The sequence below is a fragment of the Myxocyprinus asiaticus genome, chromosome 47 (genome assembly GCF_019703515.2).
Source record: "Myxocyprinus asiaticus isolate MX2 ecotype Aquarium Trade chromosome 47, UBuf_Myxa_2, whole genome shotgun sequence".
Classification (NCBI taxonomy): Eukaryota; Metazoa; Chordata; class Actinopteri; order Cypriniformes; family Catostomidae; genus Myxocyprinus; species Myxocyprinus asiaticus.
In genome coordinates, this window is record NC_059390.1 from 13,818,248 (window position 1) to 13,890,336 (window position 72,089).

General features: G+C 38.1%; 3 protein-coding genes and 1 pseudogene across 8 annotated transcripts in view; 2 read left to right on the forward strand and 2 right to left on the reverse strand.

Moving 5' to 3' along the window:
- Positions 1–3,731: 3,731 nt before the first annotated feature.
- Positions 3,732–38,887, forward strand: LOC127436924 (protein shisa-like-1a). Of its 3 annotated transcripts, XM_051691451.1 has the most exons (6): positions 3,732–3,922; positions 16,989–17,176; positions 24,929–25,142; positions 30,178–30,471; positions 35,737–35,814; positions 37,129–38,887. In XM_051691451.1, coding segments are annotated over exons 2-6 (654 nt in total). In that variant the 5' UTR covers positions 3,732–3,922; positions 16,989–17,109; the 3' UTR covers positions 37,130–38,887. The 3 variants fall into 3 exon arrangements, with proteins under 3 accessions (XP_051547411.1, XP_051547413.1, XP_051547412.1); XM_051691453.1 differs by lacking the exon at positions 35,737–35,814; XM_051691452.1 differs by lacking the exons at positions 35,737–35,814; positions 37,129–38,887 and adding an exon at positions 32,404–33,433.
- A 13,528-nt stretch (positions 38,888–52,415) lies between these two features.
- LOC127436908 (zinc finger protein 345-like) lies at positions 52,416–67,138 on the reverse strand. 2 transcript variants are annotated; one of them, XM_051691421.1, is made up of 9 exons: positions 66,897–67,138; positions 65,756–65,970; positions 57,961–58,038; positions 57,700–57,795; positions 57,456–57,566; positions 56,212–56,335; positions 55,459–56,047; positions 55,139–55,194; positions 52,416–55,020 (listed from the first exon to the last, which is right to left on the reverse strand). In XM_051691421.1, exons 1-9 carry the CDS (start codon positions 66,931–66,933, stop codon positions 53,681–53,683), a joined length of 2,646 nt encoding a protein of 881 aa, XP_051547381.1. In that variant the 5' UTR covers positions 66,934–67,138; the 3' UTR covers positions 52,416–53,680. The 2 variants fall into 2 exon arrangements, with proteins under 2 accessions (XP_051547381.1, XP_051547382.1); XM_051691422.1 differs by lacking the exons at positions 65,756–65,970; positions 66,897–67,138 and having other exon boundaries at positions 52,417–55,020; positions 57,700–57,847; positions 57,961–58,009.
- An 820-nt stretch (positions 67,139–67,958) lies between these two features.
- On the forward strand, positions 67,959–71,436 carry LOC127436926 (aldo-keto reductase family 1 member B1-like; annotated as a pseudogene).
- The window catches only part of LOC127436921 (aldo-keto reductase family 1 member B1-like), a 13,668-nt gene continuing 12,940 nt past the window's right edge, over positions 71,362–72,089 (reverse strand). The window contains exon 10 of one of the 3 annotated variants that reach the window (XM_051691445.1): positions 71,362–72,089. This exon is cut by the window's right edge and continues 1,704 nt beyond it. The gene's annotated coding sequence lies outside the window, so the exon portion shown is untranslated. The other 2 variants (XM_051691444.1, XM_051691446.1) reach the window with 2 other exon arrangements.

Sequence of the window (72,089 nt, forward strand, 5' to 3'; positions counted from 1 at the left end):
CTGTTAAAACTTGTGTATTATTTGAGCAGTAAAGTTGTTTAAATCGTTTTAGGGTTTACAGCGTTACATCATCATGGCAAAGAAGTTGTAAAATTGGATATAACTTTACCCAGAAAATGTAAGTAAGTAAGGGATAATGTACAGTCAGCCAGTTGTTATCGCACAATAAACCCCAAAAGGGTGATCAGAACCCCAACGTGAAGCGGAGGGGTCTTGTATCACCCTGAAGGGGTTTATTTTGCGATAACAACCAGCTGACTGTACATTATCCCACTTATTACATGGCTTCTAATCAAATAAATAAGTACATGGACATAAAATATTGATTTTCATTTAAATAATGTAATTTGATAAGAATGAAATTGCTGAACAGCTGAAATCAACCTCCGGTTTGCATCCGAGATCTGTTGGTGTTTATTTTGTGAAAATGACCATCTGACTCCTCATTATTTAGCCTATTATAAGACTACTTGCCAAATAAACAAATAAATGGACATGAAACATTGATTTGCACTGAAATTGTGTAATTATGTGAGAAGAAAGATATTGCTGAACAGCTGAAATCCACCTCCGGTTTGTGTTGGAGTTATGTTGGTGTTTACTTTGTAAAAATTACCATCTGACTCCTCAATACTCAGCCTATTACAAGACTACTTGCGAAATAAATAAATAAATGCACATAAAACATTGATTTGAGTTTAACTTATTTTATTAGCTTATTTGTAGAGATCGCACAGTGAGCTTAGAAGCAGGAAAGACCGTTCGCAGAACCTGGATAAGCGGTCTGATACATCTTAATTCCCAGTTGTGCGGTTGTTACAGAGCAATATCTGACTGCTGGATGGCGCCATTAACCAATCAGAATCGAGTATTCCAGAGAGCTGTGTAATAAGCAATTTTATCACACTGATATTAACAGTTTGCATATTATTTACGTCTTGTTGCTATACTTTTGAAAGTGTGTATTTTAGAGTTTACGAATTGGTTCAAGTTTTCGCTTTTTTTTTTAAGAAAAGGAGGGACAAGTCGAAATTACTTTTTGTGGTAATTAACCATATGCCACAAATGCTGTTGATTGAGCTTAACTTGTTTTATACAAATGGTTAGTTCCGGTCCTCGAATCTGATTGGACGAGAGACGTTCCAAGAGTGCTGATGTCTCAGAACAGCAGCAATCAGACGCTTTACTATTTGTAGCACTCCACTTGTGTTCATGGCATTCTAAACTAAAAGTGTAAGAGCAGTGCAGATGTGTAAAAGCTGGTAGTTGTGTCGTTTTATTTATTACTGTGACATTAAAGATTTTAGCCAGCATGTGGTGACAAAAGACCATTTTTATATGTTATGAGCCAAAGGAGTTATTGAGTGAGTGCTGCCAGTCAGCAAGCAAGTGGTTTCTTTGAAGTCATCAGCATTGTCTCTCACTTCATGATCGCTCGAATTCTTACTACACTACAGCTGGGAAATACAGTTAAACTAACAGTTTCAGTATTAAGGCTTATCACAGCTGAGAGACACAACATACTGAGTAATCACACATACTCAAGGTGCTTATTTTACCAGAGTTTCTGTGTTGAGAGAAGATGTAAACATTCAACATGGCAGAGAAGAGCACGGTTTCTGTATTGAATGACTCCAACCACCAACTACCGCAAAATACACAGGGAAGACTCCAGCTCGGATGGCTATTGTTACATAGAGAAAATAGGATGTATTTGACCATCTCCAGCAAGCTGACTAACACTACATTACAGCTGAGAATAGAGTTAAATAGCTTTACTGTTCATCACTGCTTGGGAGTCGTGACAGACACAGGTAATCACACACGTTCAATCACGCTCTTTCTCTCTCTCTCAAACACACACAAAGACACACACACACATCTTTGATTCTCCAATAACTTGTTAGAAACAACCCAAGCTATCGTTAATCGTTCTAAAGAGACAGTTTTGAATTAGTAATGGAGGCTTGGGCGCATCTTTTAGATCCTGATCTGTGGCGTAAGAAAGTAGTTCCATGCACAAGTGCGTTTATTTGTGACAGTCCTTAGTTTATCCTTTTTTTTTCTTACTTGTTCGTTGAACTGTGGTATAAAAGCAATATCATGCTGTATGGCCCTATATCAGCAGGGCTGTGATTCGGCCGCAGGCAATATTCCTTTAAGGTTCTTTATGTATTCCAGCTTCAAACATAGATCAAGCAGAATGAGTCAATTATGGTTTACAACTGAAGGGAAAGAATGTTGATCTTTGATGATTGTATTATTATTGGGTTTAATTGCAAGTATATAGCAGTATTTTCCCTTACGAAGAGGTTAATTCTTTTGTAAGTTACGCTTGGAATGTTTTCATTTGGATCAAAGAGGGACAAAATAATCTTCACCACACATACACACACTGTTCATCTCTCTCTCACTCTCTCTGGCCCCGTTTACACCTGGTATTTTATATATCATATATACAGTATATACCATATGTATATACTACTGTATACATTTTTTTATACACTATTGAGTCCTTCACTGTTGTCTGAATCAAGACAGATTGTTTACATGACAAATATGACGTGATCATGCATTTACTTCCAAATGTGGATTAAGTGATTTGTTCTCAATAGCTTTTGTACCCTCATTACACCAGTATTTAGTTGTTCACTTGTGAATGGATCACCCAGGATGGATCTTAATACCAGGTGTAAATGGAGTCTCTGTCCATCAGTCTGTCTGTTTCTCTCATTTTTCTATTACGAAGGGGAGATCCTTATCCAGGGAAGCCAGCTGATCTGAACTACATTAAGGACAGAAAGCGTGCAAGAGAGAGAGACTTGTTGATTGAGCTCAAACCAGCTGTCAAAATCCCATCCAGACCATCCCTCATTAGTGAGCCAACACTGACCTTGTGCATTCAACTGATGGAATATTTCCAGATTCTACAACACATGTTGGCAGAGCACACCCACTCATGCTGTATACACACTCACAAATTCAGCAGCATTTACCCACTTACAAATACATACAGTACACAAACTGAAAATATAAACACAAACACTTTTTCGGCACACACGTTTGCTTTTCTGTGGTAGGGGCTTGGCATTGACTTCTATATTGTTTTTATACTGAGCTAATAATATTTTCCATCCCTTAACTCTACCCCTAAAAGTAACCCTCACAAAAACCTTTCTGCATTTTTACTTTTACTTCATGAAGACATATTTAGTTTATTATTATGTATTTCTCATCCGGGGACTGTTGGTTTGTCCCAGCAATGTAGGTGATTTCAGTCTTTACAAACTTGCGGATATTTTGGCACAACCAGTCACATGTTTACTGTACCTAGCTATCTTAATGAGGATATACCATAGACATATAGACTGTTTTATATACTGTATGTAGAGCTTTTATATAAAATATAATTATTACAGACTAACCCTAAGCCAAATTCTAACCCTACCCCTAAAAGAAAACACTGAGCACTTTTAGAACTTCAATGCGTGAGTTGTATGATTTTAAGTATGAATCATTTTTCCAATTAAAGATGTCCCCATATGCACCCAAAGGGAGGTTTTGTCAGATTTAACACACTTTTGTCAGACTTCATACACACTGCATTGCCATACACACACACCCTCCCATCATCTTTCCTCTCTCTCTCTCTCTCTCTCTCTCACTCACTCACACGCTGTCTGCGCGCAGTTTAAGCACAGGGGCTGAGCGCATGGAAGGTAGAGCACAGAACTGTGTGTTTCCTCTCCTCCTCTTTACCTCTGTTCATCATCTCTCTCAGATGACAGCCTGTGACTGTTCACTCACTGGAACAGCAGGATGAGTGTGTACCTGCGTATGTGTTGCATACTCTACCAGCACTCATTCAACATGCAGTAACATCAGGCAAACTGACTCAAGAAATAAAGACAAACAGAAAGAGGTAAGAGCAACTCTCTGCTTCTCATTAACATTAAATGTTTTTCTTCTGTTCAGCCAAATTCATAAGCCAAAGCTTAACTTATGTGTGCTGAAGTTCAACTGGAACAGACCACTGTTTTCTACACTGGTAGGCGAGTTGCAGTCTGTTATTGATATTTCTTAGCTGACTGAAAAGCACATTGATAGGGTGAAGAGGTGGAATGCACTGTATTGAGCTCACATGGGAGGCTAATGTGGAGTATTCTTGGGACTTTTTGTGTGGTTAGATGATATCAGAACATCTGAGCTTGAAGCCTTAGATAGTTAGACAGGTGAAAGGGGAACTGCTAATGATGTGGGAGCCTGACAGTATTCAGAGTTTGTGTGGCATTAATGAACAGGTATTAGACAGAGCTTGCATGTCTGAATTTTCCTTCTGCTTGGCAGTGAAAGGGGAGCATCAGTAGAGAAGGCGGTAACTTGGAAAAAGAAGCATTGGAACAAAGCTTTTGTGTGTTAGATCCATGTTTAAATTCAGTGTAGATCTTTCTCTCCATTAGGAAAAAAAGAATTTTTGTCTGATATTCAAAGACATAGGCAGATGCAGGGGAAGAGTATGAGGGGATAAAATGAATATAATAGATGAGCAGAGTTTATTGAACAAACTTGGTTGCATTTTTTGTTTTTAACAGTGTTAAACAGTTGAAAACCTTGAATGAAGACAAGCCCTTGAGTCTCTAATTTGAGTCTGGATTCCTCCCAAGGTTTGTCCCTCAACCACTTTGAACATCTAAAGAAGTTTTTCTTTCTACACAGTGTAGCGTTTCTTAAGCACTTCTCTTTGTTAAGCTGTTATGGAACAACATGTATTGTGAAAAGCACTATACAGATAAATTGAATTGAACTAAATGCATTGCATTGAATTGAACAGAAGTTATACAGCACTAGAAAAACATAGCAAGAAACAATATAAAATAAAAAGTAAAAATGCAGACAAAGGCACAGATGGACGGACAGACAGACAGACAGACAGACAGATAGACAGATAGACAGATAGACAGATAGATAGATAGATAGATAGATAGATAGATAGATAGATAGATAGAGAAGGGAAAATGTAATGAACTTCTCAAAGTCTAAAGTAGATGGGCAACCATTCAGCCTCTGTGTGTATTTGTGCCAGAAGCATCTCAGCAGCAGTTCACTAAATACTAATTGGGTTCAACACCTCTGTTATTTCTCAGACTATGTGTAAGTGAGCATATGTGTTTGAAAGGAGTCTTTTATCTCTGTGAGTGGTTTCGATGTCAGTTGGTATACTCTAGCATACTTCAGTTAGTCAAAATACATCCACAGCTGAACAGTGACGAGTGATTCTGGACGGAGCCCTCATGCTGTTTTTTATGGAGCACCACAGCATGCTGTCGGGACTCTCTCACAGCTAGATCTAGGTGTCAAGCTGTTTAAGAGCATTTCAGATTTCAGGTGTTTTAAAGGGGTAGTTCACACAAAAATTAAAATCAAGTCATCATTGACATTTTGTTCCTTTCTTCCGTAGAACACAAAATGTGTTATCTAGCAGAATGTCCTAGCTGCTCTTTTTCTATATAATAAAAGTAAATGGTCACCATGGCTTTTCTTGGTTCTTAAGCCTATTTGCTTTCATTTTATGGAAAAGAGAAACTTGGACATTCTGCTAAACATCTCGTTTTGTGTTCCACGGAAGAAAGAGTAATTAAAAACTGAATTTATTTTTTGGGTGAACTACAGTATCCCTTTTAAAAAGAGTTTACCGAATTGAATAATGAATTTCATATTATCAGCTATGTCTAATTTTAACAGGGACTATTGTAGCATGAGGAACAGTTGATGCCTATGTACCCAGAGGAATAGCTCTGGCTAAGATAACAAAGTTAATGCATCTCCTTTTAGATTTTTTGTGAATTAGAACCTGCACTGCCAACATGGGTCTAATTAGCTCCAGTTCCATTGTTTAAACTCATTTGGCCATATTTATTTAGTCTCAGGCCTTTTGGAAATACCGTCCAGGAAATATGGTCCTTCTGAATCAGAAGCCAAATTTAGGCTCCTAATTTTAGTCTCGACACATCATCTCTCTAAGGTGAGAAATACATTTGGGAGGAGAACAAAGGGGCTGGTATTAATGAGGGTCATATTTCAGCCCCTTTTGCCCCAGCGGCGCTGGTTATCTGCCTTTCACACAGAGAAAGAGAGAAAGAGAAATACTTTCCTCTCAACTGAAAACCACTGATTAAAGGACCAGCATGAATTAGCGTCAGTCTGGTGCTGGTCTAGCTAGTGGATCTGTATAGCAATGATGATCACCTGCAAAGCAAGTAAAGCTGGTTGACCAAGGAAGGGGACATTCTCTTTAAAAGCTCAGGAGATTTAATGAGATCTATATGTTTCCTTTATGGATCAACTTTCTCCTAAAATCCCATAGGAAAGAAAAATCACATATGAGATTTCTTAAATACCTCAGTAGTTTCTCCTGGAAAGCAATGAGACTGACTTTAGTCAGTTTTTTTCTCCTGAAAGTTCCCAGTAATCTCACGTGTCTCCTCTAGAGTTTCAGAGGAGATCTCATCAGTGTCTCATACTGTGCTCAGATTTGCCAAGACACTAAAGTCTGCAATCAAGAGTCAGAGATTTCAGTATGAACTTATACATTTCTCATCAGTCTTCAAAGATCAAATTATCTAAGTTATACTTCTCACAGTAATTTTATTGTTCAATAGTCTTACTTTATTTTAACTAATGCCTTACCTTACATTTTTATTTCCCCTAAGGATACCTCTGACCCATTTGATTTGAATGCATTTATTTATAAGACCCACCCAGATTCTATCCAAGTATTATCTATACCTGATAAAGGTGATTTGACGGTACACAGAGGGGCATCTCGGTCAGTAAAAGAGAATGTGCGTTAATGTGTATATTGAAAAAACTGTTCTCCATCATTCTTACATTACAGGGGAAAACTGACACAGAGGAGCCATAAAAAATGCTCTTTAGAGAGATAGCAACCAAACGAGAGAGAGAGAGAGAAAGAGTGAATTAGGCATAAATGGACAGAAGAAAGGGGGATATAAAAGCTATTGTCAGCTTTTATCTCACATTTAAAAAGACATTTAATGCAGTTACCCTCTTTGATAAGAAGCAAACATGACTTTTTACAGAAAATGGTCATTCACAAGCAGTGAGTGACACGGGGTAAATATTTGGCTTGCTGTGAACAGAGGGGCTCGAGCACAAGACTTTAATGAAATTTAAAGTTCAATCCCAGAACTAATAATGGAAAGAAAAGGTGAATTTAGAGAAAGAGTGCTGTTAGAATCATTGAAAGTAGGGTGGAGTACTTGTAGCTGGTTAAACCAACACTGCCGTTTAGGGACAACTGAAACTTTACAGCCAAAGAGAGCATGCTGTTTAAAATCAGCAAACAAATGAAACTGTTGCCATTCGCGTTTCTTGTTTACAACCATAAGACAAAGTGTTGCTATGGTTATTGCTGTGTGAATCATCACAATTTCGTTGACTGCACTGAGTGACTCAGACATATTCTGTACACACATAGAAAGGTACTGTAATTTAGGGTAGTCACTCCCAAAACTTTGCTGTGTGTGCGTGGCCTTAGAGTTAGAATTGGTGAGATTAAATGGAAATACTCATGCCAAACTTTCATTTTTTGGGGAAGATTTCAGCAATGACAGTCTGTCACCTGGCAACTTTATGATGACCCTTTGTGATACACATCTGCGACGAGGAGGAGTGCGTGGCCAGGCTGTGATGGAGCACGACTGGCGCTGAATTAGCTGATCAGCGGGAGAGGCGCCAGACCGAGAGAGAGAGAGAGAGACGCATGTGGCCGTGCTGCACATTTGTTTATGTTGGTTTTAAGTTCATTTATATCATTAAACTTTACGTTGACTGTTCAGGCGGCTCCCGCTCATCCTTATACTGTTACAACAACAAATAAGAATTATTATTCTATTATTAGTATTTCTATTTTTGTCTAGCAGTGCTAATGGTGTTGGTGGAGTAGGGGAAACTGATCCTCTGTAAGCAGAGGACTCATTCTAGAAAAGCTATTTTTCCCAGAACACAACAAAGGCTGTAATCTGATAGAAGGTGTTTGTATCCCTGGGCTATTCGTTCTGATTTTAGTTAAGGGGTATTGATAGTAACTATGGGGATGAGCAGAGAACAGATTGTACTAGGAACTGCAGCGCTGATGACGTTAGTTTATGTTATCTAGAGTAAATGAACTCTTATCTCTTCTACATGCATCACAATTCCAGTTCTTACAATTATAAATTTAGCTAAAATATGAAGTAGAGATGCATGGGTTTAGTGCTTGCAATTACTTCTTATTCTGTTTCTTTCTCTTCTCCACAAATTTCTGCAATTAATTCAGCCTGAATCACTTAACATACAGACTCCATTTAAACTTAATTTTGTAAATAGGTGCGTTATGTTTGGTTTTTATTAAATTTAGGATTACAGTCTGAAAATCTCTCATTGACTTGCACTGATAGAACGTTCAGTATTCAAAATGATTCTGTCATCGTAATATTTGTATACTGAATTCGAATTGACGAATATGTTTTTAGCAGTTTTTGCCTGAATTGTCCAGCCAGGTGAAAGGATGACAAAAGACAAATAACTGAGGGACATTATTGAAATTCAGAGACACTTTGCATTTGGCCCTGCGGCTGTTTTGAATCTGAACACTGCGGTCGGGTAGTGAGTGTTTGGACTCTCTGTAAGAGGTTGCTCATTTTCTCTGTGCCAGCTCAAACTCATGTACATGTTTCAGAAACCTCAGAGAATATCAGTCAGATTTAATGAGCAAAACGATCCAAAATTATAACACAGGTACTCTGTATTATAGATGGAAACTCTTTTTTATATAATTCTGAAGGCTTTTCATTCTCCAAACCTCTGCACTAAATTCTGTCCAGTTGGATCAGTGGTTCTCAATGTTCTTCTGGTAGTTTTTAAGGACCACTTTAACAGTACTTCCACTACACCTAAGGGTGGGAAATAAAACAATCTCAATATTTATTGTAGAAAAATATCCTTGATATCGATGATGAACTTTGGAGTTATTTTTTAATATTTAGCCGATGTTCTACATCTAGACGATCAGGTGTGTGTCGCTAAAGACACAAGCAGTTTGGCAAAGCTAACACACACAACTAGCTAACTGAATCATATCATGAAATCAGCCAGTTAGGAAGTAAAAGCTAGCCAGCTATCCGGCTATTATGATATCATTGTCTACTGAACAAGACAGCACTGACAATGCAATACAGCTACCGACTGAACACAAAAGAAACTCCGACATCGACATCGTTGCTGTTTATTTATGTACTATTTTGTTAAACATATTTTTATGATCCATAGCGCTGTCGCGTCCGCTAATTTTCTGACATGTCATGTACGGTTTAAGTAGCTCACACGCATTGGGCCAAAACCAGGAAGAAGAATATTGTCAGATACTTAAAAATGAATGACCATGAGGAGAGTCAAACGTTCGCTGAAGACAATTAAATGAATTCCTAAACTGAGTATAATTATAAGGTTGCTTACGCTGTGGAGTTTACTTGTAAACAAACAACTTATGTTTACATTTAATCTTTAAACATGTGGAATGCATTTCATTCCCCATTTATGGTGTGAAATCTATATTGTGATAAATCTCAGTATTGAACGATAAAATAATAATAAAAAATATATACGTATATATTTCTGGCCATATCGCCCAGCCCTACTTACACCCCAAATTTCATTCAGGGGTCTCATTCGACATCTTTTTCACCAATCCTGCCTTAAGCCACTGATCCATAACTATGCTAAACAGATGTTTAGGTTTAAATGATTGACTTTAAACACTATTACTATTATTCATTATTTTACTGCTAATTAATCTAAATTAGCCTTATGTACACTGAGATGTACACTGAGACATAACTGTAAGTTATGCTATTGAAGTTAGACAACAGAAACACCTTGTCATAAAATGAATGTTAACACAAACAGGTAATTCACTGTTAGGAGTTGATTAATTGGTTGATTAATTAAATGTGCTTCTTGTCAATTATAATATTTTATTTTATTTTAGGTCTATTGTTTTTAATCAGCCAATCAATTTGTGGACCACTTGGAATTCTTAATGGACAGGACTGCAGTTTAGTAACCTCTGAGTTAGATGCTTGTATGTGTATATATGTGTCTGTGAGAGATTACCTGCATTACCCAATTCTGTAAAAAGTCCTTTCACAACTACAGCAACTGAACGCCTCTTGTTCAAACAACATCCGTAAATCTCCAAGGATGATGTTTCCTCCTGCAATCTGGCATTGTTTCCCTCTAACGGACACATTAACTTACAAAGCTTTCTGTATTAAATAATTAACAAGCAATACTCCACAATCAAAAGTAATTAGTAAGTAGCTACTCCATTATTCAATAGTAAGAGGCAGGGGGTGTGTGAATGCCTACTGAGCACAGGCATATACAGTACATTTTAATTGATCTTAAGAGAGGAACAATGATTTCACTGAAGCTCAAACAGAATTTTGTGATTTCTCTTTTGCTCAGAGGCAACAGACGTGTCTCATAATCTCTCTCGCTTTGTCATATACACACACAGGCACACATTCACAAATGCATACTGGTTCAGAGGGAATAGAAAAACACACTCTGTAGTGTAGCCTTGGGAGAAGACAGTCCTCCACACTTTCTCTGCTTCTGTGAAGCACTACGTGATGTAGTGCCAGGAGTGGCACTGGTGATGGATTCAGGCACATAAGTCTGTGAAATGCGAGCTATATGCAACACAGTTGTGTGTCAGAGCCTGCTCCTCACAGTCTTAGTCCATTGTTGCCCTTATTTTTCACTGTTACCTATGGCTTCAGTCTTGTATAGTTTCTTTCTGAAAATATGTTTCTTTCTTTGATACATAACTGTCTTGTCTCGTATGGACCTAAGTTGAGAGAACGTACATGCAAACCAACTGTAGAATAAAGAGCTGTTTAACTATTGCACAAATTCTCATGAATCTTAACCTTAAAGGGATAGTTCACTGAAAACATTTGGGAAAAAAACAATTAAAAAAAAACAACACATCTTTCCAAGAAATTTCACTTGACAAAAAACTCATCAAAAACTCACAAAAACATTAGTTGCTGAAAATTAGATGTGATATAGGAGTTTCATACAGCATATTCCATTTAAGAACCTATACATCTATCCCTCACAGTCACAGCATCACATTCATTCATGTCAAAAATTAAATATGGCGTTACTGTGAGGTCAGTAATGGTCTATGATGACAGAATTGTAAATTTTGGGTGAACTATACTTTTAAAAATGCTCTCCATACCTGTAGTCCAGGAGTTTTGTAGTCTGTGTGCATGTGTAGTAGTGTGTTTATGCCGTTGTGGGTTTGGAAAGCCATGTGTTTGCAAAGTAGTCTTATTAAAGTTTTTTTTGGGGGGGGGGGGGGGGGTGTTTTGGACATAAACCATGGTAGTGCCATGGTATTCTTATTCAAGTATTTCTTTTATTATTATTAATATTTTTTTGAGTATTTGTAAATGGTAAAATAATTAATTTGGTAGTCATTCAGTAACAGTGTATAACCATCTGATATTATCACTGTACCATTGTACAGCCACTTTTATGTAAGGGTTGCGTAAAGTGTGTGTGTGTTTAAATGTATTAAAATATACAGTAGTTGGGTACGTGAAGCTGCAGATCCCTACAGTTCTGTATGTGTAAATGGTTTGTTTGGAGGTGCATAGTTGTGCATAAAGCTTGTGCTCAAGTTAATGTTTATTGTTCACCCGCTTTCTGAATGTCTCTTTGAGTTTCCAAGGTAACACTGAAGCTGTTTGCATGTGCGTTGGACAGTGTTGTTTGCCATATGCTTTTTGTTTTCTGGTTTTAGCATATAAAAGTGCAGCGTTGGTATACATCTGAGACAAGCAGCATATGTTCAGTATAAAAACAGAACTGGGTAGAATTTTAAAGGAGCACACAATAAACATAATGATTAAGATATAAAGATATAAAATCGAACTTATGGGCAATGAGCAAACAGCCATTACCTCATTTGGACTTCAGAGAAAGTGGTACAGGAATAAGATTTGAATGTTGATGCTCAAAGGCTTTTTTGTTTTTCCACAGTATTTTTCAGCATGAGTGCATGTGTAACAGCATACTATGATTATGAGTCAATTAAAATTATGAGGCAAGGCATAATCAATACGATTTAGGTTCTCTGGTTATACTGATTGTTTTTAATGCTGGATACAGCCAAACCTTGTGCAGGGCAAGGGCAAGTGCATAGGTTTGGTTTGAAAGTTGGTAGGGCCATATAGCAAGGATAATATTAATAATATTGGTATTAAGGAAATGCGAGAAAGTCACTCAGGTAATATAGGCAAAATAAAATTATTTCCTCATATAACAAGTCTCATTTCTTATTTCTCTGCCCCACCATATTAAATATTAGCCCTTTTTTAAAGAATTTCTAAAGAATGAAACAAATTAAAAACTGACCACTAGGGCTGCACGGTTAGAAGAAAAAATTTGATTTCTGATAAACTTGGATAATATGCAGAGATATGCGAAGATTAATGGGCCAATATTACCTCGAGAAAAAAATACCCATTATCCAAATATCCAAATATCCAAAATAAACATTATTTTTAATCCAGATGCTCTTCTCCAATGTGCAAAATGAAACATGTATTGGGAGTTACACCAGCATCTTAAAATCCTGCACCTCTTTTTTTTTTTTTTATCTTACAAACAACTGTGACTGGTGCATCCTGAACAGCACTGACCAAAGTAACAGGTGCCACGTGACAGGAGAGGTAGGGCAATAATTTACACTAATAATAATACTAAGGACATTTAATAGTTGTTCAAATTAAAATAAAAACATAGTATAAAGTATTTTCTGTGTGGTAAAATTGCCCAAATGTTGGTCAGGACACTTCCGATTTTCTGAAAGTTGATAGGGACATGTTCCTATCATCCCTACCTAAATTTACATTTATGGTGCAGGGGGACACCCCACACCTGTTGCATGAGGCACCTGGTTGCCAGTATAATTTAGAATAGAATTTCCTTAATAATGGGTCTCATTTATTAATGACTGCCTATAAGTGTTCTTTATTATTATATTTTATCCTAAATGTAGAAAACAATTAAGTGCAAAACAAGTGATAAATCATGATTTATGAAAAAGTGAAAATGTTACACACAGGGTTTTATACACAAATATTTGTGTATGCATGGATAGTAATTGATACACATTAAATTTCCATCTGTAAAATACTTTGGGTATGTTTACAAGCAGCTAATATTTTAATCAGTGTTTATCTGTGCCATAGGCTTATATGTGTATGGAATGTGTACTGTATGTGTTTGCCTACTTGGCTTCTGGTGTGTTTTGGGTGTGTGTACAGTATACTATATATGCATATACAGTATGTTTGTCTCTATGTATGTGTAACTGTGTGTGGTGTGTTTCCTCTCTGCTGGCAAAGGGGAGTGTTTGTGACTGCCAATAAGCTATTCAGAGGACCGCGAGGGTGAGGGAGGCGGATTGGCATGGTGACGTGTTATGACAGACGGCCAGCTCAGAGCGACCAGGCTGTTAGTATAGCTGTAAACCAAACATAGACACGCTGACTGCTAGGTAAACACAGAGAAAGATAAGAAAGATAGATGATATAAATATATATATCTAGAGAAAGAGAGGTTGTCTCAGAGTAATTTCTCAGTCAGAAGTAGTTTCTCTCACAAAAGAGAACTCCTGTCACAGGGTACACACACAAGCACATGTTCTCAGAAAACCCTTTAGCCCAAAACATGTATAATGCAAAGCAGTTCCATTCAACCAATAGTTGATTGCCCTTCAGGACATATGTTGCCTCTCCCTGCCTTAAGATCTCAGTCTTATTTATTCAGCATAGGTAGGTCATATGCATCTGTTCCATGTGCTTCTCTTGCCAGTCCCTTTCACCATCCTCTGAGACTCTCGGGGTATGTTCAGAATAGCATAGTAATAACACTATTTTTGCATTATGCTTGGATGGCCTACAACATTTGCAAAACATTTGCAGAATATAACCCAAGCACACAGCATGGGATGCTGTTTTCCACAATACAATGCACTCATTAAAAACAATGACAAATATACCAGGAATTATACCATCCATGATTTTTAAAGTCTCTTTGTGATTTGACTGGACTGCCAAAAGTTAGGATATTTTTCTAAATTAAATTAATAATGCTAATTTATCATATTTACTTCTAAATAAATTACTGTTTGCCTATTGCCGATTAAGCATGCAATTTAGTGAGATTGTGTGGAAAAAAATATGGCATTTAAACTTTTTTATAAAAAATATTGTTGCATTTTATTTCACAAACTATTTTTGGCCTTTTTGCCACTTTTTTTGACAAGAAGAGCAGGGAATGGTATAGGGAAATGACGTGAGCCAGATTTAAACTTGTGTTGCCTGCACGAATGCCATGGCTCACCATGTTGAAGCACATGCACTAAATGCTAGGCCACAGCTCCAACCACATAATTTAAAAAGCTGTTTGTTGTTCCTATGTTCACATTTAAATGTATTCCGACAATTGCGCCAGGTTGTCTAAGGAGGATATAGAGGCTTTAAAAGGGCTTTATACAAAGAGCTTTTATTTGATGTGATGTGTGGGGACTGGAGACATCAGAGACAGAACATGTAGAGACAGGCAAGGATAGAATTATCAATAAGGAATTATCACATTTAATTAGGGTGACCAGATTCCTGCTTGTGTAAAACAGGACAACCCCCTCCCAGTAAAAATGAAATTGATGTATCCTTACCTAGGTGCAGATCAATGCAAAGTAGAGGGTGCATCCGTATCTGTAACTGTTGTCACCTTGTACTTTTCGCTGGCAGCAATTTTTCTCAGTGTGCACTTGTCTTTTAAGAGTTCATCATAAAATGCAGAGCAGTCCAGTCCAAAATTAAGATGTACGAAAAGCATTGCCTTCATGACTGTTACACTGAGTCCAGATTTGTCCATGCTGCGTTCATTAATGAGAACACACGCTCCACAGATGCAGTTGTCCTATGCAGGCATAAAACAAACTCCACGACCTTGGCTAAGACTCCGAAGTTGATGGTCTTGCTCTCCAGCTCACAAAAATGTCTGTATATACCTCAGACACGGCCAACTTGTTCATGTTCCACTCAGTGATGCGACGAGTGACAATGTTTTTCGCACAAGCCCACTCATCAATGAGCGTGGTTTCGTCAATCAAACCGAGAGCAGGGATTCTGGAGTAGAAGTGTTCGAGGCTGCTCTGAATGTCTTTCCACTCTGGGATGTCTCTCAGTAGGTCCCACTCAAGTTTTTATGTGTTCTCCAATGAGCGGCTCCAATTTTGGAGGTAATCCACCAATGCTGAGTAAAAGTTTCTCACTGCACAGAAGAAATCATCCGCTTCCATGTCACCAGCTTCTACCAGAGCATCTGACTGCTTTTTAATGTCAGAGGGTATGAATGATTCCTCCAGCCTGGCCAGCAAGACTTTTCTCAGGTCTCAAATGTGCAAAGCTATGGCCATGCACAACAGAATGATAAGCAAAAAGTCCTTCACTTGCGTGCACCTTGTCAGATTCAGAACTTTGCTTCACAAAAAATCACTAACAGTTGGTGTGGCACACTTACTTTTAGCAGCATACACGTGCTTTTTTTGTATGAACATGCTGCGCAATGTCGGTGCGGCCTGCATGGGCGATGGAAAAGCGAGCTCCACAAATCTCACACCTCACTTTACTAGGCTCTGTCTGTGACTCCTTTTTTTAGAAATGGAAACTCTTTTTGAAGATCCTCATTAAATGTACATGCACCCTTCCTTGACATTTTTCCAGCCACAATTTCATCTGTGTGCTCTTCAAACTGACTCTTCAATCAGTTCACTAACTGTTATTAATAGGGGATTGTGATTGGATAGTTTAATCCAATCATGTACTTCAAAAAACACGGTGTGATTTTATTGGTTTTACAAGCCATATCCTTGGCTAACTTTGATTAGAATACTCACGTGACTGAGAAAGCCACATAGGCGATAGAGACATTTTTAGAAGAGGGGAAATACAGGACAAAACACAATCTTTTCAGAATAAGTCAGGACACTAGAGAAAGTGCTTGAATACGGGACTGTCCCGGGAAAAACGGTACATCTGGCCACCCTACATATAATCATTAGCCACATGTAGCATCTATATTTTATGAGTGTATATTGTGTGATATTTTCTCTTATCTACTGTACCTAGATTCCTTTCATCATTAAGCTTGCCTCTCCTATGTTTATCATCAATCTAATAATTTTCCTTTGACAGTCCTGATGAAAGATTGCTGTTTGACCAGCTGTACCTGTATCTTATCTGTAAAGCAGCCTGGTAGTAAATGGTAGGCACAGAAAGGACAGCTATGATGATGGGTTAGTTTGGCTCAAAGGAGTCTCTTTGGAAGAGAACAATTACAGACCTTCATATTGAGGCTCTGCTCATGCCACAGGTCTCTTACTATACAGCTCTCATGAAATGGATTACTTATCTCTCAGTGCAGTGTTTCAAATGCAACAGCAATAGACTGAATGTTATCATGGTTTTGTCATGAGTTCTAGTCTTATTTGTGAAAGTTCCATCCAATGGAAGTTAATCTTGGAAGCTGCCATATTTAATTTGACAGGAATAAAAAAGAGGCTGTGTGGGATAAGGGATCTGTTCAATGGGTTGTACTGTTGTAGCTTAGTGTTGATCGTTCAGCCGACGAAACATTGACAACAGTGATTGGATTGTGTATTTTATTGTCTAGCACATGTTTGCTCATGTGCACATACACACATTGTTCCAAGTATTTTACATTGCTGTACCTACAACAATGTCTACCAGCCTTGCTTTGTGACAATAAAAGCTTCTATTCTATTCTATTCTATTCTATTCTTTTTAGTTTAAACACCTTTATATTTGTTTGTGTAGTCTTTTTCAGAGCTTGCAGAATAAATATTGTGACCACCTGGCAGAGAGCAATGAGTGTGTGTTGACGGATAAAGCCTCCCCACTCTCTCTCCTCCCACTGTGTCTTCATGAGGACTGAGAGATGACCATGCATGGTCACTGGTCCTTCAACACCCTGGCCGTCATTTTCATCCTGCTTTCCACTGCAGGTAAGATCATACATACCCTACCTACCAGACCAGAGGTACAACAATCCAAATCCACACATTATATGTGTGATCCAGTTTCAGAATTATTACGGTCCCTCAGTCCTTTACTCATTGGAACTCAGTTCTGGACACAATGTTTTTTGAGCCAGTCACCTGAGCCATGTGATGAATTACTCTGGAACAGCAGGAAAATAATGTCATGACAACCCTGATTGGCTGACATCACCATAAGAACATGCACAGTGCCAAGCCCTTCACACACTTAGTGTATAGTAGTTTTGAGCCGTTCACACAGGTGGCACTGGAATACCACTGCATTAAGTCTGTTTTGAGAAAAACTGGAAAAAAAACACACACGCGCACACACACACACACACACACACACAAAACACAATTTCAGTCAGATGCGTGCACTCACAAGTAATGACTTGGACCTGAGGGAAACTGGAGTCACATTTTTTAGGGATTTGACTTGGCAAATACTGGGTTTAAACCAAGCACTCCAGATGAGTCATCCCAAATTGAAAACTGGGCTGGTTGCTCTTTTCTGCTGGGCAAAATGAGCTGTGATTTGTTAGACAAGCATCAAAAATGTATGAGAAAAACAAAGTCTATGATGTCACTGAAAACAATTCATGGGCCATCTACTGCATGCAAAATAAACTACATGCAACATCTTCAAGTAGCATTTGTGGACCAGTTCCAAAAGCAACTGTCTTTAGAGGTCTGCTAACTATCATGGAACAAAAATCAACCGTTAATGTCCTACATCTAGGACTTTACAGTCATAGAATGATCTGTTAGCCCACCCTGAAACAAATTAATTGCTGCACACTGTATTTGTAGGCCTATCTATCATGAATAGCAATGCAGAATGTGTATATTGTGGATAACACAGTCTTTATTTATTATTCAAGTCAAGATTAGATCATATCCTTGGCTGTTGGACAAGTTCACTCATGGTTCACTCTTGCAAACGTGACTAGTGAAGAAGTCTGAAAGTCTTTTGTGACTTTTTGTTGAACCTCTAGTCCAAAAACTTGACTTGAATTCCTTTGCATTTTACTCACATTCAACTGAATTTCAAGCATCTCTCTTCAAAGAAAGTAGATAGAATGACAACTATGTACATTTTCCAATATGTGTCTTGGCAGAAACTTTAGAAATGCAACATCATTGGGGGTCTGGGTAGCTCAGTGAGTAAAGACGCTGACTGCCACCCCTTGAGTTCGTGAGTTTGAATCCCAGGGCGTGCTGAGTAACTCCAGCCAGGTCTCCTAAGCAGCCAAATTGGCCTGGTTGCAAGGGAGGGTAGAGTCACATGGGGTAATATAATGTCGCTATAATGTGGTTCGCTCTCGGGTGCGTGGTGAGTTGTGCGTGGATGCCGCGGTGGATGGCGGGAAGCCTCCACAAGCGCTATGTCTCTGCGGTAACACGCTCAACAAGCCACATGATAAGATGTGTGGGTTGACAGTCTCAGATGCGGAGGCATTTGAGATTCGTCTTCTGCCACCCGGATTGAGGTGAGTCACTACGCCACCATGAGGACTTAGAGTGCATTGGGAACTGGGCATTCCAAATTGAAAAAAAATAAATAAATAAATGAAATGCAACATCATACATAGTGTTCGTTATAGGAATAGTTTTATTATTTTAAAAAGTGAGATTTGAGAGCTGCGACAGTGGGTAAACATTAGCGAGCAACAACACATTTCGGTCAGAAGAAGGAAAGAAATAATATAGAATTGAACATGGGGATGAATAAATGATGACAATTTTCATATTTAGGTGAACTATTCCTTTGAGATTGGAGGGTTGGCTGCTGGTTATTAAGTATTTGAGAGCAGATGTCCCCTGCATGCTAAGTCCTTAACAAGAATTTGCATCATGTTTGTCTCATACTTTTATGGACACTTACTAGCATGACTCAACCAAGTGCTCTCTTGCTGTTTGTCTGGCAGAAACATTCGAATAGATTCTACAATATCCAACAGAAATACTACTTCTATTTCCTCTGAGTGTCCCAACACAACTCCACACAAGCTCCTTTTTTGCAAAGTTTCTGACACTACATTTGTTCATTCAGAACTCTAGAACCTTAATTCAAATATTTTGGGATATGGTTGTCAAATGCATTCAACAACTACAACCACATTTTATATAGGAAACTCAGCTGTAACCTCAAGCCTAATTCTGCCATTACATTAAAAGCCAGGGTGATTACAAATGTGTGCTTTGGAATGAGCTCTGAAGACTAAAATGGGAAGAGAATGAGAAAGGTATAAAAAAGGTAAGGGTATTAAAGCAAATACCTTTTTATTTTTGGTCATTCTCACATATTATCACAACTGTTCAACAGACAAGAAGAGCCAGCAGATACTCTCTCAGACTTTTAAGATTGTTTATGTAACGCCTCAGCCTCTTAAATGGAAGATATTAATATCAAATGAACCAAAACCTGTCCTTAAAATGTAAGGAAGGAATGAAGAATACTTTGTTTGTCACAAGCTTAATGGCTAAACATCAAGGAGAAATGGTGCACAATATCATTTATAAAACATTTTGCTGCCATTCTCCAGTGAATGTAGACATGTTAATGTAACATAGACACAATAACCAGAACATAACTTTAGGACAAGGCCCTTTATCAAACATCTGTGAATATTTAATATTTCGATCATGGAATGTTTTGCACAGTCATATAGCTAGTTATAATGAGTGAAAGCTACGGTCCACCATCATTATAAAACACAACCAGGTAGATCTGCTCTGTCCAGGAGTTCTGCCAGAAAACACATGCTGACTCGCTTCATTTGCCAAAACTCCAAGAAGGTGAACTTTCACCTTTATGAGTCCTCACAGCTAGTCCTTGCCTCGTGTTTAGCTTCATAAAGAACTAGACCCCATCCAGAATCTGCCTTTCCCTGAGATTAATAGGCATAAACCTATCCATTTATGGTAACTTCAGAATCATTACGACATTCGGTAGGCTCTCTTTACTAAGCTCACATTAATAAATATGAAAGGACAAAAACACTAGATTCACTCTTCATCTTATACATACTCTGAGCAAAAGTCTTATGTCCCTTTTGCATGCAACTAGAGACATAATGGTTCACTATTTAGCACTTCTTTTTCTGCAACTGCAATTTTTGTGAATGAAACACAATCCATAATGAGCCTAATTTACATAGAAAGGAGACATGATTGCAGAGAAAGGAATGACAATGACTTAATTTAAATACTCAAGACCAAGCACAATTTCAGTGCTGATTGTGCCTGCTTAAACTAGATTGCAGGTGTTTTGTGAATAAGATGCAGGTTTTTTTGCGCTGAAATAGCACGTGCAAAAGTGGCATAACAGTTAAGTGAATTCGCCCCTCTGCGAGAAAGACACAGGTACTTCATTTTAGAGTTAATGTCAGGGTTTCAAACCAATCAGACAGGTGTCTGTCTACCTTGATATAGTGTGTGAACAAACACACACTATTTCATTCTCAATTTACTTCTGGTAAAATGAGCATGAACTGAGGTGTTGATAATACAGTGAGTGTACCAAAATCAAAACAACTCAATGTTCATGCTGCCATGGTGAAAAAGAGAAGGGGAAAAAATCTCCAACAGGTGGTTTTCATTTCACAACCCAGCTTTTTACTTTTGTTCTTTTTTCCCCCTACAGATATGAGAGATCTGCCATATTGCCTGACTTTTTGCCTATTTGGTTGATGGATGCATATCCTGAGTACTGCCAAATAACTTCCTCTCCAATACTGGGCTCTTTATGGGGTCAGAGGTGGTGCTGGAGGGCTCTTTGGCCCATGCTGCTGTCAGCACTGATTTATTCCGATCATTACCAGTCTCTCTGTATGCCTGCACACTCAAATAATTGGGCTTTTTGGTCATTAGCGAGGGGTCAAATACGGCAAACATTAAATTGTTTCCTGTATCATAATATTTTTGTCTTTTTTATTCAACTTTGATTTGCGCCAATTGATTTTAAAGGGTCTTGTTTCTTTTCCAGTTCTTGAAAGTCTTTTCCAGGTCTGAACCACTTCTTTGCTCATTCATTGCTGGAGTTTGCGTTGTAACTCATGTTGCGAAATGGCTCTGAATGAGAATTGTTGCCCTGATATAACCTGAGAACCTAGTCTCCGACAGCCAGACCTTCTTCTAAATGGCAAAAAGTCTAATCCATATTGTAGTTTATTCTAGCCAAGAACCGGCAACACAGACAGGAAGAGTCGTCTGATTGACATTTAAAGCGATCAATCAAATCACAGTTCATATTGTTTCAAGGCTATGTGTCTTTTTTTTCTTTTTTTTTTTTTGTGGCGTGGGGGGGTATATCTGATATACTGTATATTATACCATAATAATAGATTGGCACGGGAAAAAAACATTTTAAATAGTAGCCCGGCAGTCCCTGTGAACAATGGTACTAGAGGTCAGCCAATAGTGGATTTGCCGATACGATAACTTAAAGTGGTGGGAAAGGCCGATAACCAATTAATCGGCCGATAGTTTTAAAAATTTATTTAATTATTCTTTCCTTACTATGACAGGCACAGACAAGAGTCCTAAATAAATAAAATCCCAGATGCAGTTTATTGTTCAACCAAAATCCCCAAAATAACCAGAAAAGAATTCAGATTTGGTGCATAATGTGGGAATTTTAAGTATAAACAACCCTGAAACACACCAGAGATTTATTTTTAAATTAAGAAATTATGGAAAAAATATCGGCAACTATCGCAATAGATTTTTTGTCAATCATGATAGTTCCAAAAAGAAACTATCAGCACCGATTAATCGGTACAACCGGATATCAGTCTACCTCTAAATGGTACAGGAAACACAGATAAATAATGGAAAATGTGTTTAGACAAATTACAGTAAAGCACAGAATATTTAACAGAAATTACTAAGAAAAGATCTGAATATACAGTTTAAAAACCTTACTCCTGGAAATTACTGTTAAGAGTAAGTTGAAATTTTAAATGTTTGTATCTGCTAAAAGTGAATTTTGTCAACATTGAGGAGTACACTACCATATAGCCTCAGAGCTAACAGACTTACCAAAGGCCACAAAACTCTTTTGATTTCATGTGGTCTTTAAGGTGTTTTCACAAGGGAAAGCTGACGCAGAGCATCACAGCACAGCATAGTACAACAGTACTGACACTCGGTTAACAGCAACGATGACTCCATCACAAATATTAATATACTGTAAAAATGGACAGCATGGTTCATCAAATCCCAGAGAGGACCAGATAGAAGACTCTAGAGTTCCTGTCCATTCCACTTACCAATCCTGCACTCTCATATATCTCTCATCTATATGCAAATGATGGCACAGTGTTTTCTTCTTCAGTAAAGCTGAATACGAAGCTTTAGAGATGAGCAGCTGCATTTTTTGAGTGAGTCTATGGGCACTGATGACTAACAAAGAGAAATTGTTTCATGATTTTTTATAGGAAAGTATAGTAGTGAGGAACGGCCAAGATACTTCTTCATTTGCCTTCATTAGAATGTTCCAGAGACTGTGCGAACTTCATTATCTGAGCAATTACTGATGGCAGGATTGTTAAATGGGGAATTAGTTCAAGAGCTGAGGAGCTGTCTGCATTGGTGTGAGATGAACATGTTTGTTGTGTCATTTCTAATATTAACATCCCTCACTTACAGTGTGTATGGTTCTGGAACAGTTGAAATGTGCCATATCAATGACTTCAGAAAGTCAGAAAGGACATATTTAATGAATTTGGCTGTGCTTAGCTGCAAAAGCTCTAATTGTTGAAGACATGATCTGCCCTGTGAATCTCTCTCCCTTTTTCTCACACTTCCCAACTCAGTTCTTGTTCTGTTCCACCCCAGTAATCCAACACACTCTCACTGCGAAATCATAAGGATTTCACTGGACATCGTTTTCATCTAATACACGACAATTACTTGCTTCTGTCACACATAACAGCTTCCTGTTATGTTTACACACTCTACTGATCGGTTAGGTTTAGATAAGGGGTTTGGGTAAGGGCATAATATTAATAAGCATGTCCTTGACACCTCGTGCGCAGAACTCACTCTTACTTCTGCATTACACATCTGGGCATTTGCACGTGATGAAATCGTACGAATTCATACAAACTAAATCGTACGAAAACATACAAAATAGCCAACTCGTAAAATATGTAAGAACTGTCATTAGATCGGGTTGAATAATCTCTATTGTGTGTCTACACCAGGGGTCAGCAACCCATGGCAGGCGTGTCAGCATTGGCACGCGAAGGGGTAATAACTGGCACGACAGCAACGGCGAGAGAGGAGTAGACTATTTTATTTATATAAATTCCGCACCTGCATTCCAATCTACATCTTGATGTAATCCGTCCTCATGATCATGCAGCATGTTTTCATGAGCTAAATGGAAGGCTAAACAAAAAGTTAAAATATGACGAGACTGCAGTATACCCAACAGACTTGTGCAGCACGTGCAAGCCATTCACGCATCTTGAGCCGGCAGTGCTTCACTTTTGGGTAAATGCGCGCACTTTGCTGCAGTCAGGCTATGCGGATGACAGCCTACATTCTGTGTTTCATTTGTTTCTTTTTGCTTTCAGAACAACACGTGATGAAACAAGAGAAACACCACTATTAATTCTTGAGACTTTCAATCCAGCCTACAGGTACACCCTGCTTAAACCATAGTCACACCCATTAAACGATTAAAAGAGAAAACATAAGCCCACATTGTGTGGTTCAAAAATCTTGAGTATATTCAAAATATATATTAAACCTGGAAATACTTTTTAGGATTCTGCAGGTGCGATTCACCGCAAAGGGCTAAACAGTTGATCGGCTCATGATGCTCAAATGGCTTGCACGCGCAGCGCGAGTCCCGTCACACTTTAAAAGTGTTTAGCCTTCCATTCAGCTGATGAAAACACGCTGAGTGATCATGAGGAGGATTAAGTCAAGTCAACCTTTATTTATAGAACACATTTAAAAACAACAGAAGTTGACCCAAAATGCTTTACAGATCAAATAAACAAAATGACAGAGTGATATAAAAACAGATTGATTATATCAAGATGTAGATTGGAATGCACATGCGAAAAACGTAATATAAATAAAATACCCTGCTCCTCTCTCGCTGTTGCTTGCATGCTAGTGATTACATGATTACAATGACATAATATAAGAAATATTTACGATTCCACACAATTTTGTGATCAGTAATCAAATAAGCAAATTTGTGACATGAACTGTTTTAAGTCATTTTGTACAAAAGGACAGGTTTTCTTTCATTAAAGCACTTAAAATGCTCTGTGAAAATTCACATGCAGGATCGTGATTATATCATAATCATCGGGTTTTGCACAAAATTTTCACTCAAACTGTTATGCTGATAATTTCATTTGTAATGAAAAATAAACAATTAAACTTGAAAAATGTCAAATGGCTATGTCATCTGAATCCATTTTTAACAGATGCATAATCAAGCATAAACAAGAGCTCAGTTACTATCAAGGAGCCACTGTCTGAGTGCCACCAGTAAAATGGTTAACTTGAAGACCTTGAACTTGAACTGAAGTGTGGTATTTGGGTGTCCACATCCTTTTGGCAATGAGTACTAGAGGTCACTCATCCTACCTTGAATTTGATCACAAGTTATGTTTGAAATCACTTAGCTCTATGGACCTGTGAAAGTCATGCTTTATTTCCCTCATCCTCTGTTTTATCTCTTCACAGCTCTCTCTGCACACTTCCGGGTGTGTGAGCCTTACTCTGACCACAAGGGGCGCTATCACTTCGGTTTCCACTGCCCTCGACTCTCAGATAACAAGACCTACATATTTTGCTGTCACCATAACAATACGGCCTTCAAGTACTGTTGCAACGAAACAGAGTTTCAGATTGTGATGCAGCTCAACCTCACAACCAATTCAGACAGCTTTGCCCACAAGTAAGTGGTTGGTTTGATGCAGTAAAACTTATTTTCCTAACATACACTTTGCTTTTGTTGGGCTATTACACAATGTTCTAAAAAGACGCAAGATACAAAAAGGCAGCAAATGCTAAAAGCTTACACTTCCATGTAAAACTGTGAAGAGAAATCTAACCCTAATCTAATCAAAGCCCAAATCTAACCCTAACCATTAGTAGACACTAAATGCAATGTTATGGTTAAAAAGTAACCTCCTTATCACGCTCATGACTGTTTATACAAATGTGAATATCTCCTTGTTTGAATGGGGATTGAACTGTAGTCTCCCGTGCAACTGACGCAATGCACTACCAGTTGCGCCATGAGGGAAAGTAACTGTTGTGGAGCTGTTGTACATGTGTCCGATGGGAGATAGGGCATGTCAGTGAGTCAGCATACTGTTGCCGATCCTAGGGTACTGGAACTTTTGGAAACAGCATGCCGACTTCCCATGTGATCATGTTGTCAGGACACAGTGTTGTGTTGCAGATGAGTTTCAGGGATGTTGGGGGTCTATAAATGCAAAATAATACCAAATAATTTTTTTCCATTATGCACCCCCATCTAAATTTTAAACTATGTGTTGGAGTTGACAGGTAAACTGGAATATGCACTGGAAAGATACAATTATGCAGTTGATAAATTATGGTGCTTTTAAGTTTGGGCTCCTTTTACACCCATACCGACACTCGGCATGCAAAGTAATCTATTGCATATCTATCTTAAAGCTCATCATAGCCTTAAATACTCATTATTGCCTTTCAGTGAACAAACATTCTCTGATCCTGCTATTAATTAATAGATTCTCTGAATATTTCTGGTTCACAATAGTGATGGGTCGTTCATGAACGATTCGTTCATTTTGAACTAATCTTTTATATGACTTAGAAGAACGAGTAGTCTCAGAGAGTGATACATTCATTTTGATTTGGCCACGCATGTGCATTGCGCAACCTCCGTTCGTTTGTTTTGTGAAAACCACATAGGCACTGTACAGGAAACAGAAATGATTAGTTCACCTTTCAACTCTTTTGGTCCGAGTCGTTCGTTCTTTTGTCACGTGACAGCCATATACGCTATGCATTGCTCACACAGGAAACAGAAATTATTAGTTCACCTCTCCAGTCTTCTTATCCAAGTCGTTCGTTCTTTTGTCACTTGACAGCCGTATACGCTATGTATACGGCTGTCACTTGACAAAAGAACGAACGACTCGGACCAGATGACTCAGGAGGTGAACTAATCATTTCTGTTTCCTGTATGTGTGCATAGTGTATACGGCTGTCACGTGACAAAAGAACGAACGACTCGGACCAAATGACTCAGGAAGTGAACTAATCATTTCTGTTTCTCATAATGTGCCCTTGGCTGCATTATCATTTTTTCCTTATTGGGACTATAATCAAAGTTTGCATAAGTAGACATGTTGGGGGGATTTGGCTATTGAAAAGTTTATGTTTTCATTTAATTCTGCTCAAATGAATGAAATGACTTGAATAAAGATTCGTTCATTTTTCTGAACGAGACTCAAAGATCCAAGTCAGTAAAATGATCCGATATTCCCATCACTAGTTCACACTGTCTCTCATACATTTTTTTAAATCAGTTGGTGAGAACAGAGAGAGAGGCACAGTCCAATCTGCTCACACCAGCATACACTTCACAAATGGGCCTAAATTACTCCCTCCTACACATTTAATCTCAGCTTGCCCATCCACCCTGACGGTAAAGCTGACCACACCACAGATGCCAGTCTGTATGAGAATAGAGCAGTCTAAACCTTCCTCTGACAAGATTTTGACCCTTACACTTATTATTACAGCATAGGAAGGGCTTTAACAACCACAGAAGGCTACCAGCGCTGTTAGGATTTCCCTGTAGACTGTTAAAATAAAGTCTGAAAAATTATTCCTGGTCCCTGGAGCAGTGAGTTGGACCGGAGATCAGTAGAGTGACGCCTTTCTTCTGAATCTCATCATAGCCTGTTTATCCCTCCAGCTGACTGAGAGGGGTGTTCTGAAAAATGCGGCAATCTGATAGACTTTTTGATGCAGCAAGCCTTGTCTGCCACACTTACAGATATGTAAACACAGTCCAAAATGCAAAATACAGCAGATACACACATACACACACATGCATGCAGCATGTAATAGGCACATACAATAATCTGACAGAATGGGTTAAAGGTTGTCAATTTAAAACAAACACACATCACGATACAATACATATAACAATACATTGTCATGATTTAATATACGTGCATCAAGATATCAAGAGAGTGAATCTGTAGGATCAGTTTAAATTTCACTGAAGCAGTTCATTTCACTTTTGTCTAGTACAGCCACAGTGCCTTAAAAAAAGCAGCAATGACCAGACGAAGAAATGCTAGTTTCAGAGTTTCTGTTTATTTAGACATAACATTCACCACAGACATTGAGAGGGACACATCACCCCAATATGGGGGCAATAGTGTACAATGAAATGTGTTTTCCGATGATCGATACTTAAATGTTTACATTTTGTCCCATGACCCATTCTACAATATTTGGTTGCATCCAGGACTGTTGGAAAATATATGAATGCACACATAACTAAATATATATAGTGGCATATCCCTAGTCAGCTCTGTAGAGGTCTGCACTGCAGTCTGTGCTATTTCCTAATGATTTATTATTCCCAAGTGGTTTGAGATCAGATCAAACTGTCTATTCAGATGATGAAAGAATCCCTGTGAAATGCCTTTTCTCTAGTCTTTGTGTGTGTAATGACAAAGGAGCTCCACAGACTACGATATTGTCATTGCCTCACAGTTTGTGATTCCCAGCATGAATTGACATCAGATGTGAGAATGAAAAACTTAGGCCCTCTTGTTTTAATCAACCATGTCATCCAGACAGGTATCCCTCAGAGAAACATCACAGGACTAATCTAAAACAAATCAATTAATCATCATTCTCACAAAGAGGGACATAGACAATGGCCCAGTGACATAAAAGCGCAGTTTGTCATCATGACTTGGCTCTGGTAAAACATGTAAATGTTATTTCACCCCTCAAGCTCCAACTGATATTTCTGTGACTGTAGCATCCCTGACCACTGACTGTTCACTGGGCCAGCTTTACAGCACTGCAGTTATGCTCTGCCTGACCAACCTACACAGTATCTTGCCAAAGCAATCCCAGAGGCCAGTGGAGAGCAATTAACAGCACTTTACTGGCACTGACCTCTCTTTTTATTGCATCAGTTGATTTAAGTGGGAAAAAATCAGGGCCATTTTCCCTAGTAATGATATGACTATTTCTGTTTCTTGCTCAAAATGCTCTTTTTTCCTTTGCTTTCTCGCTCTAATTTTATAGATATGTAGTAAGAAAAAAATTCTTATATCAAGGTATGAGTAATTTTATATCACATTAACAGTATATATCACAATTTAATTTTTCTTTCTTTCGATAAGTTCAATGGAAAAACTGTTTCAGGCCAGTCTTGTTACATATCTACGCATTTGTGTAATAGGAAGTTCCACATACGTGAACAGGCAAATATTGTTACAAAACATTGGTGTTTGGCCGGGCATTGCATGTTCAAATACTATCACAACTGTAAAAAAAAATAAAAAAAAATGTAATAATTGTTATTTATTTTTTTTAAACTCTTTTCTACATGTGATTTCCACATAAATTATTTTAAGCAGCATGGGTCTATTGTGTGTATGGGCATAAGTCAGGTTGTCAAAAATGTTGCATTTTGTTCCAAGTACAAATTATATAATTATATATATATATATATATATATATATATATATACATATATACATATATAAAAAAATTTAAAAAAAAAACCTGATATTAAGTATATAGTCCTGCACTTAACTTCAACCAGCCTGTCAGTCTATATGCAGCATGCATGTAATGGCTTCATACTCACTCTTTTTATTTATTATGCCCCATAAAGTGTGTCAAGATGCATTTAAGAGTCTGTTTTTCAGTCTCACCATGCATAAAAACGAGTGCATCTTTAAACACAGCTTGTTAAGGTATACATGTAGTTACACATAAAGTACACTTAAGTATAGTCTAGATACACTTTATTTTACAGTGATTAATACTATGTGATATTGTGTAATTTTAATGTAATTATAATTTTATTACATGTAACAACATGTATGTCTGTTCCATGTATGTACCAAGATCTTCCTATTACACAAACAGGTATGTAACAAGACTGGCTTGTTACACACATGCAATAATTGTTGTCTGTTACACATACATAATTACAATATGCAAGTACATGTTGTTCCATAATTAATTACATATTAAGTAGATGTTGTTTCATGCTATTACATAATTTATTACACTGTACTTTCTTGGGTAATTACACTGTAACAGACACTGTAAAATAAAGTGTTACCCGATTTTCTTCCCGACCGCTCCCGTTCCCACAACCCTGCATTTGTTATAGAGCAAAAGCCGTACAAATAGACAAGTGTACACAAATAACGTTTTATTTTTCTGTTACTGCTATTATCAGATGACGCCTGACATGATGCCCATCTGACTTGCCTGAGGTTTGTTTCCTAACACTTAAATTGACCATTTTCCAGTCCCAGTTTCACATCCTTTGATGACACAATGTGTCCACGCTTTGCTCTGCCATTCTTGTAAAAATAGATATCCACATCGGATTTTTCAGGCTCTCCTCTGATCGCCTGCTCTTGCATACAACTCGTGGACTTACCGTCTTTCACCGCCTTCAACTTGGAAATTTAATCCCGTGCCACAAGAAATCCGCAAGTCGCTTCAAATGTAAATAATGTCAAGCAGTCCTGCCCACAGATAGCTTTGTAAGAATAATCACAGTAATATAAATGACATAGCAAAATTTCTACATCTCTACCTTCACATGGTATAAAATGTCATACTGCCCTTCCCTAGTAAGTAATTGTATGTAATGGTCAGTGACTAGCTGCCATCAACTTGCTTTTTTTGTCTTTTTGTCCTTGTTCCTGTTGCTTTAGTAACTACACTGCCCTCATTGGTGTGTGGGTTTACGGCTTTTTCGTAATGGTCCTTCTTGCTTTGGACTTCCTGTACTACTCAGCCATGAACTATGAACTGTGCCGGGTCTATCTGGAGAAATGGGGGTTGGGAGGACGATGGCTCAAACAGGCCAGGACTCAATGGCACAGTGAAGCTCAGGAAGGTGAACAGAACATGGGATCAGGCCTAAGTCCCCACCACCATCCGAGGCACAGCTTGAGAGGGGAGTCACAAAGCCCGACACTCCTGACCTTCCAGACCTCTACAGCCTGGTGAGTCTGTTAGATCAAAGATTAAGGAGAGCTCCCAGTTGAATTAACAAATACTATGTATCGAATTTCATGTAAATGCTATTTCAAAGGCAAGCACTTTTGCCTGTTTCTTATAAGAAGGGATAGGGATTTAAACAAACCCCTAATCCTAAGTATTAATCTTCATTGCATAATTCATCCCACACCGTTTGTGCTATGGACATGAATGCTACCTCAAATTATGTGGCTTGTTATGGTGAAGTGATCTCACTAACAAATTTCATATTGCGGATGATAAAGATGGTGAAAAAAATCCCATATACCAGGACCATATCTAGAGACATGAGGAATGGTTCGTTTGACTGGCAATTTTTACACTACAAGGCAGTTTAATTACCGGTTAATTTCATGTTGTAAATGGATCATGTAGGGTTTAATAAGATACATTTAGGCACGTCAGCCACGTGAAGGGACAGGATATCTGCATAAAGACCTTCAGCGTCCTTAAGGAAACTCCCTTACATGATGTACCTCATTCACGAGTCATTAATATATTACCCATTCTGCAGACTGCGAGACAAATTGTTTGTTCATATGTGATCTCTGTACTGCACCAAGTTTGAAGAAACATCTTAAAACCCTGTGTAACAGATGTTTAAGGAACTATAGTGCTTCAATACTCAACATCTGGCAGACATTCCTTGTTCACAATGATATTTTATGATTCAAGCAGATACCAGCTGCTGTACACCATAATGCACAACACAGCTGATCAGACATGGTTAATACAAGAAGGGTGAAAGCTGACTTTTTAAACTGTTCCAAGAACAGTGTCTCCAGTGCAAATTCTCGGCTCAACCACAGGAACTACTCAGACATGTCAGAAATTGTTTCAGATGAAAGTGAAGGGGCAACCAATGGCAGGTGTTGGCCACATGGGCCTGTCTCACATGGCTAACCTGGCTCAGCATGAGGTAGCATTTGGTCTGCCATCTGTGGCATCTTTTGCTGTAACTTGCTGTTGCCTGACATAACCTTCACACAGCAACCCTTGGCATCCAATTCAAACCCATGCCAAACCAAACCCTTTGCAGCTTTGCCCACAGTCAAGAGGGTAGATCTGCTCTCAGGGCATGTTTTAAGGTTGCCATTATTTTTGGTACTAATTGTCTGATTACTGACTGCTTGTCAGTTTGAAAAGTAGAGCACCTTGAAATGAGCCAATGTGCTCTCTGTTCACTCATTCTCACAGCTCCCCTTCTACACCTGTCCCATCATGTTGCCCTGCATCTGAGACTGGAATGTCTGGAAGTAAGCGAGTGGAATCTAGCGTGTAATATGATGATGATGTGTCTCGCACTTTAAAGATGCTGGAGAAATAGAGCTCTCGCAGCTCAGAGATAAGACGGATGCACGGCTGCAATACATTTGTCTGGCTTTTCATCTGCAGACTCCAAAAGTATTTTAGGGGATAATGTTATTTGAGTATTGGCAGATCTAACATTTTAAATTCTCTGATGTCTCCATTCATGTTGAAGTTTTTTATACCCAACTAAATATCCAGCAACTACAGTACACTTAATCAAGAGTTACTTTATCAGGTTCTTCACTTTACAGGTTCCTACAGTTCAATAGGTAGAGCATGGTGCTAGTAACAGCAAGGTCATGGGTTTGATTCCCAAGTAAAATACATACTGATAAATTATATACTTTAAATGCTCTGCAAGTCACTTTGAGTAAAGGCATCTGCCAGATATAATGTAATCAATGTCTTGAACTTCAGCAATAAATAACATAGCATGAACACTCTCAGTGCCTCAATATCTCAGTGCAACGCTTCACACATGAAACCCAGCAATGTAATTTAAAATGTGTATGAGATAATGTGATTCTCCCTCTCACTTTCTGCCTGGTTGATCTTAATATGTGTGTTCTGTGTTGTGTGTTGTGCAGGTGCTTCTAATTAAAGTCCTGCACCTGCATGCTGTTGGCAGGAGATAATTTAAAAGTTAAAGCCTCCCTCTGCCCTCCTTGATACTGTCTACTGAGTCAAGATTTTCTTCCAGCTAGTTGACTCTTTTCAAATTACTTTCCAAATCCCCAAACCCAATAATGTAATATTGTAATATTGAGTTTTGTGAGTTTTGAGACTCTACCCTGTTTTCCTAAACTGAATTTAAACCTGTATCCTTTTGGGTTGGCTGCTTGTATGCTTGTATGCTATTTCAAACATAACGAGTGTCTTAAGTCACAGGATCAAAATCAGTGGAGATACTTGTATGCTTGAGCAAAATAGTCATGAGTGTTTAAATTTGCAAACTGATGGACTCTGTATGGATAAAGTTCAGATATGTGTGACAACTATAACCTACTGTACACATTTTCAAGATTAGCTAATCTTAATTTGAAATGTGTATTTAAAAAGGTTTATTTTATGTAGTCTGTTTTAATTTGCTCAATTAATTGTCACAATTAAATTTGCCATTACATGTCTTGCCAACACAAAATAAAGTACATCAAGTCCCCCACTTCAACATTAGTGATTTTTGTAGAAATCTATGACAAGCTGTCATCTCTGACAACTGCATCTTCGAATAGTTACTGGTACATTGTTATAATAATTTCTGGGGCTTAGTCATTGCATTATTGTCACAGTTTGTCACAGAATTTGGTGCCGAAAGGTCACATTCCTTCAGATTATAACGGAACAACAGCAACTGACTATCCTGCTGGCTACACCCAATCAAAAACACTTGTTCTGCATGGGATGATCAGAATGATGTTTACAGTGATTTAGAGTTTTGCCCCACTGTGTTGCTACAGTCCACTATAAGACAGTTGGGAGTATGTCTACATGCAGGTTCTGGCTTCTTAATGGCAGCATACCAAATAGGCTATTCTTCCGCAAAGGATCACTGAATAAATTGTCTCTAATGTAATTTTTCATGGAATTGCATAATTTATTCGATCTGGTAATAATTACACATAAATTCTCAACCAGTGGCGAGCAAAATTATTAGATCTTGTGGCTTTCGTGATTGAACTGCTTGACCGTTTTGGAGTTTTGTCATCATGGTTCCAGATAACATAGATGGAAAAAAAAATGTGGAGGGGTTTGATGAAATTACATATAAAATCATGATTGCTGGGTTTTGAATAATGCATCATTGCATCTTTTACAGGAGTTTAACAAAAATAATAAGGTGGCAAGCTATATTTTGGAGCTAGAATCTGCACCTTTACTTTAAAAGAATAAGCCTTTAAGCTAATTAGACAGTGTAAAAAAAAAAAAAGAATTTGACACATTACACAAAGCCAAGACTTAATTTTCATTTTGTAATGCAGTGTAGCAGTAAGCATTGTTATAAAATTAACCAAGCCGTTCAATTTGCCTGTCATACCGAGAACCTTAGCATTCTGAATTTAAAATATATTAAGCTATTTCCCTCTGAAAGAACTCCAGTCACAGAGTAGTGATATTTGTATCTGAAGGTCACCATTTGCTTGCCTCATTTCCCAAAACAATCATCTCCCAGGGGTTGTGGAGTGGATGCAGTTGATATTTCTAAAGCATACAGAAGTTAGCTCTCGTCTTGTGTAAATATCTCAGTGTGAAGTGACTCACCATTGTCTTAGCTCCTATACCCACAGGGTTTGGTTTGGATTGAGACAAAGGACAGAAACACTTATTTTCTCGCACGCAGGCACATAACAATGCTTTTGTCTGTCTCTCAGAGTAGCTTTTAACACTCTAATAATATATTTTTGTGCTAATGAAATCAAAATTGACTTTTAGTCTACGCTGTGTTTACTTTGAGGCCATCTACGTTATATGCTAGTGTACTCCTAAAAGTAGAATTGAACTTATACACAGATATATTCACATAGCAGATTTGAAATTCAGTCTCTCTCTTTTGGGAAAATAGATAAAACTATTTAATGACTCTTCTTGTACACACTGGCATATACAAATATTTGTCAATAAAATGCTATCTAGAATAAGAACGTACCCTCCCCCTAAATTATAAATTACACCTATCTCTGACTAACAGTAGCAAGTAGCAAATCATTTGTCAGTGTGTCATCAGTTGCGCAAACCCTCATATTTAATTTCCTTTCACAAATATCCATCAGTTGTGAAATGGCTGGAATTTATTGAAAGAATCTTCAATGCTTTTGTCTATGAAGCAATGCTGTCAGATGTGATTTTCCTGGGCTGTGATGTAAACTAAAGGCTATTTGCTATTTAAAAAAAAAAAAAAACCACACAGACAAGCCCTTTTTAATGTCCCACCTAAACTTTTTGTTTAAATGAGAAATACATCAATTCAAAAAAGAAATCTTTGCTCATAAAATCATTTAATGGGGTCTATTCCAAAGGAATATCCCAGGTTCAATAGAAGATAAGCTCAATCAACAGCATTTGTGGCATAAATTTCAACTTGTCCCTCAAAAAAAAAAAAAAAAAAAAAAAAGAGAAAATCTGAGTAACATTGAGGCACTTACAATGGAAGTTTTACAACAATTTAAACAACTTTTCAGCTCAAATAATACACAAGTTTAAACAGAAGAATTAATGTAAGTGATTTTATAAAATTATAAGCTTCACATTTCTGCCTTTAAACCCTCCAAAAAAATTGGCCCTGTTCACTTCCATTGTAAGTACCTCAATGTAACCTTAATTTGTCCTTTTTTCTCCCCAATTTGGAATGCCCAGTTCCCAATTTGCTCTAAGTTCTCATGGTGGCGTAGTGACTCGCCTCAATCCGGGTGGCAGAGGATGAATCACAGTTGCCTCCGCGTTTAAGACCGCCAATCCGCGCATCTTATCACATGGCTTGTTGAGCGCATTACTGCGGAGACATAGCGCATGTGGAGGCTTCATGCGGCATCCACCCACAACTAACCACACGCCCCACCGAGAGTGAAAACCACATTATAGGGACCATGAGGAGGTTACCCCATGTGACTCTACCCTCCCTAGCAACCGGGCCAATTTGGTTGCTTAGGAGACCTGGCTGGAGTCACTCAGCATGCCCTGGATTCGAACTCACGACTCCAGGTGTGGTAGTCAGCATCAATACTCGCTGAGCTACCCAGGCCCCCAATAATCTTTTCTTTTTCTTTTTTTTAAGAAAATGAGAGATGACTCAAAATTATTTTGTAATAATCAACATAATGCCACAAATGCTGTTGACTGAGCCTTACTTGAATTGCACCCAGAATATTCCTTTAAGTTTCAGGTTTAGAGGTTCTACTACTAAATCTAGATTTCTCTATTTTTAGTATTTTCCAGGATGCCTGTGGAGCTAGGGAAGACCTGTGTGTGAACCAAAGACATTACAACTCTCAGCCTGAACAGTGGTGTGTTCCTTAGTGGCGTGTTCTTCAAGATCAACAAACCTGTCTGTGCTCCTGGCCTAAATTGCTAAAAGCATTCTGTAATACCTTATAAATGAGCATAGGGCTCTGTGCAGATAGCTCCTTTTCTAAAGTAGGCCAAAGCTTTGGACATTGCCTAAACTTTTGCCAACTAACTTCTTGAAAATCTGACCACGTCTAGAGGAGGGCAAGTATCAACGAGGTGAAAGGAGCCAGGCATTCATCATTACAAACAGGAATAGTCTGTTGGAATGGATTGATTTAATGTTCTGTCTTTATCTGACATTTCCATTTATGAGACTCATGAGTCTTACTCAAGTGGCTGAGAGATTCAAGTGTTTATACCCTTTGCAAGATGTACAACTCAAATTGAGGGTCACAGAAGTGACTGTAGCTCTACCAAGATGGACATTCACTTAGCAATCCTTAAAGCAAAGTTTACTCAGGCTTGCTCAACATTGTTCAATCACATAAGTGCATCAGCTTAGATTTGTGATGGAGAAAATTAAGCTTATAGAGGTGAAGTTGTGAAGTGAAGTTTTAAAAATATAGTATATTGACCTTTTCAAATAAAATAAAATAAAATCCCTATATTGTCACTCAACCATATACACAAGACCTTTTTGTTTACCTTGAAATATTTTGGGGAGAAATTGTTTCGTGCACATCTAGCTTCTACAGATATTTGCCGCTTGTAGCTCAACATTTATAGACACTTGCAAAGGTTATGTGTTTCATTCCCAAGGAATACACATATGAATAAAATGCATACTTTGAATGCACTGTAAGTCGCTTTTTAAAAAATAAATGCATTAGCAAGCCAGAGTCTGTCTAATTGAGGATGCCCATCCCACCATGATTAATGTAGATCAGTTTGTGAACAGGTTGAGATGTGATCTAAGATTGTTTGTGAATGCAGGGGTTGATCATGCTCTGACTTGCCCATGGCTCTTACAGAGCTGTTGACTGATTATCGCATAACATCCACAAGGGCAACACATCTGTTCCGACTGGGAGCTCCTGTTTTTCCTTTAAAGATTAGATTACCATACATCACTGATGTATTCAGTTTATACTCTGCATGTAATAAATATTTAAAAGTTTTATTATTAGAAGTTTAATTAGAAGTTCCAATGACTGAGCCACTCTGAAGAATGTGTTACAGTTATAGATCTTTATAATGAGAATATACTGACTGGATGTTCAAGCCAGATTTAAGGAGTTTTTTGAAGAGAATATTTAAATTTTAATCTTAATCCTCTCTCCATCTCTCTCTCTCTCCCTCTCTCTCTCTAGATATTCAGCTTTGATCACATGGATATTCTTAGTGTGACAGAGGAAGCTGGGTAGGAATTGAGGAACAGCCAGAAGAAATTGAGATTTCGTTTGGATATTTTTTTCCTGGCCCCATCTGCATTTGTGACACGAACTGTGGTTGCTACCTCCTGCGGCTATGCTGGATGGCATTTTCTCCACATGCTGATGCTGAGACTGTGCATCCACCATTGACAGCTGGAAACAAGCTTCTCTGACCAATCAGAGGAGGCGTATTCTACTAGCTGAATTTACTATTCATCAGCTGTCAAAGGATTTTAATGAGACTATTGTGTTCTACGCCCACTACCTTGCCTTGTCATTTTGGAAGTTAGGATTTAGATGCAGGGAATATGACTTTACCAAAAGAGAGAGAAAAGACTCATGTGTACATGTGTCTTGTTTGCACTGCTGTGAAGCCTTTGGTTGGTTTCTCTTGAAGTAGCGGAAAATGATTATTTATTGTGGTCACCACAGTTAACACCATGATTTTGATCACATTACATGGGAAAGCTCATCAAAGAAAAGGCAAATTACTAGTCTGGCATAAGTGAAAGTTAACCCAATGAGATTACATAAATACATTTTAAACAGCAATTCCTTTGAATCACATAAGATGATGTAAATTGATTAGATTTGATTTGGAATTTGCACTTGAAACTACTGAAATTTAAGTGTGTGGGGGAGATTTTTTACAAAAAGCAATAGATAATAAAGGAAAAGTATTAAGACAAATTTGGTCGAAATATGTAAGGTGTCCCGCTTTGTGCCTGACAAGCTGATCAGCCTTACAGACTCAAAAAGTGTATAGTGTTAAGGCCCGGGTCTACTTCGGTTGACCACGTTCCGTATCGGATCGCGCACGGTCGACCATGTTGCTGTCCTGAGTATACTCATTTTACCCTGAGTGCAGACGGACATGTTCGAAGCATGTGTACTACAACTGCTTTGTGATACTCTTTTAGTAGTGCCAACGGTGAGCACAGATGATGACCGCGTCCGTGGCTCAAGAACATCTGGGCAAGGCGCGGTCAGGACACGTGGACTGACTTATGACGAAATTTACGTCACGCATACTGTGCACAGAGCCATCAACAACGCGGACAACCAAAGTATACTCGGTCCTTTAGGGGTAGATTTATGGCCTTTTTAACCTGTCAGGCACAAAATTGGGCACCTTTCACCAATTTATATAAATGTGTAACCTAAAGAACCAAAAAATTAAAAACTTGACGAAGTGGCTTCACTTTATGGAGTGTGGATCTTTAGACACATGCCTCACTTCTTTGTAGAAATACAGCAAAATAAGTTGAAATGAGATGAAATCGACTAGTCATTGGTAACCGTAGCCACTGCTAGACCGTAAATATTCACCTGCAATAACGCAGCATTGTGCTGAGTTGTGTTGTGTATAGAGGAGTCATTGTTGTGATCATGTTTAATTATTTAAGGTGAATCAAATAGTTTTTCCCTCATGGAGGGAAGAGAGATGCATTATGTTTTGAAGTAATAAGTTATACTGATATAAATTGCCTTACAGTAAATCTGTAGTACATGCCTAGCACCTTGTTCTGTGATAGTGGTTGGTACTTCAGTTGAAGTGTAATTTGGCTGTCCACCTGTTAAACTTCTCTCTGAATTTACTATGGTTTTTAAAGGTGTGCAGCTGAGTTGTAATTGAATTTGTTAATTTTTTACTGTTACAATCTGGGAGAAATAAAGATTTATCTTTTGCAGTGTTTTTGGATGTCTATTGGATTTTTCTCTTTGTCTCTCTTAATCTTTATTAAAACCTCCTCTAAAGATAATTTGTAAATTCCTTCTGTTGTGTTGCACATGCAGTTCATCATAGCATATACTGTATAAAAGGAGAAACGCTTCTTCCTACACTCAAATTTCTGGTCTGTTATTTTCCTTAAAAGGGGTCATATCATAACTGTTTATTTACATAACATTTATTTACTTATTATTTATTGTTTAGGTCCACTTATTATGTAAGTGAAGTTTTGTGCCCCAAAACAGTCCAAATTTAGTTTTTTTAAGACCATGTTCTATCCTCTCTCTGACTATGTCTATTTTTAGTACAGCAGTTGATTGAAAGGTGAGTGGGTGGTACTTTACTGCTGTCCAGGAAACATTAGGTTGGATTAATGTTTACACCTCAAATGCAACTAAGTGTTCTGGACCACATCCATATGTGGTTTCAATGATCCAGTTACAAAATATTTTGTACCCCATTTACACCTGTATATAATGCACATTTTTAGGTGTAAATGAAGTCTATATGATATTCATGTATGTTTATGTTTCAGTAGTCTGGCTTCAGAAATCCAAGGATTTCGGAACAAGACATTTTTGCAACTTGGTTTTCGTAAATGCCATTTTGGGGCTTGGGAGGATGGTTTGAGTTCTGAAAGTTCGAGTATGCTTTCATAGTACGATAAATTCTTATCTCAAAATATCAAGAAGTACGTGATTCCTCACGACTTGACTCATTTAAACTTCTTTCACACACAAAACAGTCTGATATAGATGAGTGTGACCCAGCACTCTGAAAAGCTTACCATCTCACCTTAGAACAGAGATGCAGTTGATTACTTCTCCAGAGAAACGACAGCAGCACCTGCCTCGCTCTCCCTGCTCAAGGTGTCTCTGGTGGAATGGTGAAGGCAGTCCTCCTGCTTTAATTGGTTCCAGGGCTGAAAGTTTGTCTCGAAGGGTGAAAGAGAGCTCAAATGAGTTTGTGTGACCAGCTATTTCTGAACTTCCTGTCTCAACATAGAACCCAAGGCCACAGACCAGCCCTGTCTGAGTGTTTGAAAGAATGACTCACATTATTAAAGCCTGAGAGATGACAGGAGAACAAGCAAACTACTGAGAAACACATGTGGCACAGGTGAGAATCTTCAGATATAAAAAAGACTCTGTGTCTCATAACTTGTAATTGAAAAGAATAGACAGAAAAGAGAGGGTGGGTTAGGGGGCAAACAAGAGCAATAGACAACAATATAATTGTTTAAATCATAATAATAACCTTAATTTATCACTAGTTCTAGAAGTCCTGGATACGACTTCAACATCGACACGGCAACAAATCATATAAAACGCATTAATCTATTAAAGCCCTATTTATATAGCTGCCGCCGTCTTGTGTCTGAGGGGATGCAAGAGGCTATTCTTCGGGTGGTGTGAAGTTAGCAGTAAACGGATTAGCTCATTAAGCCGAGGCAGGGCTCTTTATGTATGCATTAAAACTTCATCATGGTCTCAGAAGGGCTTTTAAATATCAAGAAGCCCACTAGACACACAGTAGTTACATTCACCTCATGTAGGTAATGGCCATTTTGGGACAGTGTTTGATTGTATGTGTATTTATTTCTAATCTTTCGTCGGAATTAATGACTTCCTAAAAAAGAGATACACTATCTACCCCAGTTAGAGTGCCATTAAATTACCTTTCAGAGGCGCCCCTCACAGCACTACTCTTTATCTTTTTTGAAACAGATTGCCACAAGTGGCCTTCTCGTAATAGGGTTTAGAGGATATTCACAAAGCTACTCCACACCTGTTGAAATGCTCTTGCAATGATCCATCAAACATATGCAACTAGAGCAACAAACTACATCAGAGCCACCTGATGTTTCTTCCAGTACAGTGACTGATTGAGACCCTGAACCACATTGCAGATTGACTGTGTCAGAGTGTGTTTATGTCTCTCATTCATCTGATGTTGAGGCACTGATTGCACATGTTTCTTGCTGAACATATTGACACATGACTAAAATGGTTGCCAGGTCGGGCAAAGTATGTTTTCTACATGAGCTTCATTTCATATGCAGTTTAAATCATTGTTATTCTGACTGCAGGTGTTCCAGACTGCATATAATCACCAATTTAAAGTGAATATGCTCTGAATCATAAAAAAGATTTGAAGACATCTTAAAAAAGACCTCGACTCATTAATTGCTCTGTAAATGTATAAGCAAACATATAAATTGTAAGTCTTTACATTTCAAGTCATAAAGTGTTTAGAATATTTAATATTGAATTCATGTAATTAGCATTGCTACAATTCACATTCATAATTCAGCCTCACTCTTGTTGTTCTCATCTTCAATAACAAATCCCTGGAAAACCAGAGAGCATCAGAAAATCCTTTCTCTGAAACAAAGCAGCAAAACACATGGGACAGATCTTGTGAGCTGTTCAAACAGATTTATCACCCTGAGAGATGGAGGAGTTTGTCAAATGAGGAAATTTGTCCCAGTCAGGGGCTCAGCCCTTCGGAATTCAATCACCACTGGCTAATCTGGTTTATTTGGGCTTGAATGGGCGCAAAGGCATTTTCCAGCTAAAGGCATTAAGGGCTTTCTTCAGCCAGGTAATTGATTGTTTGAAATGAGAGGTGAAATTAGATAACACAAATAGAGTGGGATGCCTGTTGCTTTGTGAAGCTAATGAGGAGACCACTCAAACCTAAGTTACAAACCAGTGTCAAATTAAACTGGACTAACACTTAAATTGCCTTTTTGCCACATAACAGATAAAATTGAGGTTTCTGGACTTTTATATTTAGCTGTCTTTAATTAAAACTCATTGTATTAGTATGGAGGACTGCTGGACTTCCAGAATTAATCCATCTGCACATTAATTAATTAAACAATGGAAGTTCCCTTACGATTCAGTACACGTGACATGCGTCACTAAGCTGACGCTATGGGGAGTGTCCTTCTACATTACCTATTTTAAACATTTCTACAATAACGCCAGGATTGGTTATGGTGTTTAAGCCCCGCCCTTTTAGGCGTGAAGCTGTCCGGTATAAAAGCGGCCGCGCAAACACCATTCCTCAGAATTTTCTTCCTTCAAGACAGCGATTCATCTCTTGTCTAGATGCCTTCTACTACTTCGCCATCAATATACACAAGTCAGTGGGCGGGATCTTCATGGCAACGAGAAGACTCTCCGTTCTCCTGCGGAGTTCCGGTGAACATTTACTCCACCTCGCCGCTTGATGCTTCGCTGGTGAATGGGCTGCTTCAGCATCCTGATTACCTGCAGCGCTTCGGCAAGAGTTTTGTATCCTTACAAGCTATTGTTGATATTGTGTGTATACAGTATATATAACTAAAAGAGCCACTTACGTGTTCGCGTCTTTTTACAGATGTTGTTCTGTAAGTTTTCCTTATGCGAGGGACACATCCCGCCATCAGATCAGCATGAGAGCTGCATTTACTGTCTGGGCCGCGCCCACGCAGAGACAGCCCTCACTGTGAGGGCATGAGTCTCAAGACGCTTTGCTCGTGAATCGCCCTCGTTCTGAGGGATGATTCAGCCACCCTCCTCTTCTGTGACTCCCGAGGGATCACACGAGGAGGCACAGCGGGGCCGCGAAGTCGAGCAGGGTGAATCTGAGGTGGACCTTGTGCCGGCCTGCGCTTCGCGAGCCCCTCAATCTCGATATACTGCATCCGTGCCAATACAGTATGTGCGTGATGAGCTTCAGCCCTCTGCAAGAGTGCAACAACCTCATCACGTTCAATGGTTCTAATGCTGGGGATGATGATGTTATGAAGACAAATGTTATGCCCAACTACCCCCTGTGGAATAGGCGGTAGTGGATTTTCTCTGCCAGGCGAGTAGCAGGGCTTGGAAATCATGCCCCATTCATCCTTCCAAGCCGTGTGTACTAACGTCCATACTGGCTGGAAAAGCATACTCAGCTGCGGGCCAAGCAGGTTCAGCACTCCACGCAATGACGGTGCTCCAAGTTTTCCAAGCTAAGCTCCTAAAGCAAATGGACGAGCAAGGCTACGATCCAGAGACGTTCAAAGAGCTTCACACCGCTACTGAATTAGCACTGCGAGCCATGAAAGTCACTGCACAGGCCATTGACAAGTCAGTGGACAACCTGGTAGTTTTGGATTGTCACATCTGGCTGACCCTCACAGAAATGCGTGACAGAGAAGACAAAGATTATGCCCAACTACCCCCAGTGGAAAAGGCGGTAGCAGCACATCTCTCCTGGCAAGTTGCAGGGCAGAAATGCGTGACACAGAAAAAGCTGCTCTATTTGATGCTCCGGTGTCTCCAGCTGGCCTTTTTGGCAGCTCTGTGGATAGATTTGCTGAGCGCTACGTCACGACTCAGCAACACTCACAGGCTATGAGATATTTTATGCCAAAACGAAGCAATACTTCATCACAACCAGCTCGCTCCTGCTCTGTCTCGGGCCAGCGCCTGGCTAAAAACCCCATGCCTGCTGCCTCAGTGCCACCAAACGTACTGAGCCAGCGGTAAAGCCACGCAGGTGTTGGGCCTCATGTATTCAGATAGAAGACAAAGGCGGGCCTAACACAAGTCGTAAAACCTAACTCAGCCCCCACACATTCCATGTCGTAAATTTTACTGATAAAATCGTGCCAAAAAGCAAACAAAGGGAGTCCAAAACAGACTACAAATCCATGAAGCCTTGCTCACTAAAGGATCGAGCTCTCAACTCCTATTGGATGAGGCACACAACAGAACGTCCCTCAAACATGACATCATCAGGAGTTGAAATAATTCTGAAATGCGTCCAGAATTTACTTCCAGCGACTTCGTTCACCGAATACGGACGTAGCTTTTTGCTGCTCTCAGGTGCAACCTCGTGGCACAAGGAAGTAATGTCCGACTTGAAACTGTAGCCATACAATCTCCATCTCGCTGGACGAGTTGAGATTACTCTGTGTTCAACCAAACACTCTAACAGATCCGAAGGAGACCGCTGAGCAATTCGCAACTTCATCCGTTGGCCTACAGAAGTGAAGAGATTAAAGATTTCTCTTCCATCTTCAATCAAGTCGATATTTCTGAGTTCTCCGCCAGCCCGCCGAGAATCAACAGCCGTACCGCCCTCTGAGAATCAACAGCCGTACCGCCCTCTGAGAATCAACAGCCGTACCGCCCTCTGAGAATCAACAGCCGTACCGCCCGCCGACAGAGCGAGGAAACGGCCTCCCATCATCACACGAGCCTCAAGGAACCAGGTCAAAGTTAAAAGACGGAGGAAAACACATTCTACCTGTGTCCTCATGCTATTCAAGTAAGAGGTTACGTCTGGGCAGAGATAGAATATTATAATGTGTTATTCTTGTGTTTCAAGGTTGTTGCTTGTACAGTTTATGGACCGCCATGTCCGCTCATTATTGATACTCAGGGTATTAATTATCACAAATTTGTTTTGCTGTATTGTGGTCCAACCAAATTGGATTGTTGTGCATTTTCGCCGTCGCGGGTGGGACAGAAACTGAGTTCATCCATCAGAGTCAAATAACGCAGGACTTTTACAAGCCCTGCTCGTAAAACCGCGTCTCTGAGTGATGAACACAGCTGATTTCTCTCCAGCTATCGCGAAATCAGCTTTCGGGCTGTCACTTAATAATCTCTCTCTCTCTCTCTCTCTCTCACTAACCACACTGACACACATACACACACTGTCACACACACACCTTGTGTGTTATAGGATTATTTTATTTCCATATCTAATCATGTCACTGTTTAGTTTGTAGTTCTAAGTCGGAAGTTTATTGACTGCATTGTATTAATTATTAATTGATATTACTGCATAAATAAACTTTGTTTATATTACAAAGAGAAGTGTTTTGGTTTGTTTTGCATACGCCTGTGTCATGCTGACGGGATGTCAGTGCTCGGATTCAAACAAATTCATTGTTTTTTTCCCCGAAAATCAATATTCTTCGGATGTCGATTTTCCTAAGAAAACAATCTAATATTGAGACTGTTTTAATATTTGGTTACTAGTCCCTGATTCCAGGGTGGTACCCCATCAGTGTTAATCCTTATTAATATTCTATTGATTTTTGATAATTGATAATTATCTTTTATGATTGTTGAATTTGAATGATCAATAAGTTAGTGTTAATTTTAATTAATGTTTCATCGATGTTAACAATTGACGATTATCTTTGATAATTGTTGATTTTAAAGGATTAAAAAAAGCTAACATTGATTCTCATCAATGTTCTATTGATTTTAATAATTAGTAATTATCTTTGATAATTATTAATTATTGCTAATAACCAAACTTGCTCCTAAATGTAGCACACTACATTTACTGGAGTCCCATATGAGGTTTTAATGAGTTAGATCCAATTAATTAATTTAAATATTAATTAATAACTACAGAAATAATTATTAATTATTTCTGATAGTAACACTGATCTAAACAGTAAAGCAGTAAAGCCCTACACAAGCCATGGCCCAAACTAAGGCAGCCGCCTCAAAGCGAGCGCTGCACCAAGGGGAAAACCCCCCAAGCTGCAAAAGCGCTCCTGAGGGGCACAGCCCTATTAAGCGGAATGCAGAGCTCACCATTCCTTCCAGACCCGTCCTGAAGAAGGCTCGACTGGAGACACACAATGCTGTTCCCCTCTTCCCCAGTGCTCTTTCATGAAGGGGTTAATTCATACTCTATGACCATAGTTCATATATATATACATATATATATGTATATATATATATATATGTATATTCTGAGTGTTTCCCTCCTGGCTCACCATGAGGGTCATTCACTTGCTGCATACTCATGTCGGTTGCCGTCCCGCGGGACTGTGGCATCATGTTTCCTCTCTGGGAAGGTTATGTCGTGTATTGCAGCGTGATGGGAATCTGTTCCCCATAGCATCAGCTTAGCGATGCAATGTCAAGTGGACTCTTTGTCTCTCAGTCAGAAAATTCTGAGGAATGGTGTTTGCGTGCTCGATTTTATACTGGACAGCTTCATACCTAAAAGGGTGGGGCTTCAACACCATAGCCAGTCCTGACATTATTGTAGAAAGGTTACAACTAGGCTGTGTATAAGGACACACTCCCCGTAGCGTCAGCTTAGTGACGCAAGGACTCGTTTCCTTCATCTCAGGGACCAAGGTTACATACGTAACCGAGACGTTATATATAGTGTATCCTAGAGTACTGCACTGGTTCTCTTTTGTAAACCCGCACCCGCAGTACTTAACAGAACACCCGACCCATTATCCGACAGCAGCAATAATTTAATTCCGTACCGGACCCGACCCGACCCGACCCGTTTTACATGAAGACCGTGATCCGAACCGCATCCGCATTAAAATAAATCTACTTCATCAGGTAGACAAAAACTGTTTATTTTCTCATGTCATACAAGCAATCAAATTAACATTAGGCACTCTGAATCGGATCATTCCAACCTTCGGTACATTTTTGTCTTTTTCATTTATTTATTTTTTTTCAATCATTTTGGCTGTGCTAATGCCAACAGCATAAATTTAGCCAAAGGTGTGTATTTTTGGGAACATTTTTATATTTCAACCTCAGTTCCTATAATACATCTATAATACACTGTGTACACAAAATAGCTCTCACTCAGGACCTTCAGGACAAAAATGTCCCCATTGAAACTACAATATTTGATCCCAGTGCCATTAAAGCATAAAATCATGAATTATATGATATTATGCTTTCATTCTGGAGCCCTGGCTTCAAAATTTAAACTTTTAATATTTTCCACCAGATGGCACCATTTTTCTCATGTTTAGCCTATGCAGCAAATACATGCTTTTTTCCTATTTTCTGTTAGCTGTATTATAGAGCCAAATGCCAATTGAATAAATGACGCAGCTAAAATTGTGTGGGTGTGTTGGTATGGATGTCAGAGTGTGTTTTGTGTGTGTGTGTGTGTGTGTGTGTGTGAAAAACAACAGTGTAAACAAACTGGCATTTAAAGGTTTAAAATCCTGAAAATTAATGAATATTTGGTAGTTATGATCAGGACTGATGTTGGTTAAAAAAATTCACTCATTGAAAGTAGAAAATAATATTAATATATAATATTATTATGGCAGTTTTTTGACGTGGACATTTTTGTCCTCTAAGGACCTCTGAGTAACCTTTTTTTATTGACGCACAAAGGTTAAGAAAAATAGACAGCCTATTTGACTTTCTTTTTTTTTTTTTTTTTATTAAATAGCCTTCGCCATGGGCGCCTGCAGGATTTGGTTACGCACAGATAGATATCTGTCTAATACAACCAAATATCAATTCTGGTGACTTTGAGAAGCATTTTTGCAACTATTGGCTAAAACATTTCTTCCAGTAACCATTCCAGAACAAACACGCTCACGCTAAAAAAGCCAAACGCACCACAACGAATAGAGCAGAACGCAGGTGTCTTGAGACGTGTTTTTATCAGTTAAAGTTCTTTTTAACTTGACACGGCTTATAAAAAAAAGCAGCGCTCCCGTGCGAGATGCTAAAAACACAGTGAAACGTGGCGCAGTTGTCAAAAGACATCCATCTAGTGTATGTTTACATGGAATACGACTGAAAAACAGCGCGAGCGGACACAAAAAGACGTTCTGTTTGAACAGCCCCTTGTTCACATGACACAGCACTAGCTGAAGTTTCTCCTCTCAGAAATGCAGCCTTTTGTTTCAGTTGATTGTAGGTAAATTTCCACTGTTTCCAGCGCTGTTTGTTTTCTGTGTTCATAAATATCCCTATACTGTTTTACTGTGTGAGAAACCGCGCCAAATGATTCAGAGAGCGCTCCGAACGAATTGTACTGAATCACGAATCAATTCAGACCGTTGTGAAAGCCCGTTTGGCCAGTTCACTGAAAATAATCTACTCAAAATAATTATTAATTCGCAGAAATATTTCTAAAACAGAAATACTGGAAACACTTCATGATTGATGAAATATTCTGAGAGTAGGCCTATATTTCTCGTGTCAGTCGGAGCGCTCATGGTACGCACAGTGCGTACGGCTGTGCGGATGCAGACGTCACTAGCCTTGGCTATTTGAACCGCAGTTCGGACCGTGCCTATTGATTCCCGACCCGCACCGCAAATGACAATGTAAATATTTTTCCACCCGTTACATCAAACATTAGCGGTTCATCAGTCGGGTACCCGCCCACGTGCAGGACTCCACCTATTGTTCAACTGGATGCTCACTTGGGAATAAATCTCATGCACAGGCTGTATTTGCCATCTCTTGCAGTGTTGTGTTGAATTAAAGCACTGAAAGGTCCACTCAGTTATTTTTTCCCCCTTTAAAAAAGTTTCAGTCCTAAAGAAATGAATTGTAATTTTGAAACATATGTATAAAATCATTACCACTCACATGAGGACTCTAGTCATATCAGTAACCTTATAAAAGCGGCTTTATTCTATTTCTATAAAGGGCAGGGGCGCCCTCATGGGGGCTGCCATTTTAGAATCACATGACAAGCTGAATACTACTGGCTTAGTCTCAGTAACTGTTCTGTTTTTGGACCCAGAGGGGGAGGGGGGGGGATCTTTTAAAATTGACCAGAGGATAAAACTTTTCTGTCTGATTTTTATGAATAATATAAAGATGAACTACAGTTGAAGTCAGAAGTTTACATACACTTAGGTTGAATCATTCAAATAGATTTTTTCATTCCACAGATTTAATATTAGCAAACTATAGTTTTGGCAAGTTGTTTAGGACATCTACTTTGTGCATGAAACAAGTAATTTTTCCAACAATTGTTTACAGACAGATGTGTGACTATATCACAATTCCAGTGGGTCAGAAGTTTGCATATACTAAGTTAACTGTGCCTTTAAGCAGCTTGGAAAATTCCAGAAAATGATGTCAATTTAGACAATGAGCCAATTAGCTTCTTATAGGAGGTGTACTGAATTGGAGGTGTACCTGTGGATGTATTTTAAGACCTACCTTCAAACTCAGTGCCTCTTTGCTTGACATCATGGGAAAATCAAAAGAAATCTGAAGAATACCTCAGAAAAAAAAAAAATGTGGACCTCCACAAGTCTGGTTCATCCTTGGGAGCAATTTCCAAATGCCTGAAGGTACCACATTCATCTGTACAAACAATAGTACGCAAGTATAAACACCATGGGACCACGCAGCCATCATACCGCTCAGGAAGGAGACGCATTCTGTCCTCTAGAGATGAATGTAGTTTGGTGCGAAAAGTGCAAATCAATCCCAGAACAACAGCAAAGGACCTTGTGAAGATGCTGGAAGAAACAGGTAGACAAGTATCTATATCCACAGTAAAACAAGTCCTATATCGACATTACCTGAAAGGCTGCTCAGCAAGGAAGAAGCCAATGCTCCAAAACTTCCATAAAAAAGCCAGACTACAGTTTGCAAGTGCACATGAGGACAAAGATCTTCTTTTTGGAGAAATTTCCTCTGGTCTGATGAAAAAAAAATGGAACTTTTTGGCCATAATGGTCATCGTTATGTTTGGAGGAAAAAGGGTGAGGCTTGGAAGCCAAAGAACACCGTGATGCATGGGGGTGGCAGCATCATGTTGTGGGGGTGCTTTGCTGCAGGAGGGACTGGTGCACTTCACAAAATAGATGGCATCATGAGGAAGGAAAATTATGTGGATATATTGAAGCAGAATCTCAAGACATCAGCCAGAAGTTAAAGCTCGGTCGCAAATGGGTCTTCCAAATGGACAATGACCCCAAGCATACCTCCAAAGTTGTGGCAAAATGGCTGAAGGACAACAAAGTCAAGGTATTGAAGTGGCCATCACAAAGCCCGGACTTCAATCCGATAGCAAATTTGTGCGCAGAACTGAAAAAGCGTGTGCGAGTAAGGAGGCCTACAAACCTGACTCAGTTACACCAGTTCTGTCTGGAGGAATGGGCCAAAATTCCAGCAACTTATTGTGAGAAGCTTGTGGAAGGCTACCCAAAACATTTGACCCAAATACTAACAAAGTGTATGTAAACTTCTGACCCACTGGGAATATGATGAAAAAAATAAAAGCTGAAATAAATCATTCTCTCTTCTATTATTCTGACATTTCACATTCTTAAAATAAAGTAGTGATCCTAACTGACCTAAGACAGGGAATGTTTTCTATGATTAAATGTCAGGACTTGAGTTTAAATGTATTTGGCTAAGGTGTTTGTAAACTTCTGACTTCAAATGTATATGCCCCATTATAAGATTCCCTTTTGATTAAGTGCCTGCAGCAAAATAGCTATAAGAAAAACACTGGAATGGGATCTGGACCAAAACATAAATTTTGAACTGCAGTGTCAAACGTAAATGTGACAGCTCAACAATAAATGACAGCATTTCACTAATAATCTTGTTCCTGTAAAGACAATAAAGAGATTGAGTCTTTTGATCGACTATCTGCCTGTCCTCCATGATAAAGATCCTAATAAATGAGAACAGAAGAAGCTTTCCAACAACTGACCTGAGACATTATGACTTTTTGAATCTGTCTGATTTATATGCAGACATATTACTTGCTCGAGCAGAGTTTACTTAAAATGTTTTCACTGCATTCCATGGTTCAGTGATTTAAACCCTTCACAAACAGCCTATAGATGTAGAGTTGATGTAGAGGTACATTTGTCTCTCAGAAACCAACTCAGTATTTCAAAGTCATATGGATCCTTAAAAGCAGAGTGTGCCTCTGGCATTACTAAATGACTGTGTCTGTCCTACTGTATGCAGAAGGTCAGTCCACAGCAGCTGGGCAGGCGGCACCCTCTCCCATCCCAGCTGGAAACACTTACAGAGTGAATGAACCGAGGGACTCCAAACAACCACCCACATGCGTCTGCTCTTTGCTGCTTTGTGTTCTAATATGGCTGTATTTATTGTTTCTCTGTGAGGAAAAAGCAGAGAAAGGTACAAATGGCATTTTGGGGACTCATAAAAGCTTGCATTTTGCTTGTAGAATCAAGGGGAGAGAGAAAATGGTTAGAGAAACATGTTGAATTGTTTTATTTGTGCACTCACTGTAGTGTATTTTTAGGCAAACTTCACCCTTATATTCTGTTTGAAGTCTGAGAGACCCCAAACTCCAATAACAACTCAAAAAATAATATGTAAAATATCAAGGAAAAGACCTTTTGATCTTTCCTAATTTGACATGTTTATGTTTAAAAGGCCATCCATGAAAATTTTTACATTTCCTATTATTATTGTCTCAAGATATCCTAGGTATAAAACATGAATAAATGCAATGTGCTTTCTCCAGCTGTGATTCTTTGGTATACACGATGTAATACACTACTGCCAGGTGTATGTGGATGTTATATTGTATTTTCAGCCATTTGTTCTTGATGGGGTCAAATTAAGGATTAACCACAAACACTCAAGATTCAAATTCGAACTTTATGGTTCAAGTACTGGGCAATATCATGTACTTTAAACTCATTTGCAGGTTGCTAATTACGCATCTTCATTAAAAATGTTTTAATACCGATTCCCTTCAGTCTGCCGTGTTAATAAAAGCGACTGGAGATTATGAAAACTGCACCTGTGACAGCATAGAACACGAGGGACACGTGTAATAGACATTGTGCTGGTGACATCTGGCGGACAGAACACGCACTGCAGAGAACACGAACGAAGGTTTTCACTCCGTCATACAATTTTGGTTATCGCTCTTAAAAAGGCATAGTTCACCTAAAAATGAAATTCCTCTCATCATTTACTCACCCTCATGACATCCCAGATGTGTATGACTTTCTTTCTTCTGCTGAAAACAAACGAAGATTTTTAGAAGAATGTATCAGCTCTGTAGGTCCTCTCAATGCAAGTGAATGGGTACCAACGTTTTAAAGACCCAAAAAACATAAAGGCAGCATACAAATAATCCATGACTACAGTCCTTATCTACAGAAGCAAAATGATAAGTGTGGGTGAGAAACAGTTCAATATTTAATTCCTAACGTTACATGTAAAAAACTTTTTTTGACTAAACAGTGTGCGATACATTCTTATTGCGTTAGCACAAATTTGAATGTGTTTATTTAATATATGTAGATGCAAATTCTTATCGCATATTGTTTAGTCAAAAAAAATTCTTTACACGTAATGTGTACAGAAGACATAACGTGTGTACGCGTAATTGTGTCTAAACACACAATTATGTGTACAGGCATCCATATTTTGGCCAATGGCATTTTGACAGGACCTTATTGTATTCCTCATTGGTACGTTGCATTGGATAGGTGTCTGCTAAATGCATGCAAGTTTAAAGAAATAGTTGCAATCATCAAAAGGCCCATTACAACCAATCAACAGCCCATTTAATATTTTTTTAATATATTTTTTAGTACACTCCAGGAATATGAATATACTGTATATATAAAAGTTTCAAGCCGGACACTTTAGTGCTACCCGTCAAGTGCTGAACCTACATCAGTCACGGCAGATCACTCAATGTTTGTTTTCTTTATTGCAGATAAAGTGGAATTCAGATAGACAGATGCTTGAATTTTAGATAAAATAATCAGAAACATTCAGTTCATTTGAAAGGGTTATGTGCTGCTTCTTACAGGGCATGCTGTGTGTACAAGAATAAAGTCCTATAAAAGCCTATATTATTTGAATACCAGTAAAGGAGTATGTTTAATCAATTTGCATGTTTTTTATTAATAAACATGCTATAACTATGATAAAATTAACATAATATAAACATGATGTATTGTTATAAGAACACAGATTTTGGATAGTTTAGTGTCAGAATAAACACCTTGGTAATGGCATACTACAATACCACTCTTAAAATTTCTGTCATAGATTAATATAGCAGTAGTAATAGTATGTGTAATATGCATTTGCGAAAGTAGCACATGAACTGCGTCACCGTCATTCATCATCAGAACTTATGCAGCTCCTCAGGAACAACTGCAGCTCTTAACTCACTCTCGTGGTACTTTGATAGAATACGTCGCAGTGACGCAACGGTGGTGTCGTCACAAGTCGGACAAAATTTTTAACTGACATGCACTGCTTCAAGTTGGATTCTGGTCAGTCTGTGTGGTGCTTCTTGAAGTCGAACACACCTAGTATGATGTCTTTGCACGAAATTAGTCTTTACACAAAACATATTTACATGATACACCTAAAGACAATTTAGTCCCTTCGGCCTTCCATACTTTGGTGTTCCATACAGATGACACTTGACGTTCAGTGAGATGAGTGAGTGATGCAAAATCATATTTTTGAACCCAAAGGCACACCATGCGTGGGTAGCAGTGTTGAGTGGATTCTTGCTGTGCCAGTGGACACGCACCGTGAGGCAAACGTCAAGTGACTTATGTTCGCACTGGCGCCAAGACAACAACTCCTTTAGTTTATGTGCTTATTAAAATGATGTTTAAAAGGCTGTTAAAAATGTATCTAATGCAATAAGTAGAATTTTTACTGTTAAACATACAGTATATACATTTTAATACCCCCACCTTTTGTTGTGACTTGCTTTGGGGGGGTGCAAGCATTTAGACCAGTAATCGACAACACAGTTTTAATTCATATGTTCTTTTATTCTGGCACTCTGGAGTACTGATAATGACTTGGTCATGTGTGTGTGTGTGTGTGTGTGTGTGTGAGAGATAACAGACATAACAAAAAAAAAAAAAAAAAGAATGTAATTATTTGTAGCCTTGTAAAACTGTGAACCTCTTAAGTTTAGTAATTACAATACCTGTAATAGCACACAAAGTCTGCAATAGTACTAAAAGGTACTAACGGTCCTGCTTTCAGGTTTCTTTTCTTGGTGAATATGCAGGTGCACCTTCAGATTATATGACTGTCGAAATCTTTTTCCGCACTCAGAGCACTGGAAGGGTTTCTCTCCTGTGTGAATCCGCAGGTGTCTCTTGAGGCGGTAAGAACTAAAGAAGCTCTTATTGCACTCGGAGCAGGAGTAGGGCCGTACACCCGTGTGGTGCCTCATGTGGACTTGCAGGTAGCAGGCTTGCGTGAAACTCTTGTCGCAGTCCGGGCACTGGAAAGGTTTGTGCCCTGTGTGGTAGCGCTGGTGCTTGAGCAACTCTCCGAAAGAGAAAAAAGCCTTTCCGCAGTCGGAACAGAGAAAAGGCCTCTCTCCGGTGTGTGTAAGTTTATGTCGAGTCAGACTGGCCTTGAAGGCGAATGACTTGTCACACAAGGTGCATTTGTAACTCTTCTCTGTGGTGTGGGCGGCTGAGTGTGAACAAAGAGAATTCTCTGTGTTACTATTCTCCCCACAGTGTCCACAAGGGAATGGTTTCTCTTTGGAGTGAGTCCTCTGGTGTTGCGCCAAAGCCCCGCGGTAAAGAAACCCTTTTCCACAGTCCATGCAATGGAACGGTCTGTCCTCAGATTGGATGTGGATGCGCTGGTGAGCTAAAAGAGCACCCCTATATGTAAATCCCTTCCCACAGGTACAAAGGAATGGTCTCTCAGGCTGGTGGGTCAACATGTGCCTTTTGTAGGTGGTCGAGCAGATGAAGGTGGAGTCGCATTCTGTGCACTTATAGGGTCGATCTTCAGCATGGATACGCTTGTGTCTGATAAGAGCTGCCTGACAGCTAAGCTGCTTCCCACAGGAGTTGCAGCGATGCACCTTATCTTCAGGGTGGGTCTTGTGATGGTCTCTCCTAGCAGCGATGGAGCTAAAGTTCTCTCCACAGTATAGACAGTTGTAGGTCTGAGGTTTTTTCTTTTTCTTTTTTGATTTCTTTTTTTTCTGGGGAGCATCTTTCGTTTGAACGTCTTCAGAGGCATGTATGAGTTGATGGCGGCGCAGGGCCCTGGAATGGGAGAAACTGCGGTTGCACTCAGACACCGGACAGAGAAAAGGACGCTCTCCTGTGTGGGTGCGCTGATGGGCCTTCAGCAAGTATGGGAACCGGTAGCTTTTACCGCAAATGCGGCAGCTGTTGGGCAACGAAGGATCAACTGCAGCCTCACCATCATGCTCACTTCCTTTAACCTCAGTGGAGTGGACTTCTCTTATATGACTCCTGAGGTTTTCTTCCTTGGAGTCACTGAATGGGCACTGCAAGCATGAGGAGCTGTGAGAGGGTCCATCTGCAAAAGGAAATAGTCATTAGCTGTGTCATCATTCACATTTATGTAAATAAAGTTAGAGGTTAGGTTGCCTTTTGTATTCTGCCATGAAAAAGATGACGAGAGAAATGTGACTCACCTCTGTTCTTCTCATCTGAAGTAAAATCAGACTCGTTAAAACCTTTGGAGTCATCCCTAAAAAAAATAAAATAAAAAAAAAAAAAACATTTAACACATTTAACAATGGTACTGCAATTATTGCTGTGTTATCAATACCAGGTCTCAAAAGGTCACAGTATAAATTCAAATAGAATCTATATTTACTCATGTACTCTGATTACTTTTAGATAAAGACACATACAGGCTGTATATCTGTTCAAAAATATCTGTTTATCTTATGAATGCCACCAATGAAAAACATTAATGAAATTGTGACAACAAACATCGCCATCAGCTTACATGTTTGAGGGAACATTATCTAACTCGGCTTGATTCTGCAGGTTTCTTGCATACATTCTTTTAGGAGTTGCTGACTTTCTCTTGTGCTTTTGAAGGTTCACTATTTTAATCTTCCATGTGGTCTTAGGCTTCCTTGCAGATCTGCGTGTGTCTAAAGGTATTTTTGAAACAGCAATTTCCTCAGACACTGACTGTGTAACCAAAGAGGTGCTACTTGGAGACAGGATCTTTGACTGCTCAGCATTAGGGTCTGATTTCTCTGAAACCACCATCTCTGCCCCATCTTCAGATCTGTGGTCTTCTTGAAGTGTTAGCACTGTATCATCCAAATCACAGCCAGATTTCTCTTCCCTCTTCTGCCCAGAGTCTGTAATGAGGGGTATTCGCTCTTCATCCTGAAGATGTCCTACTTGAGTCTCTGTCCATTCAGACACCCCTTCTACTGTCTCCATGGCACTTTCCTCAACGTGGTCTGAAGTCTGTCTGTTGAACATCTGAATGTGACCTACGCTTTGCTGATGGATGTGAACTGGTTTACCAGAGAGTGTGGACAGGATGCAATTTCCTGCACTTAGGGGCTGATGTGAGGCTAAAAAAAGAAAAAAAATGTGGTGCACGTAAATAAAACAGTGAATAAACAGCATTTGTTATTGCATTTATCAACAGAGATAGATAATAAGCAAATGCAAAAAAGGCATTTCTGTATCCGCAGTCAATGGCAACCGACTAAAAGACTTTTAATAAGGTACTTACTGTTGGTATCTAGATGTCCGCGGTTCTTGTGGTGGTCAAGGAGTGATTTCAGATGATCTGACTGACTCATGAACTCCTCGCAATCTTTAGAAACAGGCAACGTGAGGTCAAGCCAAGCTAGAGTCTGAAAACAAAGAGTTTTTGAAAGCACTCTTAGCTTAATTCATTACATTTGTTCTACGGACAACGAAAAGCATAATATCCATACAATAGGCTGAAAAGGAATCCTCTGAATCAGTCTAGATCATAGTGGAAAAACAAATAAACATATGCACAGAAGTTGCAAAATATGGGAAAAAAAATTCAAGTACACCCATTAGAACATATATGCAATTGTTTCATTTGCATGGAGTTAAAACTAAAATATATATATATCCAACCAGGGATGTGAGAAGTGGGAGTGTTGAGGTTGCTGCAGCACTCTGTTTTCACAGGATTGTAAATGGATTTTGAATTGTGTTTTATATATGATTCCTTTATATTTATGCAATAACTTGTCCCTCTAAATTTAATGTGTTTAGTCAACTGTCTTTTCCAAGGAACACTTTGAGTAAGGTATTTAAATGTAACTTGTAAGAAGGCTATAAACCTGCTCTTATGAAATAGTTTTACATAATTTCTCTCGAAACAGGATTAGCCCATCATATCGCTCCACTTAATTGATGATCTCATGTCTAACAATGGCACAGGAGGTTAACTGTAACCCTCTTACTCGAAGAGTAATACGTTTGATAATGGAGCAAAAGCGAATTACTGATTGTTTTTTTTTTACATGGCAGTATAAATTGCCCACTAGTTGTTTTTAAATAGTGGGCTTCCTGTGTTTAAGTGGACCATTACTTTACAAGTGGTAGCCGTCACTATTTTCCTTCAAACCTGTAATATTTAATACTGTACGTATATAGTCAAATGTACTATTGTGTGTGCTCCATCTGTTTACATTAGTGTTCTCACCGATATTTTTGTTTTGTGGATTTTTGACGTGTTTTATATATGATTTCTTTATTGTATTTATGATACGGTGAATAAGCCTCCCCCAAAGACATTTCAGCACCACTACCACAAAACATCTTCCCGTGCCCCTGTATCCAACACATAATTTAAGAAAATAGTATTTGTGATTTGCCTTAGCCAAATCCCATTTTCACACCTTAAAAAATACCATGTATAATGTTATTTTTCAGGTTAACACAGACAGTAGTTCACTGGGAAGAATGGATTCTAGATTCACCATGACTGCCCACCTGATGGAGGTCAGGGACTGGAAGGAAATGCTCCAGCCTGGACAGGAAATGCCACATCAGAACCTGAATGGCTGAGTCAAAGTCAGTGCCAAATTCCACTGGAAACACATGCTGTAGAAATCAGAGAGCATTTCAGGCAAATGTATGGGCTCTGCTCTCCATGGATATTCAAAACCACCTTTAATAAACACATTATACTGATTCTAGAGTAAAGAATGTTTACACACTGTTTATTAGATCTGACCTGAAAGAAATGCTCCCTCTCATCAACATCTTTAATAAGTCTTTGGACCAGCTCCAAAAAACAAACACCTGCATCTCCCACCCCAGCTTGATCCACCTGTTTGACATCACAGAAAGCTCATTTGCATGCTCCTTAACACTTTAAGTACCTAAAACATACAAATCTGCAATATAAAAAGCTGAAAATGTGAAAGTTTATAGCATCTCGAAATATAGTTCAACAGAAGCTTTTGAAAGAAAATAAATTTTAAATGAGATTTACAAGCTGAATGCTGTTGAGGTGTGGCTGGATGGCGAGCATGTCATCAGGGTCATCACTCTCGCACAACTTCAATATGAGCTGGAGGGAAGAGAAAAGACAGTATACATCATCAGTCACCCACTGGATGTAAAGCAGATAAGGTTTGCATTTCAAATACATTTATAGGGAAAAGGGGGGGGGGGGGGGGGGGCAACTATCCCACAAATATCCAGGGCAGATTGTTGCCAACTGATTCCACACTTCAGATTTCAAACAGCATGCATTTAGTAAGGAGAGTCTACACACTGGTGTGTAGGGGTGGGCGATATGACCAAAATCCTATAATCAATATACAAGTAATTTTATATCACGATATAGTTAAATTATTCTGAAAAATGAATAAAATGTTATTATATATTAAGCCATGTCACAATGTGTAATTTTGAGTATCCCAGTCAGTGAATTAAATACTCTATAAATGAAAACTTCCTCTTATATAATTTTCTCTTTATTTTGAACTTGACAAAGTAAAAAAAAAAAAAAAAAAAAAAATGCCACATCAGTCTGATGATGTGCACCAATTTTCTTTTTATTATTATCATTACTGTTGTTGTTGTTATGATTATTGTTATAACTTTCCTCAAGAAACTTAACATCTTCTCAAAGCAATGCAAAAAGTAAAACAACATACACTGGTGGCCAAAAGTTTGGAATAATGTACAGATTTTGCTTTTTCAAAGGAAATTGGTACTTTAATTCACCAAAGTGGCATTCAACTGATCAAAGTATAGTCAGGACATTACTGATGTAAAAAAACAGCACCATCTCTATTTGGAAAAAAAGTCATTTTTGATCAAATCTAGACAGGCCCCATTTCCAGCAGCCATCACTCCAACACCTTATTCTTGAATAATCATGCTAAATTGCTAATTTGGTACAAGAAAATCACTTACCATTATATCAAACACTGCTGAAAGCTATTTGGTTCGTTAAATGAAGCTTAACATTGTCTTTGTTTTTGAGTTGCCACAGTATGCAATAGACTGGCATGCCTTAAGATCAATATTAGGTCAAAAATGGCAAAAAGAAACAGCTTTCTCTAGAAACTCGTCAGTCAATCATTGTTTTGAGGAATGAAGGCTTTACAATGCTTGAAATTGACAAAAAACTGAAGATTTCATACAAAGGTGTACACTACAGTCTTCAAAGACAAAGGACAACTGGCTCTAACAAGGACAGAAAGAGATGTGGAAGGCCAGATGTACAACTAAACAAGAGGATAAATCAGAGTCTCTAGTTTGAGAAATAGATGCCTCACATGTCTTCAGCTGACAGCTTCATTGAATTCTACCCGCTCAACACCAGTTTCATGTACAACAGTAAAGAGAAGACACCGGTGCAGGCCTTATGGGAAGAATTGTAAAGAAAAAGCAACTTTTGAAACAGAAAAACAAAAAGAAAAGGTTAGAGTGGGCAAAGAAACACAGACATTGGACAACAGATAATTGGAAAAGAGTGTTATGGATCTTAACCCCATTGAGCTTTTGTGGGATCAGCTAGACTGTAAGGTGTGTGAGAAGTGCCCGACAATCTATGGCAAGTGCTACAGGAAGCGTGAGGTGAAATGTCACCTGAGTATCTGGACAAACCAAAACTCTTTGAAGTAGTTTAAGAAGTTCTGAAAAAAAATATTTCAAATTGTAATAGTAATTTTTCACGTTATTAATGTCCTGACTATACATTGTGATCAGTTGAATGCCACTTTGGTGAATAAATGTACCAATTTCTTTCCGAAACAGTAAAATCTGTACAATATTCCAAACTTATGGCCACCAGGGTAAATAAAAAAATTATCCATAAATAAAACACTTAATTAGGCTCTTTATGTTTTTAGTAATCTCTATAACGAAAATATAATATAGCTGAAGGATAATATGTCTGGCTTATTTCCTGATATCAAACATCATTTGAACAGAATTTTAGAAAGGGGTTTGATGTGTATTTTAAAAACCCAATTGACATCAAGAGAAACCAGAATGAGTAGTGGGTGTGATCTGCACTTTTTCTGTCACAGAAGCACAAATGAAGGGACTGGGATGAATTCAAGACTCACACGCACTCGCATGTTTCAGACTGTGTGCGCAACACTCGCACAAAACACAGCTGCACGTGTTTGGATGGGAGGCATGTTTGGACCGCGGGATGAATGTCATTGAATTTGTTTGATGGTGGCTCAAGTGAAATTTCATGCCACAGAAGCTGATTGTGTCATTTTTTTCTCGCGTTCTAAGCAAGCTTTTCATATAATGAGATGTGCAGCTGTCAGTGAAAAACTGTGTTTCATTATTTCTATCAATCTCACGTGAAGCCCTCACCATATATATGTGTGTGTATATATATATATATATATATATGTGTGTGTGTGTGTGTGTGTGTGTGTGTGTATATATATATATATATATATAGAGTGATATATATGCACACATGGATATACTGACATACACAGGGCTCGAGTTGAGGGGGGATGCGAGGGGATGCCATCCCCCTTGTTGCTAGAAATACCAAAAAGCATCCCCCATGTAAAACCACCATCCTCCTTCCCATCCCCTTTAGATCAGTCATTGTCATGTATTACTTAGAACTCATCATGCAAGTAAAATATTAAATTTTCTAAGTTTGATAAATAACAGACTTTAAATAATGGCATATTGCAGGTCCCAGATTTCGACATGTGTAAGGTTGCCAGATTTCTATAGGTGAAAGCCACTAATCAAATCTTGACACTTGTACAATTTGGAAATATTCTCCCAGTGTGACGCTTTAGTCAAGCAATCCGGTTTTCTGAAAACACTGAGGTATGTCGGAGTTTAGCTATGGGCCGATTTGTCCTTCCTAGTTTTCAAATGAAAGTTACGCCACTCAAGATAACGCAAGTTTTCAAAAGTTTCACACACTTTCAAAAAATGGCCAAGAGAAGTTCAAAGACATCTTTTGTCTTTCTTTATAAAAAAATAAAATAAAAAAAAAGACAGAATCTAAGATATTGCTATGACAAGTATACAGTTACAATGTGTACATTTTTAAATAAAAAAAAAATAAAAAACATTGTTTCACCCATAAAATGTTTGTGTGTAGAACAGCTTTTCTACACAACTGTTTAAACATCCTTCATAGAAACAGACCAAACTTCCTTTACTAGATCGGTTATTGGAGTAGAAAAATGCATGTCTGTGACAGTGGGTGAGCGATCTTTTTCATGATCATACGGGGATTCTTTTCACAGAATTCATCATAAAATACAATTACAGAGGTTAACAGGTGCATATTATAGTCATGTGTCCTAACTAAGTGTTAATGAAGTGACGCTCATTTTTGTCCAGATCTAGTAAATTAAAAATACATAAAAAATGCAATTCACACAAACCTTTTAATTGAATTCATCTCTTCTATGATGAGCATATTTTCAAGTCATAATGACATTCTTTATGGAGCTTAAAGTAAAAAATGTCATGTGGTGCCACAGACAATAAAAAAAAAAAAAAAAGTCTCATTAAAAGCTGAAATGTTGGCATGACTAGTGCAGAATAATCTTTTATTATTTCTTAAATTAAAAAGTGAAACAAATGTTTTTTTTTTATTTTTTAAATATGATTCATATTTTAAAACACCTTTGTCCACCAAATCAAAGTCGTGGTGTAACCAACATGTAGGTAGCCATTTTGTTGTTTATGTTGACCATAAAACAGAGCGGACACATTTAGACCCTCAAGACTGAGCGTAAAAAACATTTGATATTTATTTTGACATTTTTATGAGAAGGCACATTTCATGAAACAACCCTGACCAATTTGGGTTTGTGGTGGGGATAATATCCAGTATAAACATTTTAGATGGATATTTAACAGTGCTAATTCACAACTTTCTATTTTCAAATGCAAATATTATTTGAATCAAGCAAATATTATTTAAAAAATGTCTACCAAAAAAATAAATTAAACATGTATAAATGTATGAGTTTTCTTGTTGGCAAAGTCACCATAACATTTATAAAAAGAGAAGAGTGCCAGGTTGCATTTCTGCTCTCAGGTAGTTTTAGAAAGTCTTAACTTGCTGATATTTACATAGGGTCCAAAACTAGGGCTGACCTGGGTATTGTTACAGGTTTCCAGATACTAGGTATATTTTGGTTACAATTTCCATTTAACTATAAAAGAAATTATTTCTCAGCTTATGCCGTTAATTATGAAGGGACCTTCAAAACTTCTACGTAACCCTTCCAGGTACAACTTGAAAATATTACTTTTACAAATTATATTTTGTCAGTTTTTCATCATATTTGTTGCATTTTAGGTTTTGAAAAATGGTATTCCATCAATAAATGTCTTGAAACTGCATTTATTATTTTGCATATACTGTATATTTGTTACATGTTTATTGTTTACATGCATAAATTGTTCTATTTACAATAATTTATAAACACATGCTAAATCGGTACCGTCTCTTTAAATAGATAATGGCATCTCAGCACACCAACAGGTGATTTTGTTCCTCACATATTATTTTGGTGGCTTAATGTGAGGAAAATTTCACATGTATCTCATGGAGTTCTGGAAAAAATAACAGGCATCATATATAAACATCTGATGGTAAATTTTGCTCTGAAGTAAAATATGTTTATACAATAGATTCATGAGGCTGATGTTGACAGTTTGATTTGAACTGTGCACATCACTTTATTAAACAAGCATCTGATTAGTCACTGTTTAATGAAAAGCATGTAATGATGCAGTTGCTAATAATGTTACCTACCACCTGGTAAATTCTCCAAGAAGCTTGGAACATCCTGTCTGCCAACAACCAAGAAAAACTATGTCCTGGTGTACCTAGGAGAATTGGTGCTGTTTTGAAGGCAAAGGTGGCCACACCAAATATTGATTTAGCTTGTTTATGTTTACTGGACTTTGTATGACAGTAAGTGATAAATGAAAACTATTTATGTCAATATTTTTGAAGACATCCACACTATGCAACATTTTTCACAAGTGCCTTAAACTTTTACACAGTACTGTGTATATATATATATACACACACACACATACATATAACTCAAAAAGCAAAAAATGAAATGTCCTCTCACTTTCAGCTGCTTTTATTTTCAGCAAACTTAACACGTGTAAATATTTGTATGAACATAAAAAGATTCAACAACTAAGACATAAACTGAACAAGTTTCACAGACATGTGACTAACAGAAATGGAATAATGTGTCCCTGAACAAAAGGGGGGGGGGGTCAAAATCAAAAGTAACAGTCAGTATCTTGTGTGGCCACCAGCTGCATTAAGTACTGCAGTGCATCTCCTCCTCATGGACTGCACCTTGCTGCGAGATGTTACCCCATGTTACTCTTCCACCAAGGCACTTGCAAGTTCCCGGACATTTCTGGGGGGAATGGCCCTAGCCCTCACCCTCCGATCCAACAGGTCCCAGAAGTGCTCAATGGGATTGAGATCAGGGCTCTTCGCTGGCCATGGCAGAACTGTCTTGCAGGAAATCATGCACAGAACGAGCAGTATGGCTGGAGGCATTGTCATGCTGGAGGGATGTCAGGATGAGCCTGCAGGAAGGGTAACCACATGAGGGAGGAGCATGTCTTCCCTGTAACACACAGCATTGTGATTGCCTGCAATGACAAAAAGCTCAGTCTGATGATGCTGTGACACACCGTCCCAGACCATGATGGACCCTCCACCTCCAAATCGATCCCGCTCCAGAATAAAAGCCTCGGTGTAACGCTCATTCCTTTGACGATAAACGCGAGTCCGACCATCACCCCTGGTGAGACTAAACCACGACTCGTCAGTGAAGAACACTTTTTGCCAGTCCTGTCTAGTCCAGCGAAGGAGAGTTTGTGCCCATAGGCGACATTGTTGCCGGTGATGTCTGGTAAGGACCTGCCTTACAACAGGCCTACAAGCCCTCAGTCCAGCCTCTCTCAGCCTATTGCGGACAGTCTGAGCACTGATGGAGGGATTGTGTGTTCCTGGTGTAACTCAGGCAGTTGTTGTTGCCATCCTGTTCCTGTCCCGCAGGTGTGATATTCGGATGTACCGATCCTGTGCAGGTGTTGTTACACGTGGTCTGCCACTGTGAGGACGATCAGCTGTCCTTCCTGTCTCCCTGTAGTGCTGTCTTAGGCGTCTCACAGTACTGACATTGCAATTTATTGCCCTGGCCACATCTGCAGTCCTAATGCCTCCATGCAGCATGCCTAAGGCACATTCACGCAGATGAGCAGGGACCCTGGGCATCTTTCTTTTGGTGTTTTTTTGAGTCAGTAGAAAGGTCTCTTTAGTGTCCTAAGTTTTTATAACTGTGACCTTAATTACCTACTGTCTGTAAGCTGTTAGTGTCTTAATGACCATTCCACAGGTGCATGTTCATTAATTGTTTACGGTTCATTGAACAAGCATGGAAAACATTGTTTAAACCCTTTACAATAAAGATCTGTAAAGTTTTTTGGATTTTTAAAAAATTATCTTTAAAAATAGTGTCCTGAAAAAGGGATGTTTCTATATATTATATATATATATATATATATACACACATATATACACATACACACACAACCGGTCAAAAGTTTTGAAACACTTGACTGAAATGTTTCTCATGATCTTAAAAATCTTTTGATCTGAAGGCGTATGCTTAAATGTTTAAAATTAGTTTTGTAGACAAAAATATAATTGTGCCACAATATTAATTTATTTCATTACAAAACTAACTTTTTATTTAAAAAATAAAAGTTTTTGAAATTGATGACTTGGACCAAATAATAAAAGCAGCCAATAAGTGCCCGACATAGATGTGAACTCCTTCAATACTGTTTAAAAAGCATCCCAGGGTAATACCTCAAGAAGTTGGCTGAGAAAATGTCAAGAGTGCATGTCTGCAAATTCTAGGTAAATGGTGACTACTTTGAAGATGCTAAAATATAACACAGTTTTGATTCATTTTGGATTTTGTTCAGTCACAACATAATTCCCATATTTCCATTTATGTTATTCCATAGTTTTGATGACTTTACTATTATTACTATTACTATTATTAAAATGTGAAAAAAAATAATAATAATAAAGAATGAGTGTTTCAAAACTTTTGACCGGTAGTGTGTGTGTATAACAAATGATAATATAATGGAATATCAATAAAGCCTTTCTGTGGGCCCCCCTCCAGTGAGGGCCCCTGTTACTCAGGTCCATCATTACCAGCGGTCCGACACCCTTGAAATTTGGACACGAAGATTACATTTCTGAGAACTTGACAAGTGTTTTAAACTAGATTTTTAAAAAGATTTCTCATTTTAACACCTTGGACAACGTCAATGATCAAAAAAAAATCTTTGACAACACCATCCCCCTTGAATTTTTTATAAATCGACCACTGGACATACACACAATATATAAACCTTGCAAATCACTGTTTTCTGCTCGGTATCATGTTTTCTAAAGCCAAACCAAATCCACACCATTGAGGACGCACTTTTTCCTTCATAATCTCCTCTCATCTTCTCATTCAAATGAATGAGGAAAGAGCAATCGCACCGTCTCACTCCATTTATCCAACAGAGTGTGTAATGCGTGCGTGTTATGTGCTGTACACATTTCTCGTGTGGCAATTTTGCGTTACCGCGATAGAGACGATAATCCAAAATGTATACCGGTTGGCAAATTACTACTGGTTTATCATATCTCATGTATATCGCCCACCCCTACTGGTGTGTTTACATATAACCAATGTGATCCACCTGTGGTCACCCACCTTTGCGCGCAGTCCCAGAATGAGTTCGACTCCGTGTGTTCGACTAACCAGTTCTGGAACTGTCTCTGACACCAATGAAACAAAATCTGCTAGCACACCATACTGCATGACATCCATTTGCTGCACAATTCTCCACATGAAAGCAGACATCAGGCGTACAGGAGGGACCAAGAGTCGTATGGAGGACAGAGGGAGGGGGGTTCTCTCTGAAGTCACTGTCAAGACAAAACAACAACCAAAATAACTGCTGTCTTGAGCTCTTTGAGATGTGCCATCCACAAAATCCAACCCTTATATCACGATTTAAAAATCACATAGGGGTGTTCCATCAACTTATGACAATTTCATGTCCCAGGAGTTGGTTTATACTTAAACGATCAGATTTATTTATTTATTTATTATATGAAGATCACTTGGATTTATTTTATTTTATTTATTTTTTTACCAGGCCTTCATAATTTATTTTTTGGTACTCGAATGCCTTTTACGTATGGATGTTACTGTTTTAGATGTGTCCCAAACACAGACTTTCAATATTAAACTATGAAAATATATTATAAATATACAAGCAATCACATTTTTAAAATTGTAATAATCTAAATAAAGAGTGAAATAAACACAAACCATTTCATCACACCATACTGTGTGAAAATGATTTCTATGAGTTTTTCCAAAAATTACGACTGTCCGAAAGTAGTGGCGTCATTTCCACCTCATCAAACAATTTTGGCCTTTTTTCCGAAGTTTCAATAATGACCCTCCTTCAGATGACACGAGACAAGATTTGAAGAAAAAGAAAAATCAAGGTAAATAGATACCACTTGTGAGCCGAATATTTTATTGTCCTATATTGTTTATTAAGCTATAATTTTGCCAACTTATGGAAATAAATATTTATTTATTTTTTATTTAAATGTGTGTGTTTAGGATCCATAAAATGTTAGCTATGACATTAGCCTTAGCAAGACAAAGGGGTCGGCCATTACATACATTGTTGGACATGCTTGTAGACAAATAATAAAGAAACTACTGAGCGTGTGAAAATGTTTTAACGAGACTTTACTTTCTAGACACACACAGTGCTAAAAATGCCCGAAATGGAAGAAACAACCTTAAATGGATATCTGGTAATAACTCTCACCGATTTGCGCGGCTTGCTTTGGAAGTCTAATGTCCATGTTGTCAAGAAGTTTCAATTCCACCTCATAAGCGGCTTGTTAAATCGTCCAGTAAACTGAAGGAACATTACACATTTAACCTCCACGGAACAAGCTGATTTACGACGCAGATTTACATTACTATTACTGAACGCCTCTGATTCCAGTGATGAGAATCATGTGAAAACTGCTACACTGAAAACTTTCAGTTGATAACGGGAAATATAATTTCAAAATAAAAGCTTCTGGAGCCCTCAGTGAAACCAGAGAGTATACAGCAGAGACGGGCCACTTTTATTTAAATTAATGTGAGAAATTGGAACGTTCAACCAAGAGCTGAGCACCCAACGGATGTAGAAAGGAAGTCCCGCCTAACAGTTAAACGAGCCAATCACCTTTTAGATACAGACATCACCTGTCAATCAACTATAGAAAGCGCATGCGCATTAGATATACAAGCTGGGAAAATTGCGTTTTTTGCATAATATGAGATAAAGAATCTCAATTTATGATTCTAGTTTTGTCAGATTTTATTGTTGATTTGAAATATGTTATTTTATCGTAATCTTGACCAACCGTTTTTGAGATTTGGGTTTTTCTCCATTCAAGTAGATAGGAGCTGCACTGGCATGACTGGAAATAGCCTCCCGAGAGTGTTCCAAAGATGGCCGACAGTGGACTGACTTTCTATAATAACTTTGATGAAACTTACTAATTAGTAAGAATTATTGACTCATTGGACTGATAACAGTTATCTGGAGGTAGGGTTTATTTATTTATACTATTATATTTTTATTTATTTATTTATTTATTATTTATTTAGTATCTTTGGAAAGATAATTGTTCAAGAGAATATATGTATTTATTTATTTCGTTTGTTGGTGCTTTGTAAAAAAAAAAAATAATATATATATATATATATATATATATATATATATATATATATATATATATATATATATATATATTTTTTTTTTTTTTTTTTTTTTTTTGCAGCTTTCTTTATGTGCTTGTTTATTTTATATTTTATTAGACTGACTCTGCTATAGATCCCCTATACTGCTTCTAAATTCAAAATAAAAGCATTAAAGCACAAAAAAAAAAGAAAAAGCTAGCAAACTAAAATGAATACAGTTTGTGTTATTTATGTAATCTGAACATGTTTTAATGTTTTGTGTGTTTGTCTTTGCATGTAGGATATTTATTATTTATTAAGAGTTCTGCTCGCTATGTTATATAGGCTATATTATGTGTGCTAATGTTTATACTTAAAGACAAACGCAAATGCAATAAATTATTTTTTGTTTGTATACTGTAATTGGTATTATATATTATTATTACTATTTATTTTTTTATTTAAACAAAATTTTTTGGCGTGCACAGAGGCTAAATTGATTAATTAGATATAAGATAGTTATTTTTAAATAGGAACAAAATATTCTCATATAAAATCTATCTGCAAGCATGTCTGTTGATGAAAGGAATGTAAGGATTGAGGAAATTCTCTCCAGACCTGACCAATCAAATTCAGATGCGCCCTCACGTAATTAAAACCATCAGCGGACAGTGCTGCAGAGAGAGACAGACGACTGTTGAAGTGTTAACAAGTGCACTTTATATTATATCTACTAAGTGCTCTATTTTAAAAATTCATTATGACATCTGTAACTCTCTATAATGGTGCTAAAATGCCCATTGTTGGACTGGGTACATGGAGGGTAAGAATTACCTTTTTGCTGCTTTACCACAGTACAATTTCAGTTTGGATGGTTTGAAATATTGTGAATGTTTTATGCTGTTGCTTTTACTGTTGTTTTAACATAAATATATAAACTAGATCTAGAATGTAGAAGTCTCTCAAAATTGTTTTTATTCATTTTAAATCCTTTTATATTCATTTTAATAATAATTTTAGAGACTTCATAAATTTAAGTGAATTAAAAAATACAAGGAATGTTTTTTTGAACCTCCAATAGTCTGAGCCAGGCCAGGTTACAGGCTGTAAAGGCAGCCATCCTGGCAGGCTACCGCCACATTGATGGGGCCCATATGAAAATGAGAATGAGGTTGGGGCCAGTATAAATGCAATGATCAACCAAGGGGTGGTGAAGAGAGAAGACCTTTTCATAGTCAACAAGGTAGATGCACATTTTAATTTGTTTCTGTGGCACATGACAGGAGATATGGTCTCACAAGGCCAGTCATGTGCTGAGGAATTTCATGCAGCATCAAGCCAATTCACTGATCTTGCATGGTTATATATTCGTATAATGTGTATTGTTGTGTGTGATAATCTGCTGTTACGCTATGCCCTAATTGAGTATGTACTGCAATGCAACTCATGGTTAGAAATTAGAATTACGATTTTTAAACATTATAGAAAATTAGAAATGGATAAGTTTACCACAAAACTAATACATTATTTGTAGAACTGTCAGAGAAGTTTGACTTTATACAAATGTACAACTAAATCCTGCATCTTTTGAAGCTGTGTTGCACTTACCATGAGAAACACTTGGTAAGGGGGACATGTGAAAAGACCCAAAATGACCTTAAACTGGACTATGTGGATCTGTACATTATGCACTTTCCTATGGGCATTAAGGTAGGACTAATTCAGAATTGCTTATATTTAATTCATGTAATATTAAATAATGTCAGCAAGAACAATTAAAAAAAGTTAACATTTATTGACAATGTGCATGTTAACTGGCAGCCTGGAAAATAGTTTTTCCCATTTGATAAGGACGGCCATGTTTTTCCGGACAACAGCATCTTTCTGGAAACATGGGAGGTATATAACCATCTAGAATCAAAACAATTAATTACAATTAATCTTAGGTCCCTGCAACTCAGAATTACCTTGAAGTTATATTTTGCTCACAAAGGCAATGGAGGAGTTAGTGGATGCTGGGTTGGTCAAGGCCATTGGTATCTCCAACTTCAACCAGGATCAGATTGAAGCAATCCTGAATATACCTGGACTCAAGTACAAACCTGCATATAATCAGGTATTGTGTTGCTCTCAGTAAGTCTAAAGAATGGAAAACAGTTGGATTAAGAATTTGCTGTCCGTTGGAACCAAAATCTTTTCTTTCTGCTGACACCAATATTTATTTTTCATCCCCAGATTGAGTGCCACCCCTACCTGACTCAGGAGAAGCTGATTAACTACTGTCAGTGTAAAGGCATTACAGTTACTGCATACAGTCCTCTGGGTTTCCCAACCAGACCATGGGAGCTTCCCCCGTAATAAAAAACAAACAAACAAAAACAGACCAGCCAAACAAAATAGTTTTTTATATATATATATATATATATATATATACATGATCTGCTCAGGGTGAGTAGAGCAAGAAAGATTGGACAATCTATATAATTTTTGGCACATGAAAATATAAATGGGTTGACATGAAATGCTTTCGAAAGGTTGACGTCCTGTAGTGTGGCATGCTGTACATTTCTACATTATTTTATCATTATTATGCATGCATATTATGCATCTAATATTAATTGAGAGACTTCATGGAATATTTGTACTTTTATAAATTAATTTGTCACACCACATGACCATTTAAAATGAATTATTAATGGCAAAAAGTTGATTAAAATGTTTTATATATAAAATTAAAGATGGGAATACTTAATCAGCCTACATATTAATGCAGGGCTGCACCAGATGAGCCATCTCTGTGGAAGAGCCAAAGATCAAGGCCATTGCAGGGTACAACCACAGCACAGGTAGGTATAAACTGGCATGTTGCAAGTTTTTTTATTACTTTAAGTTAATTTATTGTATCTGTGCCTCACTAACAAACAGATGAGATTTACAAAGGCAACCTTTAAGAAATTTTTACAGCAGTTGTCTTATTTCAAAACATTTCCATTACATACTTTATGGATCACAAAGGTTGTTCTTTGTCATATGATATGCTAGGCATGGAACTTTCTTTCCAGGTCCTAATCTGCTTCCACATGCAGAGAAATGTTGTGGTCATTCCCAAATCAATAAACCCTGCCAGAATCAAAGACAATTTCCAGGTATTCCTTTTTTTTTTTATTATACCATGCCCATACATATGTTTTCTACATGTTACACCAGTACTGATTAAACAGATAATAACACATATACTTATCAGTGTAATATTTCTGTTATTCAGTCTGTATAAGCATGTATATGTCTATACATGTGGTTCTTTTATTGCTGCAGGTGTTTGATTTTGAGATGAATAAAAAGGAGATGAACACTATGAGTTTTAGCAGAAACTGGAGGGCTTTTATGTTGGAATGGTGAGTGGTTATGCAGATTAATGTAGACTTTGTATCAATTTGTGTAGTATTTAGGTCCTGGAAACATCAACTAATGGCCTACTTTGCTCTTTTGTTGCAGGGCTTCCAATCATAAGGATTATCCATTGAATGCAGAATACTAAAGCCTTAGTGAACAGCATTTCCTTACATCCCAACTGCAGTGTGATTACAACAACTCCTGAATTTCCCCTTGAGGGTCAACCATCTATCTGTCTATGAAGGCAGATATGGCAAGAGAGTGATAACTGATAAACCACATTATCTGCATTTATTCAACTGAGCCATTGTAGGGTAAAAACTTGTATAAATGTTGAGTAAATTTCAAATAAGTTGAAGACAAAGCAGAAAGCTGTTTGAGGCAGAGGAGTTTATTTCAGTTACATCAGACAATACTCTAAACAATAGCTGCTCTTACAAATAAACTGGAAGTGCTTTTATATCATTATTAAAATAAGGACTGTGTCAACAAATATTAAAATTATATTCTCTAAACAAATTCATAACTTGATAAAGCATGTACCTTTTCATGTTATTTGACCAACTGGGCAAAATGAGGAATTGTTTTTGTTTTTCAGGTGCAAGACATTTAAGGTTTCCATGTGTACACCAAATTGTGTAACTGCAACAGCTATCCATTTTTATTAATACTAACAAATAAGACTTCCATATTGTGCATTCAGCATTTTGTCATGTTGCAGCCTTATGCTAAAAAAAATCATTTATTTTTTTTCAATCTTAATTCTACATGCCAGTCCATACCCCATAACAAAGAAAAAAAAAACTGATTTTTGATAACTCTACAAATTTATTAAAAAGTAAAAACTGAAATATCACATTGACAAAAGTTCAGACCCTTAACTCAGTAC

What these genes read in the sequence shown, in the direction of transcription:
- LOC127436924 (XM_051691451.1), top strand. Translation starts at nt 17,110, where the DNA reads ATGACCATGCATGGTCACTGGTCCTTCAACACCCTGGCCGTCATTTTC. An exon ending in CATCCTGCTTTCCACTGCAG is followed by an intron (nt 17,177 to 24,928) that starts GTAAGATCATAC and finishes ATCTCTTCACAG; the next exon opens with CTCTCTCTGCACACTTCCGG. An exon ending in TCAGACAGCTTTGCCCACAA is followed by an intron (nt 25,143 to 30,177) that starts GTAAGTGGTTGG and finishes CTGTTGCTTTAG; the next exon opens with TAACTACACTGCCCTCATTG.
- LOC127436908 (XM_051691421.1), bottom strand. Translation starts at nt 66,933, where the DNA reads ATGGACATTAGACTTCCAAAGCAAGCCGCGCAAATCG. An exon ending in ACCTCAACAGCATTCAGCTT is followed by an intron (nt 57,796 to 57,960) that starts GTAAATCTCATT and finishes GATGTCAAACAG; the next exon opens with GTGGATCAAGCTGGGGTGGG. An exon ending in AGAGGGAGCATTTCTTTCAG is followed by an intron (nt 57,567 to 57,699) that starts GTCAGATCTAAT and finishes TGATTTCTACAG; the next exon opens with CATGTGTTTCCAGTGGAATT.